At 27.3% G+C, this 72,089-nt stretch overlaps 3 protein-coding genes across 3 annotated transcripts; 2 read left to right on the top strand and 1 right to left on the bottom strand.

Annotated features, from left to right (window-relative positions):
• Nucleotides 1-27,057: 27,057 nt before the first annotated feature.
• LOC145836836 (transmembrane protease serine 12-like) lies at nucleotides 27,058-27,672 on the bottom strand. The gene has a single exon (XM_082944608.1). It carries the CDS (start codon nucleotides 27,670-27,672, stop codon nucleotides 27,058-27,060), a length of 615 nt encoding a protein of 204 aa, XP_082800734.1.
• A 5,950-nt stretch (nucleotides 27,673-33,622) lies between these two features.
• On the top strand, nucleotides 33,623-34,615 carry LOC145836835 (trypsin-3-like). The gene has a single exon (XM_082944607.1). It carries the CDS (start codon nucleotides 33,623-33,625, stop codon nucleotides 34,613-34,615), a length of 993 nt encoding a protein of 330 aa, XP_082800733.1.
• Nucleotides 34,616-44,446: 9,831 nt separating this feature from the next.
• LOC145836834 (uncharacterized) lies at nucleotides 44,447-46,751 on the top strand. The gene is made up of 6 exons (XM_082944606.1): nucleotides 44,447-44,623; nucleotides 45,159-45,382; nucleotides 45,654-45,800; nucleotides 45,982-46,209; nucleotides 46,330-46,398; nucleotides 46,652-46,751. Exons 1-6 carry the CDS (start codon nucleotides 44,447-44,449, stop codon nucleotides 46,749-46,751), a joined length of 945 nt encoding a protein of 314 aa, XP_082800732.1.
• The last annotated feature ends 25,338 nt before the right edge of the window (nucleotides 46,752-72,089 follow it).

Here is a 72,089-nt window from a genome sequence, read left to right as displayed (position 1 = left end):
AAATTAATACACTAAATTTACAACGAATCGCTAAGTAAAAATAAACTGATAAACTAAAAAGAATAAAAAGTTTCAATTTTAGTGTTTGTACAAGTTGAATTGCTGTGTTTTGTAAGTTCACAGTAAGTTTTATTGTTTCTACCTAAGACAAAAAAGTTTTTTAATAAAAAAAGCAAAGAAGTATCAACTGCTTGCTTAATATTGGCATATTTTTACTTTTTATTTCAAAGCATGTTGGCAAAAAACGATTTTTCAATGTTCCTATAATATGTTTTCATCAAAAAAGTCAAAATAATCAAATATTCACTTATTGGCTAAGAAATGATTGGGTTAGGAATGATAGTAAACCTTTATATCGTTATTATTAATAACTTAAAAATTTTGCTTTAAACTGTGAAAGTAACATTAGGGTTCCCACTAAAATTAAAAAAAAAAGGACATCGATAATACATAGCAAGTTTATAGGGAAACTATAAATAAAAAAACAATGAATTTTAAACGTAAAAACATATTTTTAAGGTAAATTAAGTTAAATGTTTCATTAACTGTTTAAAAGCATAACTCAATAAAAAATTTACAAAAGTTTGAGGGTTTTTGAGCTGTAATATAACTTAAATAAGCAAACTTATGATAAATTTTAAAGAAGGGAAATTTCTATCTGCTAGATGGTACCATAAAGTAACATGGATTATACTGAGATTGTTAGGATTTTAATTAAAAAAGTTTATCAAATTGATAGACTATTAAACTTTTTAACACGTTTTTTCACTACACAGTGTCGCTGTTTTTATTTTCAAATTTCAAACACCAAGCATAAAATGGTAATTTATAGAAATTCTAGAGATTTTCACATATTTTAAATTGTTTAGGAGAGCTATAGGGATTTTTCAGAACATGCAAACTTATAAAAATTAATAAGGAATTATAGGGATTTATACGGAGGTGGGAACACTGTAATATGTATAAAAAAATCATTTAAACATAGGGAACTAAAATAAAATAACAATCAAAGTAGGTTATTAAGTTGTCTTAATAATGGAAAAACATAACCAATGATATGTAATTAAATTACTAGTCAAATATCTGTGAGAAGCTACTTACTATCACTTATTAGTAGTGACAAGCTTAAACTGTCACATCACAGTAGGAAAGAGTTTACAACTATCACATCACAGTAGTAAGAAGTTACAACTATCACATCACAGTAGTAAAGAGTCTACAACTATCACATCACAGTAGTGAAGAGTTTACAACTATCACATCACAGTAGTGAAGAGTTTACAACTATCACATCAAGTAGTGAGAAGCTACAACTATCACATAACAGTAGTAAATAAACAAGGTATATAAATTAATTAAAACAAAACATAAAATTGTATATAAAATTTATACAGTACGGTAAATCACTACAGTTTTGTTAAATGGTAGAAAAAAAATTATTCAATTGTTCTCACTGTGTGGGTAATACCCTGTTTACAACTACCACATAATTAACTACTAGCTTAAAAAAGGATTATAATGTTTAGTTAAAATTACTTCTATAATCAAGGCCTAAAGTTTATATCTACATTCTTTGAAAGTATTGAAGTTATGAAATATTAAAGTCCAAACATCATTAGTGTACTTATATTCGTTGATTATATTAGAGTTTAATTTATGAGGTATTTAACGAGCTCGTTGCTATTTTTTAGTATTATTAATAAATGTAGTAAAAGCATAAGAACTTTAAAACATACAAACAAATTGTAATTGCACTTTCGTTAAAATTTAAAATTTCAACAATTTACACAACTCTATATAAGACTCAGCACTTCTTCTATTTTTTTTTACGTTAAAATTTGTATCTCCTAAACTCAATGTTTTTTTATGCTAAAATTTGTTGTTAGTACCTAGTATACTTTTAAAACAATAATTGACTACCTTTATGAAGTTTGTTAATTTGAGTAAAAAAGTTTAAGCTATTAGAGTTAAACTGTATTTCTACCTGTACTTATTTATTTGTATAAAAACTACTTAAGTTTTAACACAAAATAAAATATAAAAATAAACTTAGATTTTAAATTTTGAAAATAGAAATAGACTTAAAAAATTGTGTTATAAAGATATGTATTTTAACTAAAATAAAAGTTGTATTATAAACAATGTATACAGTAACAAAAAAATAAATTATTTGTGTACACTAACTATTTATAACAACCTGATAACCAACTGTAGTGCAAATATGAAACTTAAATAAAGGTTAAATTTTGACTGCTGTCACAAATCAAAATGATATTAACACTTTAAAAGAGTAGCTTTATCATAGTTTCCGAAACATTACAGTGTTAACAACTATTATATCAGAGTCGTCTAAAAAATTAAGAAGCGAATAACTATTAATTAAAAGTAGTTATCATTATGTGATAGTTGTAAAGTCGTCATTCCTGTGATGTGATAATTGTTAACTTTTTTATTACTGTTATGTGATAGTTGTACTCATAACTACTGTGATGTGATAGTTGTAACTTCTCACTACTGTGATGTAATAGTTGTAAACTCTTCACTACTGTGATGTGATAGTTGTAGACTCTTTACTACTGTGATGTGATAGTTGTAAATTCTTTCACTACTGTGATGTGATAGTTGTAAACTTATCACTACTGTGATGTGATAGTTGTAAACTTATTACTAATGTGAAGTGATAGTTGTAAAATATTTTCTACTGTGATGTGATAGTTGTAAACTTATCACTACTGTGATGTGATAGTTGTAAACTCTTCACTAGTTTGATGTGATAGTTCTAAAATCTTTACTACTGTGATGTGATAGTTGTAAACGTTCTACTACTTTGATGTGATAGTTGTAAATTTATCACTACTGTGATGTGATAGTTGTAGCTCCGTAATGTTTTGATAACTATGATGATTTATCTCTTTTAAAGCGTCAATGTCTTTTTGGTTAGTGACAGGAGTCAGTAATTGATCTTTATTTAAATTACCTATTTGCGTTACAGATGGTTGTTAGGTTGTTATATAAAATAAAAGTACACGAATCAGTTGTTTTTTCTTACTGTCTTATTGTTTATAACACTTATGTTAATTTAAACAAATAAAGCCTCTTATGTTTGTTTAAGTTCTTTTATCTTAATCGGTATGTTCTATCTATAAAATTATTTGCATAAATCTTAAAGCTAAAGCTTAAAATTAACTGATTTTATAGTAGTGTAGATTAGATAAATACTATACAAACTTGCGCTAGACCAGGGGTCGGCAAACTGCGGCCCGCGAAGAGTAAATCTGCGGCCCGCAGGCACTTAATTTTTTTAAATGGAATGCGGCCCGCGAAAGAAAATTTTGCGGCCCGCGAGCATGTGAAAGTGGCCCGCTGAGCCAAAATATATTTAAAGTTAAATTTGTTTGACAAGATTTGTTTTAAGTTCCTATTTAACATTCTAAAACAACTAAAAGACTTTGCTGATTTAGCTTAAAAATTTGAAAAATACAGGTTAGCATTCCACCAAGTTTTTTTTTCTCAATTTCATAGTAACTTTCTTCTTAAAAGAGCAAGTTTTTTTCTGAAAAAGAGTGTAAAAAGTGCTTTGAATTAGTAAAAGAGTTATATAATACCTATTTGGTAAAAACTAAATGCAATTGTTTTATGTTTTGTACAAAAGTAATGCACAGTAATTAACCAAAATATTAATTTATTACAGTTTAGTTTTTTTACACGTTTTTTATAGGTAAGTTTCTGTTACAGATGTTTTATTACTTAATGTTATATTCTCGAGTGTACAAAAACATTTAAAATAATAATAAGAAGAAATAAGGTTAATTTTATTTTATTTTGACACCTTTGATTTTTTAGAAGTTTACTTTGCATTTTAAATTAATTCCTATGCACACAAATAAACAAAGATGTTCATATTTTAAACCATTTTATATTCAATACTTAACGAGATAAAATTTAGTTTATGCATAGTTTTCTAACATTGTTGTTTCTACATTTAATATAAAAGTGTGTACAGACACATTTAAAACAATATATATGACATAAAATTTAAATTTTTTTGTTAAGTATACTTTTTGATTTTTTAAACAATGTTTTTTTTGGCAAAATAAGTTAATTTTAATGTGCTGCATACTAATATAAATTAGTTGCTGTTTTTTGGAACTACCTATATAATTCAAACTAGATGGTAGTTTATTAAGTTTGTACCTTTTTAATCAAAATAGTTCAAATTCCATCAAATAAACAAATAAAAGTTGCTACACTCAGACTATGACTTTTTGAAGACTTCAAATTTCAGGCCAGTTTAGTCATTTTTCAGTTTTTGGCTTGATTTTTGTATGCTAAAATATCAAGCTAGTTTTGGTTACTCGGACTGACTTTTTTGCTTTAAAGAGTGGTAAATTAAAATTATGATGTATGTTTTGTTCAATGCACAGTGTTGGTTTGAGTTAAAACATATTTTAGATATTAAATCTTGTAGCTAATATAACTTGAACTATTATTTATATTAGTTGTGTACGTACAAGTGTTGCAAAAAAATCCCGGAAAAGCTTGGAATTTGACAATTTATGCTTAAAAGATCTTTAAAAGCTTTGAATTTGAGAATTATCGAAAAAACCTTGAATTTTAAACAAATTTTACATGTAAAGTAACGAGATTTCAATATTTACATTAAAAGTAATGGTTTGACATAAAAAAATTACCATATAAATATTTTTTATTAAAAAGACATTTAATGAAGCGTAACAGTATCTCTTAAATTTTTCTATATTAATTAAGACAGTTTTTTTTTACTTTTAACTTAACTATATACTAAAGATAGAAGCAAAAGTTGTAATTTTAAAAACTTTAATTTGGTGCATTGCACTTTTGCTTTTAAAATGTGTTTACCTATTGTTGTGTTTTGTATTAAAACTATACCTAGAAATTCTTCTAAAATGTCAAAATTAGTAAAACAGCCTGTAAAAAAAATTTTGAATGAGCAACGTTTGTTGTATCAGTTCTCACATTTTAACAAACTGATTTAAGTCCTAGTTTGGTTTATGCGACTTTATAGTCTTCAGACATTTCCTAAACACGATTTCTTGTTAATATTGAAGAAATAAACCTAAATATTTTACTAATCTATTATTATTATTATTATATTGTTTATTGTGCAATGTTGGACTCAGGCGTCAAAACCTGAGCCACTTAAACAGGACACACAAAAAGAGAAAAAGAAAATAAACTTATATTCAAAGCTTTAAGATAAATTATACATATATATATATACAAACATAATTTAAATGGAAACACAAAGTTAAACACAATATGATAAACAAATGAACTAAATTGAAAATTCAGTTCAAAAAATTCATATTTATATATTACTTAGTACACACAGTAAAGAAGTTTGTCTAAAATCATGGCTTATAAAACAATATTCATAACTACAAAATATATAAGTAAACTAATAGTTTGTAGGGGGGAGGCGTAGGGAAACGAATATTTTTCCTTTTGTTACAGTGGAAAATTAGTTAATTTTACTGGTATTTATCGTATTTAAGTCAAATCTTTTTAGCTTTAAACGAAATTGTTCTACCCTCTCACAAGATACTATATCCTGAGGTAGTCTGTTCCACATAGCTTTTGCTCTGTGAAAAAATGCGCCTTGCCACTGACTGTTTTGAAAATCATGTTTACATTTTATTTTCAAATTATTTCCTCTTAGTTGATATTTATTTTGGGAAAAATTAAAAAACTGGTTAAAAAAACTTTTATATTTGCCATTGATAATTTTGTAAAGAATTAATAAATCAAATTCCCATCTTCTATATTCCAGTGATTTCAATCCAAATTTAATCATTCTATCATTATATGACGTGTAAGATATGTTGCAACGATTACAAATATGACGGGTAAAACTTCTTTGCACAGATTCAATTTTATTAATATCCTTTTTTAAATGGGGTGACCAAATTTGGGTACTAAACTCAATTTTAGGGCGAACGTATGTTTTAAATAGTTTTGTCAGAATTGAAGCAGAATTAGTTTTAAAACTTTTCAATATTTGATAACATGTAGTTTTTGCAATCTTATATAAATAGTTGATATGTTCATTCCATTTCAAATCTTTGGAAATATAAATTCCTAAATCTTTAAAAACTTTAATTTCTGGTAACTTGATGTTATTGATTAAGAGGTCAGTTGGAGAAGATTCTTTTTTGTTAATGGTTAGAATTTTACATTTGCTAGGATTTAAGTTTAGTTTTCTTGTTTTTAACCATATGTAAATATTATCTAAAGATAGTTGTAATGAAGTATCTGACTGACTAAAGATTTTGGCATCATCTGCAAATAAGCTTAACTCACTTTTAATATCAATGTTTGAACAAATATCATTAGTATAAATTAAAAAGAGAAGGGGACCAACTACACCACCTTGTGGTACTCCACTGTAGATTGTTAAAGAGTCAGAAAGCGTATTATTGATGAGTACTCTTTGTGATCTATTATTTAAAAAGTTATCAAACCAATCAATTAAGCTTTCATGTAGCCCATACTGATTTAAAATTTTTAATAATCTTTTGTGTGATACTGAATCAAAGGCTTTTTGAATATCCGTATAAACTACTTTAGTAAATTCATTTTTGAGATAAGGAACTAACCAAGAATGTAAGCATGTTAACAGTTGAATGGTTGATGAGCGGTTTGGAACAAAACCAAACTGTTTGTTAGTTAATAATTTGTTATCAAAGAGGTGATTGAGAATTTTTACTAATATCTCAACAGAAGTTTAATATCTCAACATTTAAATAAGTTTTCAATTTTAAAAGGTATTTTTTTTTAGGAATTACTTTTTCTACTTAAAAACTTGCCTTAACAGTTTTTTCTGATCAGTCTGTAGTTACTAAAAATAATCGCGTGCGTTGTTAAAACTGACTTAAACAATTTTTTTTTTTTTTCGTTTCTCGCAATAACTCCAAACTAACGTATTATAGTTCTATTAGCTCGTCTTACAATTCACATTTGCTCTTTTAAAATGCAATATTTTTATTGCAGTAAAAAGAATTGCTATAATGCTCAATAAAAATAGGTTTTTATAATTCTTAATAGCTTAATAAATTTTTTATACATTTGTTAAAAATTATTAAAAACTTAATTGTATATTCAAACTAAATGATAATGTTTTTATTTATATAATTAATTCACTGTTAATAAACTTTGGTATTTCTTTATTTTGTGAACTTTATTCTAAACAGCGCTGCCAAACAAACAGGATAGTTTATTTTTTTTAATTCAGACTAGGTTAAAGATGTTTAAGAAATTGTTGTAAAACTCAAATGTATCTAAAAGTTTTTTTTCAAAGACTTTGAATAAATCTTTGAATTCTCAAAATAGTTTTTATGACTGTAGTGTGGTTTACTTATTAATTTTTTTGTATATTTACATATTGTGCTTTTTTATAGCAATGACATTTTAGTTATGTATTTAAGCTAAATTAACAAAAAGTTTTAGCTCTTTTAACTTTAGTAAACTTCTAATATAATACCGACATTTTTGCTTTTAAAGTTGCAACCGTGTAGAAGACTAATAAGACATTCTGTTAAAGTATTCCAGGATTAATTATTTTAAAAATATAATATAGCTTATCTACAGTATAAATAACTGTTAATTTTATTTAACAAAATAGTTACTGAGTTTTCTAAAGAATGCAAACTATTTAAAACGTAAAAAATATTTTCAAAACTTAAAATTTTTTAAATATGAAAAAGTGGTTCATAATAGAAAAAATGTATGAAAGTGACCCATAAATGTTTTTCAAGCTCGGTTTTTATAGAGATTTAGGTTGTAAGTAAAATAATAAAAATATTTTATTAAGTTTAACTTATTAAATGTTTAAGAAAGTACATACTTTATTAAGACTTAAGTATATTAAACAATGTAAATTATATTCCAATAGATGTTTATATATTAAATAGGCATTCTATGTGTAGCTAAAAGTTATTTAAATTAATAAAGTGAACAAAAGTAAAACTATCTCTGGTGTGACTAAAACTAAAGCCAAAAGATTATTCAAATATCACTAAAACTAAAACTGTGGCCCGCGAAGATTTTGAAAACTTGAAATTTGGCCCGCGAGCACCAACTGCCCGCCGACCCCTTCGCTAGACTTACAGCGTAGCTTATAGACTGTAGTTAAAAGATTTTGTATATAAAATTACATTTTTAAAGGTTAAACAATTTTTATTTACTTGCGTTAAAATTATCTAGCTTACATAAATGACAAGAAGGTCTAACTTAAATATAGTTTTAACAGTTTACTTTACATAGTCAAACAAAGAATAATTACATGATATATAAAAACTGTGTAGTGAATCTTATACAATTAAAAAAAATTGTTTGATTTATTTAACTGATAACAGTATAAAATAAAAAATTATGACATAAATTTAAATTGTATAGGTTAAACTATATTTTATTAGAAAATTTATTAGAATTAAAACTAAATAACTACTAAGTTTTCTTTGAGAGAAGTAAATTATTTTCTATTACAATACAACTTTATTAAAAATTATATCATATATTCTCATCAAAAAAATGAAAAGAAAACAAATTTTTACTTTTAGGGTAGATTGATCTGGTTAAAAATGATGAGTTAGAAGTGACTGACTTAGAAATTATCTGATTAGAAGTAATTGGGTTAGATATTATTAGGTTAGATATTATTGGGTTAGAAATAACCGAGATAGATTAAATCGGGTTAGAAATGATTGTAATCCCTTAAAATATGTTATCATTGATAATTTAAAAAAATCGTTTAAATTGTAAATGTAAAATATAAAACGAAGTCTTTTTAACATAACAAAAAAAAAATAATCAAAATTATTAGTAACTCGTCTTTATAATAGAAAAACATATTCAAAGATATGTAAATGTATTACTTAGTCAAACAATTCCAGTTAAAGAAATTGCAAAAGATATTTTAAACCAAAACAAGGTTAGAACTAAAAAAAAAACAGCAGCAGACGTGAAAAACTTTTTAACAACTTGGTGGAAAAAAATTAAAAACAACTGCTTTTTAATGTTGTTAAAAAATAAAAAATCTGATCAATGTCTTTATAAAAAAGTAAACCTCTTGAGCTGGTTATTTCAAAATGCTATAACTGCGTTTGAAGGTATAAAGAAAAGTAATCTATAATTTTCCTAAATCATCCAGATTGCAGAGAATATTTTATAAAAATATCCTAATGTAAAGTTTTTATCTGATAAATCTGACCCAAAATATTATCCCTATGTTAGAGTTTATTGAACGATAAAAAAACGCTCAAAATATTTTGTCATAGGTATAGTGCACGAAAAACAAGGTTGCCAAAAATCCTGGAAAAACTTTGAATTTTAAACAATTTTTACATGTTAAGTAGTAAAATTACATACATAAAAATTTTTCTTCATCATTATAAAATTTTTTATTAACAAACACATTTAAAGAAGCTTTAAGATATCTTTTCAATGTCGTAGTACTATTTAACACATTATTTTACCTTAAACTTAACTTCAAACTAAAAGTAAACCCTAAAACGTTTAATTTTAAAAACCTGGAAGAATTTTTTTAAACCTGGAAAAAATTTGCCGAAAACACTTACTAACCCTGGAAGAACCTTATGGTTATCGAGGCACATGGATACCTTTTAATGTCTAGTCAAGGACAGGACATTAGCTAATATAATAATAAAAAAATACCTTTGTAGAAAAGATAATCAATTAAAGATTCCAACTCTTAACACAAAATTCAAATTTAAACTTGACCTGAATGTAGCAAGATAAAAACTTTTAATCAAGTAAATCTTTACTCAATACCAATGAATATATGTAAAATTTAAAATTTAACCAATCACTAATTTTAGTATACACAGTATAATTAAAAACTACATAAATGATACTTTAGAAAAGTGCATTTAATCACCAATTTTTATGAAAAGTATCGATTTTTTTCAAGTTTTTTAGAGATAAGTTTTAAATTTGTTGTTCAATAAATATTAAAACCGCATTTTTATGTTACAAAGCTTCGTATTTTTTACACTGGTGAAAGTTAATATATGAATAAAAGGTGCATATTTGTAACAGGCAAAAAAGACTGACTTTAAAGACAAACTTTTAATACACTTTGTTGTACAATAGGGCTTGCAACTTTTCTAGTGTCCTAGTCATATTTACCAGGAAAAAAGATTATTTTGAGGGCTTAGATTATTTAAAAATCTTGAGTAATGAAATACTTGAGTTATTTTAAAAATTACAGTAAGGATACTAACGAACTATAAAAACTTTAAATTATTAATATATGCTTGTAAGAAAAGCACTACTGTACATATAGATTCAAATTAAAAGAATGTTTCCATATTTGTTGTAAATACTTCTTATACATTTAATTCACACAAATCTCATTCGAAAGCTAATCACAAGTTGCGGGCTAAAGACTTGTACTTAACATTTTAGATCTTGCCGTAACTTTCCCACCCTTAGTATACATCAATTTTTTGAAATAAAAAGTACAAGTAAAGTAAACCATTTAAAACATTTAAGAGTAAATTTTTTACATGACAGACTAAAATTGAAATAGGACTGTTTAGCATACCAGTTGGTACTATAAGCAGTGGTCGGCAACCACTCACAAGGTACGGGTCAGGTTTAATTAAAAGATCCTTCTCAAAGAAAATAATTATCGATAAAATTAACTTAAATATAAAATACACACAAATAAGTGTTTAAATAATAAAAACTAACTAGGCAGCAGTTTACTTACAAGCAAAAATAAAAACACTTTTTAACTGTTAATAAAAATAAAACTGTTTTACACAAAACCTTAAACTTGCCTTTATTGTAATAACTGTCGTTTTAGCTGAAGTTTACATCGCAGGCCTAACTTTTTTAGGCTTGCGTATCAAGTTTGGTCCGTGAGCTGCAGTTTGCCACCCCTGTGATAACTATTTACACATGTAAGATTCGGGTGATTAAACTTTAATGTAAAATTTAAACAAATAAATATATAAACTTTGATGCAATCATTTTTTTTAAACAAGTTACTTATAAAAAGTTGATTAAACTAAACACAAACAGAAATAACACTAAATAAGTTGTATAAAACAAACTTAGAAATATACAACCTAAATAGTGATTTTAGTATATTATTTAGATTATGACGTAGCCTAAGGTTGTAGTATCTAAATTCCTCTAACATAATACTAATAAGTTGAAAACACATAAAACTTTCTTAATACTAATATATCTTACAAAGTTTTTAGTTTAAATATTTAAAATTTAGACTTTTGTTTACTTTTACTTGTTCTTATTATAGGTTAGTATTTTTAAGGCGCTAAAGAGCAGACAACTTGCTGATTTATATAAGCTTTTTTCAAGAATAAGTAGTTTGTCTGTCAATAAATTATGATGTTTTATTGGCTACTACGATGTTGTTTTTACTGTTTTTAAACCTAGAAAAAAACATAAAGCCGAGATTTTTATCAATTACAAGCAGTTTATTTAGTTTAAATATGAACTTAATTTAAAAACTAATTGAAATTTTTATTGTTTATAAAAGTTTAAATACCTTACAAAATTAAATACTTTTGTATTTTGTAGTATATCAACATTATTTTTCAAAGAACTGTTACTTATTTTAATCTTTTTACCAATAAAAATGAATAGTTTTTAACTGTAAAATGCTATTGAAAATAAAAATATTAGAGACTTTCCTTTAGGTTTATAGAAGAAAAGTTTATAAGTCATACAACTAGCTTTTGCAGTTTACTAGTAACTGTTTATAAAACATAGATTCGGCCTGAACTGATTTCAAAAAAAGTTTAACTACTAATTTTTCTAAAACAAAACTGGAAACAAAGACACTAACAAATTATATATTGCGGAAACAAAAGTGAATGCCCTTTGAGAGAAAATAAAAGGTAAAAATAAAAATTTTGGGGTTGAAATAAAAACAGATAACTAAACTAAAACTATTAACTAATTGCACTTAATATACATCGATGGTAAAATTGATAAAATTATTAAATATTACTTATATAAAATTCAAATTTCACTGTAATAAAAACAGTTGAGCTCAGGGCAAGTTAAATTTATACGAAAATGATACCACAATAAACCGATAAACTAAAATCAGATATTTACTTGTTAGTTTTAGTCAGGTCTCCAGAAACTGCACCTTGTCAAAGTGGCTTCAACCAGTGTTGTTATTTAAATTGTAAAAATTTTTGAAAACAAATTAAATTATTGTTTTATCAACTTTGTAATACAATTTTGTATTTAATTTATTTGTGCGTTAGCAAATAAAAATATCACATGACAGTAATTTTGCCATCAAATATATATTGTTATCGTCTTAAGAATAAAATAAAAAAGTATGATGAGAGATACATTATGATTAATCTCCTCTGTTACTTACAAAATACGTCCAACATTTTTTTTTTTAAATTTCTACTTTTAACATTAAAAATCGGTGTAAAACAATTAAAAAAGAAATAAACATTTTTTATAATGTAGTTATTAAAAAATTTCCCACATCTTTTACCTTAGAAAAAATTAATGACTTTATTTGTTACCTACTTTTGATAAAAGTAAACTAGTGCATTCATTTTTGTTTTTAATAAATTTAAAACGCTTATGTTTGATTATTTTCGACACTTAGATGGTATTTTTTGTCAATTTGTATCAAAAGCTTTGAATACTAATTACATTTAATAAAACAAAACTAATCACGAGATACAACATTTTAAATTTTGCTGCAATGTCGTTGCATTTGTGTCAAATTATGTCTGTATTGTTACATAAAAGTCATCCTTCAGTTATTAGTAATATTCCTTGAATCAACAATTTTAAATTAGTATTTTAGTTCATACATCAGTTGACTATGAATAGATTAGTGTTAGAAGTTATATAATATTAAATCTAAAACTATTTAAGACTTTTGATTCAAATATTACAAGTTTTCTACTATATGTAAACTATTTTATTAAGTTATAAAAATTGACCAGAAATAAGTTAAGTGTATTTGAAATTTGTACTTCAACTTGAGTGAAGAACAACTAATTTTGTAATAATTATCTTATGCTTAATTTGTTTTTGAAAAAAAAAATTATGTTCAAAATGTGTTTAATTTACATTTGGTTTTGTTTGTGAAAAAATTTTTGGTTGCTACTTTTAAAGAACAGAATAGAAAAATAAGGTTATTCTAGTTTATACTTTCAGCTTTATAAACAGTTTTGTTTTAGTGACAACAAACAATGGCACTGATCGGAGTAAGAGTAGGAGAATCGAGTTGGTCGAACATATTGGGAGCGGGGGTTATGGAGAGGTTTACGTGGGAAGAAATGAGGAAACCATGGTTGAAGTTGCAATAAAGTTGGAACTTTGCGGAAACAGAACACCTAGACTTCACAATGAATATCACTTATACAAAGTAAATTGTACTAGATATTATTATTACGCTAAACAACTTTGATATAGGATGTAACAAGTGGTTTAGTAGTAATACTTAATTGTTATAATAACTATTTTTTAATGTTCGGATTTGTACTTAACTAATTTAAATGATCATTTTATTGATATTATAGTTTAAAGACTTAAAAACAAAACTTTATTAAACATGCACTGAGAATTAGCATGCTTTTAAGACATTGTTATACTAAATAATTTCAAGTTTATAGTATTTCGTTAAGCTAACTTGAATACATGCTTTTAAGCAACTAGATACAAAATATCAGTTATTTCTATTATCTATAATTTCTATAAATTTAACTATTTTAATGTCGACCTTTTATTATACAAAGGTAGTTTAGTTCACTTAAGTTGCTGCAACTTACTAACAGTCACTTAAGTCAAGAATTGTTCCATGTTTGAAAAAGACTATCAGTTTTCTACATATATTAATTTTCATTGAATAAATGATAGTAAAACTATATAGTTGACAGTATACATATTTATTGTAACAGTTTAATGTTCAAATTGAAATAATGTACAGACAATTTCAAATCCTAATGTTGTTCCTTCAGTAAAGTATTATGAAGAGAATGTAATGATTCGAGGAAATAGTTACAATGTATTAGCTATGGATTTGTTGGGACCTTCGTTGCAAGATTTATTTGACCATTCTCATCGGGTGTTTTCTCGGAAAACAATTTCAATGCTGGCCATACAAATGATAAATGCACTTGAATTTGTTCATTACCACAATATTGTACACAGGTTGACTTGAATATTAATATTGTGAATTTTTAATAACGTATTTCAGTCTTTTGTAAATTTTTGATGCAAAAGTAATCAGTTTAATATCTACTTTTAATGCACGTGGATACTCAATACAATTAATAAATATATATATATTTAAGACATCTTATTAAGTTTTTAAATTAGTTTGTTACTCTTTAATAAAATGTGTTAAGTTTTATCATTGTAAGCACTTTATCAAAACAATGTTAAGCAAAAAGAAGAAAAATATTTATTTACTTTTTATACTACAGGGACTTAAAACCGGCGAATTTTGTTATGGGGCTAAATAATAATCGCAACTCTGTCTACATTATAGACTTTGGTTTAGCTAGTAGATTCATGAGAAATAAAAGGCGCATTCGTAGTGAAAGAATTCATTATCCTCTAGGTACTATCCGGTTAGACAATTGTTTATTAAATTATTTAATTATAAACTAATGTAAAATTACTTAAATATATATTTTAAAGGTTCATATAATATTTAAATATTATAACTGATCTAGTAAAACAATGTATAGTTTTAATAATGGATAAAAAAATGTTTCAATTGTTAATAATGTGTCCGTTTATTTTACAACAGATATATATGTCCATTTATACAACTGACTGCTGGAATCATTCAAGAGCAGACGATCTTGAGAGTCTCGGATACGTATTACTTCAATTCTTTACAAAATTACCATGGACCGGATTGCAGGGATCGTCAAAAAGACTGATGTTTGAGAAGATTCTTGAACGGAAAATGACGACAAACTTTGATGAGCAGTGTAGGGGATTCAACCCGCTTGCTAAGTATATCGCTTATTGTAGGTGAGATTACAAACAATTTAGTTAGTTTTTACGGTTTAAACTTAGACAGTTACAGCAGTCGAAATTAAAATTGTTTTGAAAAATTTCAATCAGTTTTTATGATGAGATTTTATTTATTAGAAGTCTGAAGTTTAGAGAGGAACCAGATTATGATAAGCTGAGACGCATGTTTAAAAAACCAGATGACGGGTTTGTATTTTCTTTTATTAGTTCTGAAATTGTTTTCAGTAAATTATTTGAAAAATGAACGTAAATTTCATATTAAGTAACTAGAGCTAAAGCAACCAATAAGTCATCTATTAATATAATTTGATAAATTTTATTAGTTCATCATTAGAAGTTTTGGATCTTATGAGTTACTCAAGCTAAATTTAAACTGTTTAAACTAAAAGAAAAGAGTTGGGTTATAATATTCACATTAACCATAAAATATTTAATTATTACAGAAATTATCTTAAATTCAGCAAAAAATACGACTGGGACCTTATTTTACCAAGGAGCTGGGCTAACAACAGACTAAGAAGATATCTAATGGAACAGCTATAAATTATTTGAAGCCTGTTATAAAGTGAGTCATACAATTTGTTAATTGATTCATACATTACAGTGTTTAATCTTTCCTAAATATTTAGCCGAAAGTTTAAAAATATATCAACACTCAGTCATTTAAAGAAAATACTTTTTAAAACAAACTTAATAGATATTTTTGTAAGTATTTCTGGCATATATGTGTACACAAAACAATAACCGCTTAAATTTAAAAGAGTTTTTTAAATTAATATTTTTCCTATTATTTTTGTAGCTATAAATCACAAAATGTTATATGGTTTCATATGGTGTAGTCAAATATATTTGATATAATGATAATTCATCATTTTTATTTATAAGGTCCACCACATAAGTCAGGTATATTTGCATTTCCCACCCGATCGAATCCCACCCGCGCAAAATTTCCATCAAAAAATTTATATTATTTTTTTTAGTTATAATTTCTTATTTAGTATTTACTATCAATGTTTAATATTTACTATCATAGATTCTGCAGTTGGAAGACAACGTATAGCATTCAAAACAAACGTCCTTGAATGAGTTTTATGTTTAGTTGTTAATAATATTGTCTAACCTGTATCTTCACAAAAAAAACTTTTATAATGTAAATATAAATAGTTTTTAATTGTATAAACATTGATTTCATTAATTTTTGTTGGACTTGTATTATAAAATTACTGATTGAAATTCTGTAACGTTTTTCTTATTACTGCATGATAAAAATTGATAAATAAAAAACTGATTGTTGATTGTCTGTTTTCTTATCAACTAAAAATTTTATGAACCTTGAAAAATGACAATAATCAAACAACATTTAACAAATAAAAGCTGCAGTTTTTGCTAACCACTAATACATAATTTAAAATACTAAGATGCAATGCCAATTTTAATTTGTTATTTCTAAAAAAGATATAAAAAAATTAATAACTACATCTAAACTAGATAAAAATTGTCAAGAAAATAGTAACTAAAACTAGAACTAAATAAGCATGAGTATTACCAGTTATCTATAATTAAGTAACAAGTCTCATATATAAAAGGAAAAACTGAATTCAGGGTTGCCACTGGTTTGAGAAGAATTTCTTCCAGGTTTTAGAAAGTAGACGTTTTAGGGTCTGTTTTTTTAAATACAACATCAAAAACTGTTAAGCAGTATAACAACATTGAAAATATTCTTATAGCTTATTTAAACTTTTTTTTATTAGAAAAAATTGTAAATAACAAAAAAAAAATTTTAATAATTGAATTTTATTTTTACTAAATATGTAAAGCAGTTTAAACTATCAACTCAATAAAAACAATAATATAAACTACAGTTTAAAGAAGTTTGTAGGTACCACTTTCGGCATCGTACTTTCTCCGGGTTCTCACGACCCGAACGACGCAGCTCATTCTCTGGTGACACTCCATCGTAAACAAAATGTCTATTTTGTTACAGTCCTAGATCTCTAATTTTTAAAGAGAGAAAAAATATAGTAAAATAATGTTTATTAATAATTAATCAATTCAATAGCCTTATGGCATCTAACTTTTAATAATTACAATTTTGTTTTTTTCACTAAATTAGCCACTTTTTTTTAACCCTAAGATAATATTTTGTATTTTTTTTGTTTTTGTAGTAATATAAGTAAAAACCATTTCTTATGACTTTCAAAAATATTTTTTTTGTTTTAGTTTTATAAGCATTGACAATTTTTTGAGTTTAAAATATTAAGTTTAGGGTTTTAGCTTTTATACTTTAAAGTTACAGTTCTTTTAAACTAACTTCAAATTATAGTTAAAAATAATTAAGGTACGACTTGTAATGGCTTAAACAACAGCGTAAAAATATTATATAAAGAAAACCTTAGAGATTTTACTACAAGTATCAAACAGTTCAAAATTAAATAGCTTCAGCAAAAGTATGTAAGTTATTGTTAATTTGGGAGGCTTCAAAGTATTAGCCATATTCAAAGCACTACTAAAGGCAAAAAACATTCTTTTAATAGATCCAGCTTTTTTTGTAAAACTATTAGAGTTAGTAAAGGGTTAGGGCTATAGAGTCCACGTTTAGTGAATAATTTTAAAAAACTGGTTATAGAATAAATAAGAATAAGTAAACAAACTCACTCAAGCTTATCGGTAAAAGCTGTATGTCTATGAAGCGGGAACGGGTCACTTTTGCACGAGCGTCACTTATGCCCGAAGGGTCACTTTTTCAGGAGAGGACACTTTTGCACAGCGACTCTTTTGCACAGATGGTCACTTTTGCCCGGCGTCTCTATCGCAAGGTCGTCACTTTTGCTCGGCGACATTTTTAAACTTCAAAACTTTTGCACGACGTTAAATTTGCATGGCAGCATTTTTGCATAGCGTGACTTTCGCACGGCGTTATATTTTCACGGATATACTAATGAACTGCAAAAATTTTAAACAATTAGTCAATTTTGAACGGAACTTTACTTTTGCATACTTCTTATTTTTATTTAGTGAGTTAAAAATTGAAATATTTTTTTTTGTTAACATAAATAATATTCGCTTTTAAACTCAAGTTGTTTTGAATTAATAAATTGTGGTAGTTTTTATTGAAATTTTAATGTAAAGTTTTTATTTGAAGTTTTACGTAGAAAAATATAATAACATACCACATTTCACTAGTTTATACTTATAATCTTAATTTAAATAAACTAGATGAACACACATTTTATAATTCTAGATGAAAACAATTTTGAGTACTTTAAATGAAAATAATCTGAATCTCATTAATTTTAAAACAAAAAGATAAACTTAGTTTAGTAAAGCTTTAAAACACCGATCTTGAGTATTATTTTTTTACTTATACTCTCTTGTTGTTAAAATTATAACAAACATAAGAGGAATTATTTATCTTTATTAACATAAGTTTATAAACATTGTAGACAGTAAGAAAAAAACAATTGATTAGTGTACTTTTATTTTAAATAACAACCTAACAACCAACTGTAATACAAATAAGTAATTTAAATAAAGGTCAAGTACTGACTCCTGTCACTAACCATGAAGACATTGACGCTTTAAAAGAAATAATTTATTATATTTTTCAAAACATAACAGAGTTTACCACAATCGAATCACAGTTGCCTATAACATTAAGAAGCTTACAACACACTATATAGGAGCAACTTCTATCATAGCAGTACGAAGCTACAACTATTACATCACAGTAGTGAAAGAGTTTACAACTATCACATCACAGTAGTAAAGAGTTAACAACTATCACATTACAGTAGCAAGGAGTTACAACTACCTCATCACAGTAGCGAAGAGTTTACAACTATCACATCACAGTAGCAAAGAGTTTACAACTATCACATCACAGTAGTTATGAGTTTACAACTATCACATTACAGTAGTGATAAGTTTACAACTATTACATCACAGTAGTGATAAGTTTACAACTATCACATCACAGTAGTGAAGTGTTTACAACTATCACATCACAGTAGTGAAGAGTTTACAACTATCACATCACAGTAGTGAAGAGTTTACAAGTATCACATCAAAGTAGTGATGAGTACAACTATCACATTAAATGGTGAAGAGTTTACAACTATCACATAATGCTAACTACAGTAACCCCTCGCATCTTTACGCACTCGTGACGTTACGCACTCTCGTTTAGTTACGCTTTCTAGAATTCTAAGAAATGCAAAAAAAATAAAAATATTTTTTTTTAATACTGCACAAATTAGGTTAGTTGTATATTTTTTATTTAAAATATGTTTTCCAATTCTAACTCACCTCTCTTTACTTTTAGACTTTGTAAACTTATGTTTTTTGACTAATTGATAAACATTTAGTTATACCTCAGTATAGCAGGAATTTTCTTAACGATAAGAGATAAGATTAAAGTTCTATTTTGTTCAAAAGAAGAAATCCATTACAACACCAAATAAATATTTTTGTAAAAGGCCATAGAAACAAGTTTTAATATAGACACCTCATCAATTCTAAATTGTAAACAAATGCTTAATTATAAATTGAATTTGCTAAGTAGAACAAAAAATAAATGTTAAGTATCAAATAAGTCACATATAAATAAAGATAAAGATAAAATCTACTTATTATTAAAATTAGTAAATTTTTCTACAAGTATCATTATTTTATAAAAATTTTAATCTTTTTTTTTTATTTATGAATAGTTTTATCTTTTGTTTTCATATTTATAAACAAAGTAAACAAACTGTTAAAAGTGAGAAAGTCCGCAGTCTGCTTTTAACTAGAAGCGATATCAAAAAACAGCCATTATAGTAAATATATTTGGTACCTCTCGTATCTTTACGATATCTCGTATCTTTACGCATTATTTCTGTGGACACAATGTGCGTAAATAAGCGAGAGGTTACTGTACTGTAAATTGAAGTTGCTTGTTTCTTAATTTTTTAGACGACTCTGATATAATAGTTGTTAACTCTGTAATGTTTTGGAAACTATGACAAAGCTACTCTTTTAAAGTGTTAATACCCTTTTGATTTGTGACAGCAGTCAGAATTCGACATTTATTTAAATTTCATATTTGCACTACAGTTGGTTATCAAGTTGTTATAAATAATTAGTGTACACAAATACTTTATTTTTTTGTTACGGTTTACATTGTTTATAATATAACTTTTATGTTAATTAAAATACATTTAGTTATAACACAATTTTTTAAGTTTATTGTTTTCAAAATTTTAAATTTAAGTTTATTTTTATACCTAATTTTGTGTTAAAACTTAAGTAGGTTTTATACAAATAAATGAATTTAGGTAGAGATGAAGTTTAACTCTAATAGCTTAAACTTTTTTACTCAATAAACAAACTATATAAAGGTAGTTAATTATTATTTTAAAAGTATACTAGGTACTATTAACAAATTTTAGCATACAAAAACATTGAATTTATGAAATACAAATTTTAACGTAAAACGAATAGAATAAGTGCTGAGTCTTATATAGAGTTGTGTAAATTGTTGATTTTTTAAATTTTCATGAAAGAGTAATATAATTTGTTAGTATGTTTTAAAGTTTTTATGCTTTTAGTACTTTTATTAATTATACTAATAAATAGCAACGAGCTCGTTAAATACCTCATAAATTGAACCCTAATGAAATCTACAAATATAAATGCACTAATGATAATTAGATTTCAATATTTCACAATTTCAATACTTTAACAGAATATAGATATACTTATATATTCAGGCCTAGATTGTTGAAGTAATTTTAACTAAACATTATAATCTATTTTTAAACTAGTAATTAGGTAAACAGGGTATTACCCACACAGTAAGAATGTTTAGATATATTTTTTCAATCATTTAACAAAGTTAATTTATCTAAATTTTATATGAACTATAGTGATTTACCGTACTGTATAAATTTTATATACAATTTTATGTTTTGTGTTAATTAATTTATATACCTTGTTTTTTTACTACTGTTATGTGATAGTTGTAGCTTCTCACTACTTTGATGTGATAGTTGTAACTCCTTACTACTGTGATGTGATAGTTGTAAACTCTTTACTATTGTAATGTGATAGTTGTAAACTCTTCTCTACTGTGATGTGATAGTTGTAAACTCTTCACTACTGTGATGTTATGGTTGTAAACTCTTTACTACTGTGATTTAATAGTTGTAAACTTATTACTACTGTAATGTTATAGTTGTAAACTCTTGACTACTGTGATGTTATAGTTGTAAACTCTTTACTACTGTGATGTGATAATTGTAAATTCTTTACTACTGTGATGCGATAGAGTTGTAAAATCTTTACTACTGTGAAGTGATAGTTTTAAACTTATCACTACTGTGATTTGATAGTTGTAAACGTATCACTACTCTGATGTGATAGTTGTAAACTCATCACTACTCTGATGTGATAGTTGTAAACTCATCACTACTCTGATGTGATAGTTGTAAATATATCACTACTCTGATGTGATAGTTGTAAACTCATCACTACTCTGATGTGATAGTTGTAAACTCATCACTACTGTGATGTGATAGTTGTAAATATATCACTACTTTGATGAGGTAGTTGTAAACACTTCACTACTGTGATGTGATAGTTTAAGTTTCTCACAACTGATAAGTGATACTTGTTTGCTTCTCACATATACTTAACTAGTAATTTAGTTACATATCATTGGTAATGTTTATTATTATTAAGACAACTTAATTATCTTTTTTGATTATTACTTAATTACAGTTTCCTATGTTTAAAAGATTTTTTTATACATTTTACAAAGTTCCCACCTTCGTATAAATCCCTATAATTCCTTATTAATTTCTATAAATTTGCAATATTCTGAAAAACCCCTATAGTTTTTCTTAAAAATTAAGAATATATGAAAATCTCTAGAAACTTTTATAAATTACCATTTTTTGCTTGGTGATTGAAATTTGAAAGCGACACCTGTGGTGAAAAAACGTGTTAAAAAGTTTAATAACTTTTTAATTTGATAAATTTATTTAATTATAATCTTTACAATCTCAGTATAAACATGTTACTTTATGGTACCATCTAGCAGTTAGAAATTTTCCTTCCTTGAAATTTAGCTTAAGTTTTAGATTTTTTTGATACGTAACCACAACCACAACAGATTAAAAAATAGGGTTTAACATAACTTTAGACTTTACGTATTTTGGTTGAGTAATATTTTAATTTGAGAGGTATTTTAAAATTAATATTTAGTTTGGAGTTTTTATTTAGGAACTGTTACTTCTGTATACAATATCAAATTTTATAATGTAAGTAAAAGTAATTAAGATTTTAATAAAAGACTAATTTTCAACTGTTTATGTGTTATTTAAAAAACAACAAATATATCATATGTTTTTTTTTTTTTTGCAAAAAGATTCTAACTTTATTACGCATACCTTATATTTTTTGTACTGCTGTTAAATAGCATTGTATAAAAAAAAAGCTATCTAAGTTTTTAAACTTAGTTTTATTGAAGGCGTATATCTTTTAAAAAAGTTTTTGAACAAATTTTTTAGTTAAAAATTTCTAATAAAACTTTAATTAAAGTTTTAGTTTTATTAATTTAAAACCTCTTTTGAAAATTAGTATAACATGTTTATCTTGTAGCTTGATTAAAATGAGTTAAAATAACATATGTATAACAAATAAAAAGTGTTTAATTAGAAAAAAATGTATACCTAATTGCAACTTTAAAAAAAAAACTTAATTAAACTTTAAAAACAGTTAAAAATTTAGTATGAATTGATATGCTTTAAACTTAAATAATGTAAAATGTATTATAAAAAAAAAGGAAAGTATTTAATATCACCTTTTCAAAGTGTTGGTAAATTTGTGACAACTTATACCTATGCTCATCTGGGTTTTCTGATAAAAGTTACAAAAATTGAGTAATTTTTTTAAGTTTTATGTTTTAAAAATCACTAAAACTTGTACACTTTTCTGTTTCTAGGAAAACTTATGTTTAAATAAAGGGCACACAAGTTAAGTTCGGTCCTTAAAGTAAAAAAATGCGGTCCTCATTAACTAGAACCAAACTTTAAAAAATATTCGTTTGTTAAAAGCTATCAATTAGACCCGCGGGCCAAATGCAGCCCTCAAATTCAAAATCTGTGGCCCGCGAGCTCCTTTTCAGCCAAAAATATACATTTAAAAAAAATAAAAATTATATTTTTGTAATAAAAACATACAGTTAGGCTCTTAGTTCAATAAATATTCTTTATTAGTGCTCTAACATTGATTAATTTATCATATTTCTTATCTTAAATAATGATTTTATACCGATTACTAGAATTTTTTTTAATAAATGCGGCCCTCAAAGCTTTTTTTCTAAATAGTGCAGCCCGCGAGCAACTTTCTAAGGAAAATTAAGTTACTTAAGGCTGCCGACCCATGAATTAGAATCATCATTTTTGGTTGGTACTTACTAGTACTTTATTGTTTTAAAGCTTATCATTTATTTAGTTTAAAACAGTGCTTTTTTACTACTTATTTTAATTATTTTGAATAACTATAATAAGTATAGCGCCAACAAGACTTTTAAAACGGGAACGGGTCACTTTTGCACGAGCGTCACTTTTGCACGAAGACATTTATGCACGAGGGGACACTTTTGCACGAGCGTCACTTTTGCACGAAGGGTCACTTTTGCACGAGGGGTCACTTTTGCACGGCGACTCTTTTGCACGAGCGTCACTTTAGCACGAGGGGACACTTTTGCACGGCGTCACTTTTGCACGCAGGGTCAGTTTTGCACGAGGGGACACTTTTGCACGGCGACTCTTTTGCACGTGCGTCACTTTTGCACGAGGTGACACTTTTGCACGACGACACTTTTGCACGGAGGGTCACTTTTACACGAGGTGACACTTTTGCACGGCGACTCTTTTGCACGAGGTGACACTTTTGCACGGCGACATTTTTTTTAATTAATTTTTTTTTAACTTCAACAATATTCGCTTATAAACGCAAGTTGTTTTGAGTAATTAAAATGTGGTAATTTTTTAATAAAATTTTAATTTAAAGTTTTTATTTAAAGTTTTACGTAGAACAATATAATAACGTACCACAATTCATTAATTTACATTTATTAGCTTAATTTAAATAAACTAGTTGAATACACGTTTTTAATTTTAAATAAAATAATTTAAATTTTGTTCTTTTTTAAACAGAAAGATAAACTTAATTTAGTAACACGAATTTTGAATATTATTTTTACTTATTTTCTTTTGATGTTGTAATTAGCATTATATAGCTGTTAAAAAAAATATTTTAAATTTACTTTTATTTCAAACAGTTGTTATATTAAAAAAAGATTTAGTTAGTTTATGAATTGTAAAAGTATTTCAGATTTTTCCTGATGTTTAATTTATTTTTTAATTTAGCGTGAGAATAAAAAAAGTAATGAAATAGCACATTTTCATTGTTTAAACTTAGATTATTTCATTACAATAATGTTGCATGATCATGAATAGCCAATGAGAGAGTAACATTTGGAAGTTTGAACTTATGTTCATCAAAAGTATCAAGAAATGATTAAACCAGCATTCGATGATCCTAAAATAAGCCAATGAGAGCCTAACGTTAATGTCCTTGGAGCGTTAGGTTTTTTTTTGTTGTTAGTCAATGCATTTAAATACTTTATGTTAATCGTTCTACATCAAAGCGTAAATAAATATAAGTTTGTGATTAAAATTTTGCTTTTTATGATAACCTATGAATTTTATATCAAATTAGGTTTATATCTTTGTTATAATAAACAAACTATATGTGTTATTTAATTTTTTCGTTATGTGTCTTCCAGTTTAAGTGGTCTAGGTTTTGATGCCTAGGTTCTTCATATGAACAATAAACTTGTAACCGTGTAGTAAAATATATAAAAAGGCATAGTTGTTGATTATTATATTAAAATTCAAAATAAACTAGAACAACTTACTTACACTTAAATTATTTTTTTCCTATTTTATAAATAAACTAATTTTATTGTCCCTGGTATGAATCTTTTAAAAATAATTTTGTTTCGTTAGTTTGTTTCTAACATTAACATTTACTGTTTAAGATTATAAATCTTTCATTCTTTGCCTTTAATATAGGTATATTATAAAATTTTAGTTTTCAGTGTCTTTTTATGTTACAGACTTGGTAGTAGCTAAAAAACTTTTAATCGGCCTGCATGCAAAATTGATTTTCCGTGCAAAAAAGTCATCGTGCCAAAATGTCGCTGTGCAAAAATTTCATCGTAAAAATGTGACGTTGTGCAACAATGCTGCCGTAAAAAATTGTCATCGCGTAAAAATGTTGCCGTGCAAAAAGGTCTCCTCGTGCAAAATTGACGCCGTGCAAAAGTGTCACCTCGTGCAAAAGTGACCCTCCGTGCAAAAGAGTCGTCGTGCAAAAGTGTCCCCTCGTTCAAAAGTGACCCTCCGTGCAAAAGTGTCGCCGTGCAAAAGTGTCCCCTCGTGCAAAAGTGACGCTCGTGCAAAAGAGTCGCCGTGCAAAAGTGTCACCTCGTGCAATAGTGACCCTCCGTGCAAAAGTGTCGTCGTGCAAAAGTGTCACCTTGTGCAAAAGTGACGCTCGTGCAAAAGAGTCGCCGTGCAAAAGTGTCCCCTCGTGCAAAAGTGACCCTGCGTGCAAAAGTGACCCTCGTGCAAAAGTGTCCCCTCGTGCAAAAGTGACGCTCGTGCAAAAGTGACGCTCGTGCAAAAGTGACACCCACCCTTTAAAACAGTTAAGCCTGCGAAAAGTTTATTATGTGAATATTAATCAGTTACTTATAATAGGCTGCCGACTCTCTGTTTGAATGCATCTTTAAAATGTTGAAGGTCAAAATTTATTACAGTAGTGTTTTACGTATTTTTAAATTATAATTATGACCTCATAAAATCAAAAATTACTTGAATTTTGTAGCCAGTTCCAACTCTATCATCACTCTACACAATTGAAAGCTGATATATAAAAATATATATATATAAAGGTGTAAGAATTAAAAGCAACTACTGAAACTTAAAAATAACAAAAAAAAAATACTATATACAAAAACAACTGTTAAAAACCTACTATTTAAATCGTTTTAACTATTTTGTTTAAGTTTTTTTAAGGATCTATGATTTTTTTTTAATGCATAACAAACATTATAATTACAGCAACAAATATAATGTGTGAAAGATAAGTAACAAAATTTTGTACTTATAAATTTGTATTTCTTAAAAGTGCACGGGATATTGTTAATTTTTTACGTTTTTACAACTAAAGCTAGTATTATTATTATGGATAAACTTTTTGTCAAATTTATAAAATATGAAAATTTTTTAGTAAGTAATAAAAAATAGTTGTTTAATAAAGCTATATTTACATTAGATACTTATCCCAATGTACATTTACTAAATGTTTCGAATTTATCTTGAGTAAATAAGTACATATTGCATTAACTTAAGCTTGACCTAAGAACATAATTTTTATTGTTTTCTTGTAAAATTTTTAACCTTTTTTCTATAATTAAAAATATTCTGAAATTAAACACCTGAAAGGCATAAAAAAAAAAGGTTTTAGTGTGTCAATTTTTATGATCAATTAAATTACTTGTACTACACTAAAAATAAAAAAAACATATATTGCTATTTTTAAATTAAAAAATAAATAACTACCAACTTATTTTATGGACTTTTTGAAGTATTGTGCAAATCTTTAAATTAAAGCTTAGTTTCAAAGACTATTATTTTCAATACAAAATAATTTTATTATCAACACTTTTAGTTAAAATATACGATAGCTAATGAATGCTTTTGCTCTTACTTATATATCACGTTTTATTAAATTTTTTAACAGTCCATATTTTCAAGTCAGGTTTGTTTTCTTATACACAAGTTTCGTTGTACTAATGGCATATTTTAAACTTTAACATTGAACACCAACAACTTCAACATACAGAACCGACGTAAATTTATCTGACTTCAATCTGCTTCTCTTTTAATAAAAGTATCCTACTGCTGTGGCAACAATCACTGCCCCAGCAATGAAGTACGGATACATACTGTCAGACGGTTCGTTAGCCTCTTTGTCAATCCAGCTTTTAATTTTGCGGACGTCCATTCCCAAGCTCGGTCCGCCGGTAAAACATTTCTTTCTGACGTCACGGCACCCACTGCCGTGAACTGCAAACACCACACCTTTAGTTAAAGGGTCATCCCCTTTTTTGAGAGCGCAAACCACCGGAGTGCCGGAGTCTCCACGGGTAGTTTGTTTGCAATTTCCGTAGTTGCAACCATAACAAAAATGCAAATTATGATTGAACTCGCCAAAACCATGAGTTTGCACGCATTTTTCGCCACTTATAATGTTGAAAGATCCCTGCCTTGCGTGATCTGGCTGATCGAATGAATATTGGAGTATGTTGTCTTCATTACGGACTAACTTATTGTATCCCCATCCTTGTACAACGCACTTAGCATCATCATCGAATTCCGTCTCAGGCTCAAGTAACTTCGCAGATTTAACAGTGTCTGTTATGTCAAACTTCTTTTTCGTATAAATGAGAGCTACATCGTAATCATTGTTCATAGTGTTCATGTACAATGATACCATTTTTATCAACAGTACGTCGTTGCGTTGTTGTGTTACTATAAACTTTCCAGTTTTTTGTACCAGCCAAAACGTCGACTTTGTAAGAATAATATTGTGTTGTGGTTCCATCAACAGTTTTGTTTTTATCTGCTACGTTGTGAGCAGCAGTTAAAATCCAATTCAACTTTATAAGGCCGCCAGATACTCTAATAGATCCAATTTGTTCATTTTTCTCCTTATCCAATACTTTCATGAACACTTATAAGTTTACCAAGTGTTTCAGTGTATGTTCTTTGGCTTTTAATTTACTGATAACTTGTGATTTTGTTTGGAAAAACAGCAAAAAGATTATTAAGAAGCAAAGTGTCTTTTCCACGCTCCAGGACATTTGAAAATCTGTCTCACAAAGTTGAAATAATTTATTAGTAATTACACTTTTTACAACTTTTTAGTCAAGTTTTGTAAATTCACCGTTTTATGACGTATTTCATCAAACGTTAATTAAATAATCTAAACAGAAGAACCTGTAATTATGAAGATTACCCAGTAAGATAAAATTTAAAATAATATATGACTGTATATTAATAAAACCACTTATATTTACCATACTATGCTGATCTTTTAATTAAGTTGGCAACAAACTTACCAAATTTTTAATACCTAAAGTAGAAAACCATAAAAATTAGTCAATAGTCACCTAATAGATGCTAAGTTAAAAAAATGAAAATTCATAAAAAGAACTATTAATTAACACATTTTTTTTATATACACCTAAACAAAAAACTCTTATAATTATCTGATATATGCTGCCTTCAGAAATATAAAAACTATATCCATCTATCAACACTGTTTTTTTTGTTTATTTATCAACAATTATCTAAAACACATTGTATTGCTGTTTTTATTCATTAATGACTTTTATTTAACTGATTAGTGCATATGTTTTATTAAAATTAATACAAAACTTTTCTAATAATATAAATAACTAATTTCAAAAACTAATGTGTTGACATTTTTTTATTTCAGTTTTACACAGTTGGTCACTACAGAATCTCTGTTCACTCTTGCCAAAAAAAGCTTAAATTATCTGATAAGTAGCACTCTTTAATTTTTTAAATGACAAATAATCAATTTAAACTGTTTTGCTATTACTTTAAAACTAATTTTTAACTTTTAGTTTAAAAAATACTAAGTCTCATTTTATAAAAAAAACAAGGAGACAAGTTATAAAAACTTAAATGATCAGATTGAATTACAAAATATTTTTTTATAGTTAAAAATAAAATCAGAAAATGGCATCAAAAAAATCAAGTGAAAGATATTTTAAACTAAGAGCCAAACAAGAGGCTGACCATCTTATAAGTTAAAATTTTATTCAAGTCGGTTTTTATCTGATATCAAAAATTTACTAACTGATAAAGCTAATAAGTAATAACAGTATACCAAAAGCGATTTTTATGGTATTAAAAGCTACTATAAAGTAATACTCAACACAAAATTTACAGTACCTGTTCGTACGGTAATGTCAAAAAAACAGATTATGACTTCTATAATCAAAAATTTTCGATATTTGGCTAAGTTTATACAACAGTTAAAGTTATTATACTTTTAAACTTTTTTTATAAATCGAGATTATGTAAGTACGTTGTGCACAAGTTTTAAATATAAAGGTTAAATATAAAAAGCTATCAGCTGTAAAGTTATGTCAGTTAGTATTACACGTTTAGTTGTTTGAAAAAATAGTTAGAGACCTCTACACTTTTTCAGAAGCAACTATACTTTATGAATGTTTATCAATAATTAATCAATTTACAGCATTATAGCAACTAACTTTTTACAATTAAAATTTTGATTTTTATCAAAAAATTAGTCACTTTTGTTTAACTTTAAGATAACAATTTGTTTATATAGTTTTTTTGTTATAGTAATATTAGCAAAAAACATTTTCCATCACTTTCAAAAATATTTTTCAGAATTTTAGTTTTATAAGCACTGACGAGCTTTTTGACGATAACAAAAAACGCTCAAAGTATTTGGTTCTAGGATCTGGTACACGAAGAACCTTACGGTTCTGCACGCCACAGATACCTTTTAATGTCTTGTCCAGGACAAGCACTTTTTCAAAACACTTTTGGCAGAATAAAGTTTAGAAAAAATTAATAGTATTTGTTATATATTTAGTGTGAAATAACACATTCATAAAAGTTAAGCATGTATGAAGAATTATATACATTACAAAAGTATTCTATTGGATTACACTTTTTCCTATAAAACTTATTCAGAAAACTAAGTTTCACTCAAAGAGTTCGCATTTAATAAAATATTTCTAAAGTACATGTAAGTTTAATGGGCAGTAAAGTGTTAATTGAGCATTAAGTTTTTATTTGAGATAAAAACTAGCAAATATAAACCAAAATAAATTGTTATCTTGAGACAAATTCAAAATAACTAACTAAGTAAATAATTAGGTAAATCATATATTATACACAACATCTATCAATAAAAAATTAAAAAATCTAAAAGTGTTCTTTGTTAAACTTTCATACTTAGGGTTTAAACATTTCATTAAAGCTGACCTGCTTTAAGAGCATAATCTAAGCTAAGTAACTTTAAATAAAATCTACAAATCTACCTTTAGCTTTAATATCTTTATGTTGCTTTGTAAATTAAATTTAACTTAAATTATTGATTAAGTAGTAAATAAATAAAATTACTTAAACAAAACCTTGTTGTTGCTTCAACTTCTAAATTGTAATAAACATCGAAATGAATAAAAACGCAATACTTTTACACTTTACTGTTAAAAATTAATATTATTGAAAATTAAAATACAATCTTATTATGACGTAACGTGTGGAATTTTTAAATTGTATAATTTTTTGTGTAAATACTTTGAGCTTGAAATTTTAAGTTTGCTACAAAAGTAAGCGATTTACTTCTTATAACTTTTACTTAATTTCTTATTAATTATTTAAACGATGCACTGACGAGTTCTTTGATTAGAACAGGGATTGACACCCTTTTATGAGTCGCGTATCAATTTTTCTAGAAAAACGTAGGCCTTTGTTAATTACTTGTCGTTTTAATTAGTTGTGTTTTTTACAAATGAAATAATTTCACTCAATTTATTTTGTGTTATGTGGTTAAGGTTTACAATTAGACTCTTAATCGCTTCTCATTACTAGTGCTCTACTATTGCTGGTTTTACCACACTTTGGGTCTAAAGTATTGTTTTTATTTTGATTACTACAAAAATTTTAAGATAATTACGGCCTGCGGAAGAATTTTTTTATACAGCCCGGCCTACGTTTTTCTAGAAAAATTGATACGCGACTCATAAAAGGGTGTCAATCCCTGTTCTAATCAAAGAACTCGTCAGTGCATCGTTTAAATAATTAATAAGAAATTAAGTAAAAGTTATAAGAAGTAAATCGCTTACTTTTGTAGCAAACTTAAAATTTCAAGCTCAAAGTATTTACACAAAAAATTATACAATTTAAAAATTCCACACGTTACGTCATAATAAGATTGTATTTTAATTTTCAATAATATTAATTTTTAACAGTAAAGTGTAAAAGTATTGCGTTTTTATTCATTTCGATGTTTATTACAATTTAGAAGTTGAAGCAACAACAAGGTTTTGTTTAAGTAATTTTATTTATTTACTACTTAATCAATAATTTAAGTTAAATTTAATTTACAAAGCAACATAAAGATATTAAAGCTAAAGGTAGATTTGTAGATTTTATTTAAAGTTACTTAGCTTAGATTATGCTCTTAAAGCAGGTCAGCTTTAATGAAATGTTTAAACCCTAAGTATGAAAGTTTAACAAAGAACACTTTTAGATTTTTTAATTTTTTATTGATAGATGTTGTGTATAATATATGATTTACCTAATTATTTACTTAGTTAGTTATTTTGAATTTGTCTCAAGATAACAATTTATTTTGGTTTATATTTGCTAGTTTTTATCTCAAATAAAAACTTAATGCTCAGTTAACACTTTACTGTCCATTAAACTTACATGTACTTTAGAAATATTTTATTAAATGCGAACTCTTTGAGTGAAACTTAGTTTTCTGAATAAGTTTTATAGGAAAAAGTGTAATCCAATAGAATACTTTTGTAATGTATATAATTCTTCATACATGCTTAACTTTTATGAATGTGTTATTTCACACTAAATATATAACAAATACTATTAATTTTTCTAAACTTTATTCTGCCAAAAGTGTTTTGAAAAAGTGCTTGTCCTGGACAAGACATTAAAAGGTATCCGTGGCGTGAAGAACCGTAAGGTTCTTCGTGTACCAGATCCTAGAACCAAATACTTTGAGCGTTTTTTGTTATCGTCAAAAAGCTCGTCAGTGCTTATAAAACTAAAATTCTGAAAAATATTTTTGAAAGTGATGGAAAATGTTTTTTGCTAATATTACTATAACAAAAAAACTATATAAACAAATTGTTATCTTAAAGTTAAACAAAAGTGACTAATTTTTTGATAAAAAGCAAAATTTTAATTGTAAAAAGGTAGTTGCTCTAATGCTGTAAATTGATTAATTATTGATAAACATTCATAAAGTATAGTTGCTTCTGAAAAAGAGTAGAGATATATCACTGTTTTTTCAAACAACTAAACGTATAATACTAACTGACATAACTTTACAGCTGATAGCTTTTTATATTTAACATTTATTCAAAGCTTGTGCACAACGTACTTACACAATCTCGATTCATAAAAAAAGTTTAAAAGTATAATAACTTTAACTGTTGTATAAACTTAGCCAAATATCGAAAATTTTTGATTATAGAAGTCATAATGTGTTTGTTTGATGTTATTGTACGAATAGCTACTGTAAATTTTGTGTTAAATATTACTTTATAGTAGCCTTTAATACCATAAGAAATCGCTATCGGTATAATTTTACTTCTTATTAGCTTTGTCAATTAGTAAATTTTTGATATTAGATAAAAACCGACTTGAATAGAATTTTAACTTATAAGATGTTTAGCCTCTTGTTTGGTTTTTAGTTTAATATATCTTTCACTTGATCTTTTTTAATGCCATTTTCTGATTTTATTTGTAACTATAAACAGTTGTTTTGTAATTCAATCTGATCATACAAATTTCGATAACCTGTCTCCTTGTTTTTTTATAAAATGAGACTTAGTATTGTTTTAAACTAAAAGCTATAAATTAGTTTTAAAGTTATAGCGAAACACTTTAAATTGATTATCTATCGTTTATGGAATTAAAGAATAAAACTTATCAGATAATTTAAGTTTTTTTGGCAAAAGTGAACAGAGATTCTGTAGTGACCAACTGTGTAAAATTGAAGCAAAAAAATATTTAAACATTTGTTTTTGAAATTAGTTAGTTTACATTATTAGAAAAGTTATGTATTGGTTTCAAAAAAACATATGCACTAATCAGTTACATAAAAGTCATTAATGAATAGTAAAGCAATACAAAGTGTTTTAGTTAATTGTTGATAAATAAACAAAAAAACAGTGTTGATAGATGGTTATAGTTTTTATATTTCTGAAGGCAGCATATATCAGGTGATTATCAGAGTATTCTAACTAGGTGTGTATAAAGAAAAATGTGTTAATTAATAGTTCTTTTTTTGAATTTTCTTATTTTTAAGTTAGCATCTATTAGGTAACTGTTGACTGATTTTGTGGTTTTCTGCTTTAGATAGTGAAAAGCTGGTAAATTTATTGCCAACTTAATTAAAAGATCAGCATAGTATGGTAAATATAAGTGGTTTTATTAAAATACAGTCATATATTATTTTAAATTTTAACATACTGGGTAATCTTCATAATTACAGGTTCTTCTGTTTAGATTATTTAATTAACGTTTGATGAAATACGTCATAAAACGGTGAATTTACAAAACTTGACTAAAAAGTTGTAAAAAGTATAATTACTAATAAGTTATTTCACTTTTGTGAGACAGGTTTTCAAATGTCCTGGAGCGTGGAAAAGACACTTTGCTTCTTAATAGCCTTTTTGCTGTTTTTCCAAACAAAATCACAAGTAATCAGTAAATTGAAAGCCAAAGATGGGACACTGAAACACTTGGTGAGCTTAAAAGTGTTCATGAAAATATTGGATAAGGAGAAAAATGAACGAATTGGGATTATTAGAGTATCTGGCAGCCTTATAAAGTTGAATTGGATTTTAACTGCTGCTCACAACGTAGCAGATAAAAACAAAACTGTTGATGGAACCACAACACAATATTATTATTACAAAGTCGACGTTTTAGCTGGTACAAAAAACTGGAAAGTTTACAGTAACACAACAACGCAACAACGTACTATTGATAAAAATGGTATCATTGTACATGAACACTATAACCCTATGAACAATGATTACGATGTAGCCCTCATTTATACGAAAAAGAAGTTTGACATAACAGACACTGTTAAACCTGCGATGTTACTTGAGCCCGAGACGGAATTCGATGCCGATGCTAAGTGCGTTGTACAAGGATGGGGATACAATAAGTTGGTCCGTGATAAGTACAACCTACTTCAATATTCATTCGATCAACCAAATCATGCAAGGCAAGGATCTGTCAATATTTTAAGTGGCGAGAGTTGCGCGCAAACTCATGGTTTGTTCGAGTTCAATCATAATTTGCATTTTTGTTACGGCTGCAACTACGGAAATTGCAAACAAACTTCCCGTGGAGACTCCGGTACTCCGGTTGTTTGCGCTCTCAAAAAAGGGGATGACCCTTTAACCAAAGGTGTGGTGTTTGCAGTTCACGGCAGCGGGTGCGGTGACGTCAGAAAGAAATGTTTTCCCGGCGGACCGAGCTTGGGAATGGACGTCCGCAAAATTAAAAGCTGGATTAACAAAGAGGCTAACGAACCGTCTGACAGTATGTATCCGTACTTCATCGCTGCTGGGGCAGTAATTGTTGCCACAGCAGTAGGATACTTTTATTAAAACAAAAGCAACCAAATCAAATCAGACAAATTTATGTCAGTTTCCGTATGTCGAAGTTGGTGGTGTTCAATGTTTAAGTTTAAAATGCCATAAGTACAACAGAACTTTTGTATAAGAAAACATACTTAACTTGAAAATATGGATTGTTAAAAAGTATTATAAAACTTAAAAAATAAGTAAAAAAAAAAGTATAGCATTCATTAGTTGTTTAAGATTGTAAATTAAGCTGTTATAAATAATAAAAGCATTGTAAAAACTTATCACAGTTTTTGTCTTTTGCGGGCCGAAGCATTTCGAATTAGTGATTTACCGGATCCAGTATCTGTATCCAGCCAAATAATGAATTTTTAGATCCGAATCCGACTGGACACTCATTTTAAGTCGTGGTACAGATCTGGTCCGATTGTAATGTAAAAATCTAATATCTTAAAAGCTAGATAATACATCATTTACCAGGAATTCCTTTCTAAGGCTGTACATTTTCCTCCCTTTGTAAACCCGCGTCGGCAAAAAGCAGCCCGTGCGCTATATCCAACCCACGAAGCAAAAAACTGCGGCCCGAGAGGTACTTTTCATAAGTATACCTTTTAAAAACATTGTTAAAAATTTTTTATTGTAAGACTTTCAACTAGGTTCTTAATATACTGAATACTCCTTAATAATACACTATTATGCTCATTTTTTCATAAAATTGGTTAAAAGTAGTACTTTTATATTAAACGCTACAACTATTTTGAAATGACTGGGGCCCGCAGCAGATTTTTCTATACAGTGCGACCTGCGAGCAAGTATTTAAAAAAGAATGGGCCCGTGTATTATAGAAAGATACCGACCCTCGTTAAAACCCAAAGTTTTTATTGATGCCTACACTTTTAAAACTAAAAAGAAGTTGAACTAAATGCATTTCCACCATTATATGCTAAATAAAACAATAGTATATTAGTACTTAGAAATACTATCCATTTTTAAAGGTAATACTTTCGTTTGAGAAATAATATCTTCATTAATTACTTTCACGCTTTTTGAATACTTTAACAAAGACTAAAACACCTACTAATTTGTGAAAATTTAATTATGTTTTACAATGAAAACTAAGTTTTTGCGAATGTTGTATAAGAGAAAACAATCGTACCGTAAACCTGAAAAATTTTAATTGACTTTTGTAATTGAGGAAAAGATAGATTTATTAAAAACAAAATAACAAATAATAGTTGAACATTCAAGTGCTCGATTATAGCTTATAATTAATTTTACGTTTAAGGGTGTCTTTAAAAAAAGTTAATGCTATTCAAATGAGCTCGAAAAAAATTTAACTGAAAGCTATGACGTCATAAATGCTAAACATGTTTAAATACTGGTGAGTAGTAAAGTACCAGATTTCGCCATTTTGGCTAAGATCTGCCAGTGTCGATAAATTAATACACTAAATTTACAACGAATCGCTCAGTAAAAATAAACTGATAAACTAAAAAGCATAAAAAGTTTCAATTTTAGTGTTTATACAAGTTGTAATTGCTGTGTTTTATAAGTTCACAGTAAGTTTTATTGTTTCTACCTAAGGCAAAAAAGTTTTTTTAATAAAAAAAGCAAAGAAGTATCAACTGCTTGCGTATTATTGGCATATGTTTACCTTTTATTTCAAAGCATGTTGGCAAAAAACGATTTTTCAATGTTCCTATAGTATATTTTCATCAAAAAAATCAAAATAATCAAATATTCACTTATTCGCTAAGAAATGTTTGGGTTAGGAATGATAGTAAACCTTTATATCGTTATTATTAATAACTTAAAAATTTTGCTTTAAACTGTGAATGTAACATTAGGGTTCCCACTAAAATTAAAAAAAAGGACATCGATAATACATAGCAAGTTTATAGGGAAACTATAAATAAAAAAACAATGAATTTTAAACATAAAATCATATTTTTAGGGTAAATTAGTTAAATTTTTGATTAACTGTTTATAAGCATAACTCAATAAAAAATTTACAAAAGTTTGAGGGTTTTTGAGCTGTAATATAACTTAAATAAGCAAACTTAAGGTAAATTTTAAAGAAGGGAAATTTCTATCTGCTAGATGTTACCATAAAGTAACATGGATTATACTGAGATTGTAAGGATTTAAAAAAAAAAAGTTTATCAAATTAAAAGATTATTAAACTTTTTAACACGTTTTTTCACTACACGGTGTCGGTGTTTTTATTTTAAAATTTCAATCACCAAGCATAAAATGGTAATTATAGAAGTTTCTAGAGAATTCACATATTTTAAATTGTTTAGGAGAGCTATAGGGATTTTTCAGAATATTGCAAACTTATAGGAATTAATAAGGAATTATAGGGATTTATACGGAGGTGGGAACACTGTAACATGTATAAAAATCTTTTTAACATAGGAAACTAAAATAAAATAACAATCAAAGTAGGTAATTAAGTTGTCTTAATAATAAAAAAACATAACCAATGATATGTAATTAAATTACTAGTCAAATATCTGTGAGAAGCTACTAACTATCACTTATTAGTAGTGAGAAGCTTAAACTGTCACATCACAGTAGTAAGAAGTTACAACTACCTCATCACAGTAGTAAAAAGCTACAACTATCACATCACAGTATTAAAGAGTCTACAAATACCACATCACAATAGTAAAGTGCTTACAACAATCACATCACAGTAGTGAAGAGTTTACAACTATCACATCACAGTAGTAAAGAGTTTACAACTATCACATCACAGTAGTTAGGAGTTTACAACTATCACATCACAGTAGTGAAGAGTTTACAACTCTCACATCACAGTAGTAAAAAGCTACAACTATCACATCACAGTAGTAAGGAGTTACAACTATCACATCAAAGTAGTGAGAAGCTACAACTATCATATAACAGTAGTATTTAAACAAGGTATATAAATTAATTAGCACAAAACATAAAATTGTATATAAAATTTATACAGTACGGTAAATCACTACAGTTCATATAAAATTTATATAAATTAACTTTAATAAATTATTTAAAAAAATGTTTCAAACGTTCTCACTGTGTGGGTAATACCCTGTTTACCTAACTACTAGTTTAAAAATGGATTAAAATGTTTGGTTAAAATTACTTCGATGATCAAGGCCGAAAGTTTATATCTAAATTCTTTTAAAGTATTGAAGTTATGAAATATTAAAATCCAAACATCATTAGTGAACTTATACTTGTAGGTTTTATTAGAGTTTATTTTATGAGGTATTTAACGAGCTCGTTGCTATTTTTTGTATAATTAATATAAGTACTAAAAGCATAAAAACTTTAAACTATAAAAAACAAATTCTAATTGCTCTTTCGTTAAAGTTTAAAAAATCAACAATTTACACATTCTATATAAGACTCAAAACTTATTCTATTTGTTTTACGTTAAAATTTGTATCTCATAAATTCAATGTTTTTATATGTCAAAGTTAATAGTACCTAGTATAAATTTAAAATAAAAATTAACTACCTTTACAAAGTTTGTTAATTTGAGAAAAAATTTAAGTTATTAGAGTTAAACTGTATTTCTACCTGTATTTATTTATTTGCATAAAACCTATTTAGGTTTAAAACAAAATAAAATATAAAAATAAACTTAAACTTAAAACTTTGAAAACATAAAATAAACTCAAAAAGTTGTGTTATAACTAAATGTATTTTAATTAACATAAAAGTTATATTGTAAACAATGTATACAGTAACTAAAAATTAAATTACTTGTGTACACTAATAATTTATAACAACCTGATAACCAACTGTAGTGCAATCAATAGGGTATTGACACTTTAAAAGAGTAGCTTTAAGATAGTTTCTAAAACATTACAGAATTGAAAACTATTATATTAGAGTCGTCTAAAAAACTAAGAAGCAAACAACTATTAATTCACAGTAGTTATCATTATGTGATAGTTGTAAACTCATCACCATTTTATGTAATAGTTGTAAACTCATCACTACTGTGATGTGGTAGTTGTAACTTATCACTACTGTGATATGATAGTTGTAGCTCATAACTACTTTGATGTGATAGTTGTAAACTCATCACTACTGTGATGTGATAGTTGTAAACTCTTTCACTACTGTGATGTGATAGTTGTAAATTCTTCACTACTGTGTTGTGATAGTTGTAAACTCTTTTACTACTCTGATGTGATAGTTGTAGCTCCGTACTACTATGATAAAAGTTGCTCCTAAATAGTGTGTTGTAAACTTCTTAATGTTATAGGCAACTGTGATGTGATTGTTGTAAATTCCGTAATGTTTTGAAAACTATGATAAAAATTAAAAGCGTCAATGTCTTTTTGGTTAGTGGCAGAGTCAGTATTTGACCTTTATTTAAATTACTTATTTGCATTACAGTTGTTTGTTAGGTTGTTATATAAAATAAAAGTACACGAATCAATTGATTTTTCTTACTGTCTACATTGTTTATAACTTTTATGTTAATAAAAATAAATAATGCGTTTTATGTTTGTTTAAGTTCTTTTATCTTAATCGGTCTGTGCTAGCTATAAAATGATTTGTATAAATCTTAAAGCTAAAGCTTGAAAATTAATTGATTTTATAGTAGTGTAGATAAGATAAAAACTATACAAACTTGCGCTAGACTTACAGCGTAGCTTATAGACTGTAATTTAAAGACTTTGTATATGAAAATTAAATTTTTAAAGGTTAAACAGTTTTTATTTACTTGAGTTAAAATTATCTAGTTTATGTAAATGACAAGAGGGTCTAACTTAAATATAGTTTCAACAGTTTACTTTACATAGTCAAACAAAGAATAATTTCATAATTTTAAAAAACTGTGTAGTGAATCTTAAACAATCGAAATAAAAAAAGTTTGATTTATGTAATTGATAAAAGAATAAAATAAAAAATTATGACATAAGTTAAAATAGTATAGGTTGAAACTAAATTTTATTAGAAAATTTATTAGAATCAAAACTAAATAACTACTAAGTTTTCTTTGAGGGAAAATAAATTGTTTTCTATTACAAAACAACTTTATTGATAATTTTATAGTATATTATCATCAAAAATATGAAATGATAACTAATTTTTATTTATAGGGTAGATTAATCAGGTTAAAAGTGATCGGGTTAACTAAGATTTTTTTACATATGATCGGGTTAGATATGTTCTGGTTAAAAATGATCGAGTTAGATATGATCTGGATAGAAATAATGGGTTAGAAGTAACTGACTTAAAAAATATCTGGTTAATAGTTATCGGGTTAGATATGCTCTGGTTAGAAATAATCGAGTTAGATTTTATCGGGTTAGAAATAATCGAGTTAGATTTTATCGGGTTAGAAATGACAGTAATCCCTTAAAGTATGTTATTATTGATAATTTAAAAAAATTGCTTTAAATTGTAAATGTAACATTTAAAACGAAATCTTTTTAACATAAGAGGCTAAATATAATAATAATCAAAACTATTTAGTAACTTGTAATTATAATAGAAAAACATGTTTAAAGATATGTAAATATATTACTTATTCAAACAATTCAAGTTAAAAAAATTTGCAAAATATTCTTTTTAAATCAAAATTAAGTTATAATTAAAAAAAAAAACAACAGCAGACGTGAAAAACTTGATGGAAAAAAATGGAAAACTACTGTTTTTTAGTGTTCTTAAAAGTAAAATTAATAATCAATGTCTTTATAAAAAAGTAAACTTTTTGAGCTGGTTATTTCAAAAAGCAATTTTTGCGTTTAAAGGTATAAAGAAAAGTAATCTATAACTTTCCTAAATTATTCAGATTGCAGATATAATTTATAAAAATACCCTAAATGCAAAGTTTTTATCTGATAAATCTGACCCAAAATATTATCTCTATGTTAGAGTTTATTGAACGATAAAAAAACGCTCAAAATATTTTGTCATAGGTATGGTGCACGAAAAACAGGATTGCCAAAAATCCTGGAAAAACCTGGAATTTTAAACAACTTTTACATGTTAAGTAGTAAAATTTCAATTTGACAAAAAAAAAATTTCTTCATCATTAAAAATATTTTTTAACAACAAACACATTTAAAGAAGCTTTAAGATATCTTTTCAATGTCGTAGTACTATTTAACACATTTTTTTTACCTTAAACTTTTTTTCAAACTAAAATTGAACCCTAAAGCGTGTAATTTTAAAAGCTTGGAAGAAATTGTGAAAACCTGGAAAAATAATTCTAAAAACACTTAGAAACCCTGGAAGAACCTTAAGGTTATCGAGGCACACACCACGGATACCTGTTAATGTCTAGTCAAGGACAGGACTTTAGCTAATATAATAATGAAAAAATACCTTTTAAAAAAAATCTTATCATTTAAAGATTCCAGTTCTTAACACGAAATTCAAATTTAAACTTGACTAGAATGTAGCCAGATAAAAAATTTTAATCTAGTAAATCTTTAATTAATACCAATGAATATATGTAAAAAGTAAAATTTAACAACCACTAGCTTTAGTATACACAGTATCACTTAAAACTATATAAATGATACTTTAAAGAGTGTATTTGATCACTAATTTTTGGGAAATCTGTCGATTTTTTTTCAAGTTTTTAGAGATAAGCCTTTAAGTTGTCATTAAATAAATATTAAAACTGCATAAATTGTTAAAAAGCTATAAATTTTTACACTGGTCAAAGTGAATATATAAATAAAAGATGCATATTTGTAACAGGCTTAAAAGTCGACCTTTAAAGACGAACTTTTAGTATACTTTGTTGTACAATAGGGGTTGCAACTTTTTTAGTGTCCTAGTCATATTTACCAGTAAAAGATTATTTTGAGGGCTGAGCTTATTTAAAAAACCTTGAGTAATAAAAACTTGAGTTATTTCGAAAATTAGAGTAAGGAACTCTAAGAACTTTAAATTGTTAATAAATTCTTGTAAGAAAAGCATTACTGTACATTTAAAATTCAAATTAAAGAATGTTTCGATATTGGTTGTAATCTTAATCTTGTATCTTATTATACATTTAATTTACACAAATCTCATTCGAAAGCTAAAAACTAGTTGAGAACTAAAGATTTGTACTTAACATTTTAGATCTTGCCGTAACTTTCCCACCCTTAATATACAAAAACTTTGAAAAAATTAAAAGCACTAGTAAAGTAAACCATTTAAAACAATTAAAAGTAAAATTTCTACATAACAGACTAAAATTGAGATAGGACTTTTTAGCAAACCAGTTGGTATTATAAGCAGGGGTCGGCAACTTCACGAGATACCGGCCAGGTTTAATTAAAAAGTCGTTTACAGGTAAAAAATTATCGAGAAAATTTTTTAAACTATAAAATAAACATAAAAAAGTGTTTAAACAATGAAAACTAACTAGGCAGCAGTATACTCACAAGCAAAATGAAAACTTTATCAGTAAAACTGTTTTACAGAAAACCTTAAACTTGCCTTTATTGTAATAACTGTTGTTTTAGCTGAAGTTTACATCGCAGGCCAATTTTTTTTAAGTTTGCGTATCACATTTGGTCCGTGGGCTGCAGTTTGCGCAAACCTGTGATAAGTGTTTACACATGTAAGATTCGGGTGATAATTGATGTAAAAGTAAAACAAATAAGTATATTGTCTTTTATGCGTTCATTTTATTTAAGCAAGTTGCTTATAAAAAGTTGATCAAACTAAACACAAACAGAAATAGCTCTAAATTCCTCTAATATAATACTAATAATTTGAAAACATTTATTTATTTCTTAATACAATATATCTTACAAAGTATTTAGTTGTAATTTTTTGAGTTTAGACTTTTGTTTACTTTTATTTGTTCTTTTTAAAGGCTAGTATTTTTGAGGTGCCAAAGAGCAGATAACTTGCTGATTTTATAAAAACTTTTTTCAAGAATAAGCTAAATTTGTCTGTCAATAAAGTATGATGTTTATTGGCTATTACAATGTTGTTTTTACTATTTTTCAAACTTTGCCAAAAAACATAAATGTCCTGGACAAGACGTTAAAAGGTATTCAAAAGGTGTGCGACTCGGTAACCAAAAGGACTTTTTGTGAACCAGATCCTACGACAAAATATTTTGAGCAATGTTTTTTTTTTTCGTTCAACGTACAATATATATAGCACTGATTTTTATTTGTTGTGAGCAGTTTATTTAGTTTTTAACATTTACTTAATTTAAGAACTAATCAAAACTTTTGTATTTTATGTGAATATTTGAATACCTAAGAACGTTAAATAGTTTTGTTTATGTTAGTATATCAACATTGTTTTTCAAAGAACTGTTATTAAGTTAAATCGTCCATTAAATAGAAATAAATAGTTTTTTACGTGTATAATGCTATTATAAATTAAATAGTTAGAGACTTAATTTTTAAGTTTATTGAAGAAAAATTCAAAATGTTAGAAAACTAGCTTTTGCAGTAGTTTTAGATGTATATTTAGTAATAGTTGTTTTTCAAACAAAGATTCGGCTTGAACTGGATCCAAAAAAGATCTAATTACTAAATTTTTCAAAGCAAAACTGGAAACTAAGACACTAAATTAAACTATTTTCAGAATAAATAACTAGTAAAACATTTTTTGAGGCTAAAATAAAAACAGTTAACTAAACGAAAACTATTAACTAATTACATTAGATATACATCGGAAGTAAAATTAACAAAACAATTAAATATTAGTTTTATAATATTCAAGTTTAACTGCAATAAAAAAATTGAGCTTAAAGCAAGTTAAATCTATACAAAAATAATACCACAATAAACCGATAAACTAAAGTCAGATACTTATTTGTTAGTTTTAGTCAGATCTCGAGAAACTACACCTTGCCAAAGTGGCTTCAACCAGTGCCGTTATTTAAACTGTAAAAATTTTTGAAAACAAATTAAATTATTATTTTATCAACTTTGTTTTACAAAATGCATTTAATTTTTTTTGTGCGTCAGAAAATAAAGTGATCACATGACAGTAATTTTGTCATCAAACATATATTGTTATCATCTTAAGAATAAAATGAAAAACATGATGGAAGATATATTATGATTAATCTCCTCTGTTACTTACAAAATACGTCCAACATTTTTTTTTAAATTTCTATTAATAACAATAAAATTCGGTATAAAACAATTAGAAATGGAATAAACATTTTTCATATTGTAGTTATTAAAAAATTTGCCACATCTTTTACCTTAGAAAAAATTAATGACTTTATTTGTTACCTATTTTTGATAAAAGTAAACTAGTGCATTTATTTTTGTTTTAAATAAAAATAAAACGTTTATGTTTGATTACATTCGACACTTAGATGGTATTTTTGTCAATTTGTATCAAAAGCTGTGAACACTAATTATATTCAGTTTAACAAAACTAATCACGAGATACAACATTTCAAATTTTGCTGCAATGTCAGTTAACTAGTAGTATTCCTTGAATCAACAACTTTAAATTAGTATTTTATTTCATATACCAGTTGAATATGAATAGATTAGTGTTAGAAGTTATCTAAATTTAAATCTAAAACTATTTAAGACTTTTGATTCAACCATTACAAGTTTTCTACGTTATGTAAACTATTTTATTAAGTTAAAAAAAATGATCAGAAATATGTTAAGTATATTTGAAATTTGTAATTCAACTTAAGTGAAGAACAACTAATTTTATAATAACTATCTAATGCTTATTTTGTTTTTGAAAAAAAATTATGTTCAAAATGTGTTTAGTTTACACTTGGTTTTGTTTGTGAAAGAATTTTTGTTGCTACTTTCAAAGAACAGAATAGAAAAATAAAGTTATTCTAATTTATACTTTCAAGCTTTATAAACAATTTTGTTTTTTGTGACAAAGCAACAAACAATGGCACTGGTTGGAGTAAGAGTGGGAGGTTATGAGTTGTTCGAACATCTTAGGAGAGGGGGTTATGGAGAGCTTTACGTGGGAAGAAATGAGGAAACCATGGTTGAAGTTGCAATAAAGTTAGAACTTTGCGGCAACAGAACACCTAGACTTCACAATGAATACCACTTATACAAAGTAAATTGTATTAAATATTATTATTACGCTAAACAACTTTGATTTAGGATATTACAATAATATTAGTAGTAATACTTAATGATATAGTAACTATTATTTAATGTTCGGATTTGTACTTAACTAATTTAAATGATCATTTTATTGTTATTATTGTTTAAGACTTAAAAACGAAACTTTATTAAACAGGCACTGAGAATAAGCATGCTTTTAAGACATTTTTATACTAACTAATTTCTAATTTATAGTATTTCGTTAAGCTAACTTGAAAACGTTCCTTTAAGCAACTAGATACAAAACATCAGTTAGTTTTATTATCTAAGATTTCCTTAAAGTTAACTTATTTAATGTCAACTTTTTATTATACAAAGGTAGTTTAATGCACTTAAGTTGCTGCAACTTACTAACAGCCACTAAAGTCAAGAATTGTTTCATGTTTGAAAAAGACTATTAGTTTTCTACATAAATTAATTTTATTTAATAACTGATAGTAAAACTATATAATTAACTTTAATGTTCAAATTGAAATAATGTACAGACAATTTCAAATCCTGCCGTTGTTCCTTCAGTAAAGTATTATGAGGAGAATGTAATGATTCGAGGAAATAGTTACAATGTCTTAGCTATGGATTTGTTGGGACCTTCGTTGCAAGATTTATTTGACCATTCTCATAGAGTGTTTTCTCGGAAAACAATTTCAATGCTGGCCATACAAATGATAAATGCACTTGAATTTGTTCATTACCACAATATTGTACACAGGTTGACTTGAATATTAATATTGTGAATGTTTAATAACGTATTTCAGTCTTTCGTAAATTTTTGATGCAAAAGTAATTAGTTCAATATCTATTTTTAATGCACGTGGATACTCAATACAATTAATAAATATATATTTATTTAAGACGTCTTAAAAAGTTGTTAAATTAGTTTGTTAATCTTTTATAAAATGTGTTAAGTTTTATCATTGTAAGCACTTTATTAAAACAATGTTAAGCAAAAAGAAGCAAAACATTTACTTTTTATACTACAGGGACTTAAAACCGGCGAATTTTGTTATGGGGCTGAATAATAATCGCAACAATGTCTACATTATAGACTTTGGATTAGCTAGTAGATACATGAGAAATAAAAGGCACATTCGTAGTGAACGACTTCATTATCCTCTAGGTACTATCCGGTTAGCCAATTGTTTATTAAATTGCTTAATTATAAACTAATGTAAAATTACTTAAAGATGTATTTTATGGGTTCAAATAATATTTAATTATTATAACTGATCTAGTAATAATCTATCTTAGTTTTAATAACGGATAAAAAAATTGTTTCAATTGTAAATAATGTCGTTTATTTTACAACAGATATATGTCTACTTTTACAACTGACTGCTGGAATCATTCAAGAGCAGACGATCTTGAGAGTCTCGGATACGTATTACTTCAATTCTTTACAAAATTACTATGGACCGGATTACAGGCACCGTCAAAAAGACTGATGTTTGAGAAGATTCTTGAACGAAAAATGACGACAAACATTGATGAGCAGTGTATGGGATTTAACCCGCTTGCTAAGTATATCGCTTATTGTAGGTGAGATTTCAAACAATTTAGTTAGTTTTTACGGTTTGAACTTAGACAGTTACAACAGTCGAAAATAAAACTATTTTGAAAACTTTCAATCAGTTTTTATAATGAGATTTTATTTATTAGAAGTCTGAGGTTTAAAGAGGAACCAGATTATGATAAGCTGAGACGCATGTTCGAAAAACCAGATGACAGGTTTGTATTTTCTTTAATTAGTTCTGAAATTGATGTCAGTGGGTTATTTGAAAAATGAACGTAAATGTCATACTAAGTAACTAGAGCTAAAGCAACCAATAAGTCATCTATTAATATAATTTGATTAATTTTATTAGTTTATCATTAGAAGTTTTGGATCTTATGAGTTACTCAGGCTAAATTTAAACCATTTAAACTAAAAGAAAAGTGTTGGTTATATTCGTATTAACCATAAAACAGTTAATCATTACAGAAGTTATCTTAAGTTCAGCAAAAAATACGACTGGGACCTTATTTTACCAAGGAGCTGGGCTAACAACAGACTAAGAAGATATCTAACGGAACAGCTATAAATTATTTGAAGCCTGTTATAAAGTGAGTCATACGTTTTGTTAATTGACTCATACATTACAGTGTTTAATCCTTTTAAATATTTAGCCGAAAGTTTAAAAAATATATAAACACTCAGTCATTTAAAGAAAATATTTTTTAAAACAAATTTAAAAGATGTTTTTGTAAGTATTTCTGGCATATATGTGTACACACAACAATAGTAGCTTAAATTTAAAAGATTTTTTCTAAATTGATATTTTTCCTATTATTTTTGTAGCTGTGAATCACAAATGTTATATGATTTCATATGGTGTAGTCAAATATATTTGATATAATGATAATCCATCATTTACATTTATAAGGTCCACCACATAAGTCTGGTATATTTGCATTTCCCACCCGATCGAATCCCACCCGCGCAAAATTTCCATCTAAAAATTAATATTATTTTTTAGTTATAATTTCTTACTTAGTATTTACTATCTATGTTTAATAGGGTTGGAATTTACCCGGTCAGTACTTTTTTTTTTATTAATTGATCTTTTATTTTATATATTTATTTTCTCGTGCAAAAATGGTCCTTGATGTAAAATTGTCTTCGTAGGTGGCGAAATAAGTCACAGTTATGTACTGAGGTACAAATTAAAAAAAACTAACATATATTTTAATGCATATTTTTACCATGCGGCGTTGCAGTTTTAGCTTTCAAATTTCAAAGCGTAATTTCTAAGGAATTTCATAAATTTTTAATAGCGACTTTTCAGAATATTGCAAATTAATAGGGAAATTAGAGCCGTGTAAAAATGAAATATCGATTTCATTACAACTTTATAATAAGTTAATATTTAAATTGTACAAAAGAAGTATTTAGCTGTGGCCCTTTTAAAATAAATGTAAGAACTAGAATAGTCGTGCACGTTAGATATATGTACAAGCTGTAAAACACTACTAAAAACGATTGAATTTTCAAGCAGCTTAAATAAAAATAGCTTAGTTAGTACTTATGTTTTGGATTACAATGCCGCACTTAGTTATTTTTTATTTATTTCCACCATGCAAAATATTTAAAAACAAAAGTATCTTTTACAAGTTAAAAATTGAGTATTTATGTTAGTGAAATTATTCTGTTTAAAATATTTTTAAACACAGATTCTGCAGTTGGAATACAACGTATAGCATTCAAAATGTCCTTGGATGAATTTTATATTTAGTTGTTAATAATGAAAATAATATAGTCTAACCTGTATCTTCACAAAAAAGTTTTTTAATTGTATATTGATTTTATTAATTTTTGTTGGACCTGTATTATAAAATTACTGATTGAAATTCTGTAATGTTTTTCTTATTACTGCATGATAAAAATTAATAAATAAAAAACTGATTGTTGATTGTCTGTTTTCTTATCAACTAAAAATTTTATGAACCTTGAAAAATGACAATAACAAATTTTATTTGTTATTACTAAAAATGATATAAACAAAAATTATAATCACTACATATAATCTAGAAAAAAATTATCAAGAAAATAGTAATTAAAACTAGAACTAAATAAGCATGAGTATTAGCAGTTATCCATAATTAAGTAACGAATTTTAAGTAAAACTGAATTCAGGGTTGCCACTGGTTTGAGAGGAATTTCTTCCAGGTTTTTGGGCCTGTTCTTTTTAAATTCAACGAAAACTGTGTTAAGCAGTGTAACAACATTGAATATATTTGATATAGCTACTTAAAACTTTTTTTGGTTAAAAATACAGTAACCTCTCGCATCTTTACGCACTCGTGACGTTACGCATTTTAGAATTCTAAAATTTTCAAAAAATATTTTTTTTTGATACTGCACAAACCAGGTTTATTGTGAATTTTCAATTTAAAATATGTTTTTAAATGCTAACTCATCTATGTATCTTAAGACTTTGTAAACTTTCCTTGACTAATTGATGAACATTTAGTTATACCTCAGTTTATAAGAAACTTTGTTAAGAATAAGACATTTAATTAAAACTCTAAACATAAACAATTTTAATTAAACCAATGGAAAAGTACAGACGAAGTGATCAGGCCAAATCATGAAGTTTACCTTGAGTTTAATGATCTATTCAAAACTAGGAAAAATTTCAATAATTTAATGTCAAAAATTAGAAAATCTAAAGAAGTAACAGTTAAAACAAACAAACATATTGCTGTTGACCAAATTTGCCAACTGACTAAGTTAGTTGGCAACCACAGCTTTTTAAGACATGAGTTTTCTAACTCAAGTATTTCATCTGAGTATAAAAATAATTTGCCCTTTTTAGCTATGTATTTTAATAAAACTATTTTAGATATATATAGCTTAACTGTAAATAGTTCTTTCATATTGTATACTGATAAAACGTTTGATCGCAGTGAAAATTTTATCACACCTATTACATACGTTAATACAAAATTGTATGGGAAAAAGCCTACTTTTCATGGGTTGTTTTTACTCAAGTAAGAAAAGAAGAGTTTTTAATTTTTGACCACTTAAAAAATGTTTTGTCATCTGTTGCACATGTTAAATTTGATTCTGATGTCTGAAAAACGAATTTATTTTTCGTATCTGATCAAGAAAAGGCTATAAAATTAGCAAGAGATGATGTTTTCCCTGATTGTCAAAGAATTCGATGTTTTAGGCACATTAATGAAAACATCAAGTTTAAATTACAATTAAAAGTGTTTTTAAATATATTAAGTAAATAAGTCTGGTTCAGCGCAGAAGATATCAGTTAGGCTACGACTGCACCAAAAACTTTCTTCAAATGGTTTTCGATTGTAGTTTTTTTTTTCATTATTTTAATTCAATTAAATGGTTTACTTGCGAAATCTATAAAGTATTTTAATGAAAATGACTGATGAAATCTTAGAAGCTAATCAACAAGCTGTAGCAGAAGACGGTATAACCTTTTGTCTTACTAGTCTGTATAAAACTAGTCCAATTGCTTGAACCGTCAAATATTAATGGCAATTAAGACGATATGTTTTGTAAAACTAATGAAATATACCTAACCTTATTATGTTTTAGAAATGCAACCCTGAATGAGTAAAAAAAAAGACCAAATCGAACTTAACACCAAGATAATCAACAATCTCAAAGAAAAAATAGAAGAATTTGAAACGAAAACAAGAGGTTTTTTCTTTTAAAGTTTTTTTTTTTTAATTTAAGTAGATGTTTTTAAGTAAATTTTAAATAATAAAACTACATTATAAAAGGGCACAAGCGGGTAAAGGACATTTTAACATGTTGACCTTATTTTAAATTTTTGGAAGGGTAAAGTAAGATAGGCAAAAAAAAAGAGTAAATATTTATGTTTTTCTACAATTTTTAAGCAAACCATCTAATACTTTCTCAGTTTAATCTTAAATTCATAATAAACAATCTTATAATATATACTGTGTAAAATATGTAAAATAATAACTTTTTTCCTTTAAACAGGTTACTCGTAATAAAATAAAGAAAATATTGTTATAAATGCACTACGCAGTATAGATCTAAGATATTCGGTTAAGTGGGTAGGAACTTTTACAGTGAAATCTCTACAACTGAGAAGATCAGGAAAACTTATGCATCTTAGAAAAACCAATAAGTGCATCTGATTTAGGTCTTGTCAAACTGGTTAGTCATAATATATTTATTAAAATATCTAAATTACTGGAGTAAAGCAAAAACTTAAAAAAAGAAAAACAGATAAAGAAGTAATAAAAAGATCCAGATCAAAGGAGCCGCAATTCAAATGTCCCAAGAAACTGATCATAAAAGTTTTTCCAAAGATCATGTCTATATTAAAACCAGTTTTTTTTTGAAATTTAATTCAAATGCAACTTTAATAAAAAAGGAAAAAGATGAAGAAGTAATAAAAAGGACCAGATCAAAGGAGCCGCAATTCAAATGTCCAAAGAAACTGATCATAAAAATGTTGCCAAATATCATATCTATATTAAAACCTGTTTTCTTTGAAATTTAATTCAAATGCACATTGTTACAGAACACAAATTACGAATTGTAAGCGAAAGACAGATATCAAACAGGAAGTAGAGGTCGAGGAGAAAAGAACCATCTTGGCAGGAGAAGTTTAACATAGCAATAGCCGACTTACGACGAAAAGGACATTAAGTTAATGAACACACATTCAAAACTATTTCGACCTAAGACAATAAAAATTGGATCAAATATATACAGGTTACCTGTAAATAGTTCTTGTAATTTTCATATTGATAAAAATTTTGATCGTAATGATTATTTTATTACTCCTATTACATATGTTAATACAAAATGTATAAGAAAAGTATTAAGAAAATCCCTACTTTTCATGGGTTGTTTTTACTACGCACTTCAAGTAAAAAAAAAAGTTTTTAATTTTTTTTGCCCAATTAAAAAATGTTTTGTCATATGTTGCTCATGTTAATGGTGATCCTGATGTCTGGAAAATAAATTTATTTTTTGTTTCTCATCAAGAAAAGGCTATCAGCAATAGATAATGTTTTTCCTAATTGTCAAAGAATTCTATATTTTAGGCACATTATTGAAAACATCAAGTTTAAATTAGAATCAATAGTTGAAAAAATATATTTAGAAAATTTATGTTAAGTAAAACTTATGATAGTTTCCTTGAATTAAGAAACTCAATTGTAACTAATCCTAACTGTGTAAGTAGTAATGATAAAGTTAAAGGTTTTGTTTTAGATCACATACGAAAAGGATGTTGAGAAAGACATAGAGTTAGATGCAGTAAACCCAGAGAATACAAAAAACATGAAAATCTATCAGAGAACTCCCTATGGAAAAACTATTTTTTGTGATAATTTTTTTTATAACTCCTATGTTACGACATTTAACTTAATTATAAACATTTGAAACAGGTATGTACGATAGAATTTTTAATGAACCCTCAGATATAGCTGAAACGAATGAGAACCAATATTATGCCCCAAAACTACCCGAAGCATTGGTGAAGTTCTAAATGGGAGTTTTGCCATTGTGGTGTGGTATTCCATTTTCTTATAACGAAAAATAAAGAAAAACTAATTCACACGTTGAAAATTGGCTTAGAATTTAGAAAAAATAACATTCTGGTAGAAACAGAAATGTTTTTTTTTTACATTTTCGTAGTAAATAAGCCAGATTGCTATATTCACCAAATTTGGTTCACTAGCGAAGATAAAAAACTGTAGTGATAAACTAAAAGTATGATATAAAAGTCAGAGCACTTATGCAAAAAGCTGAGATTAATTAAGTACTTATAATTAGTTACGGTGTAAAGAGAAGTTTATATTAGTTTCTATATTGTGTGCAAAACTTCAAAAAAATATGTGCAAAAATATAAATACATCTTTTCAAAACTGGATATCAAGTTTAGCATTTCTGGTAGATCTCACATCGCATTTCAACAAACATAACTTATTATAAAAAGTAAAAAACAGTTGGTCAATGAGATTTGGTTCCGTAATGATGCTTTTGAAACAAAATTACAACTGTGGACATTAGGGTGTATCTGTTGCCTCGACCTTAGAGTTAAGCTTAGTCTAGCTTTTTGTGATTGACTAATCACTGAAAAAACAAAAAATTAACTTCCTATATCCTAATGAAACACATAACGAAGAAGGCAAGATACCAAAACTCGAAGAAAAACAAGCGTTCTTTACAATTAAAGATAACAAATAAAACTTCCCCAACAAAATCGTATACAGAGTCATAAACCAATGTAAATCATCTTCCACCACATACTCAAAATACTTAATAGATAAATTTAATTGTACAATACGAAAAAATTCTAAATTAATCCAATGGAAAAATACAGACGAAGTGATCACCTGGTTCAATTAAGAAAAACTACAGATTCATAATATTCGATATCACCAAGTTTTACCCAATTATAACTAAAAATAATTTAATTAAAACACTAGAATTCGCTGATCTTGGAAAACTCTTTTAATTTTGCTGCAGGTCTAATTGAAATCACAAAATATAAAAAAGATTTGATCAGATATTGCTGCAAAACAGTACTGTTCCACTATAGTGAACCATGGTCGAAAAAGCATAACAATCTTAGCATAACAGAAAAAGCATAACAGCTTCGATGTACCGATGGGAAGCATCCATGGCACAGAAATTTGAGAACTGGTTAGCCTATATACCTTAAATAAATTGAAGAAGGAAAAGACCTATAGTGATGGTAACTTTGGCATATAGCGTGACGATGGTCTAGCAGTGGTAGACACTCAATCTACCGGGACCAAGTCTGGAGAACAAAGTTAAAAATTTATCACAGATATATTTGAAGAAAGGTAAAAATATGAAGTGGATGAAGACAAAACCAAGAAACATTTTTTTAATATTTTGTTAAATGCTGAGTTTCTACTGAAATAAAGTTATTATTCAATTTAACTATTTAAAAGATTTTCTGCATACGAATAAAATGCTAGAGTAGTTTCACATAGACAGCTAGAAGCTAAATATTATAAATAAATATAGTTTTGCCTAATGTGCAGATAATTAAAAGAAAAACAATCTTGTCATTTTTAAGCTCGTAGTTTAATCTTTGAAACAAGAACATGAAAAAATATTATGCAAATTATCTAAAAATGAAGAAGTTTTCAACAACATCAAAGGCTTACACCAAAATGCATTAAACAAAAGTAATTTCAAATATAACTTAACCTCCAAACAATTGAACAGTACCAACATTAACAAAATGTGAAAACGAAATTTTTTTTATTATAACCGCCCCCCCCCTCCTTTATAAATCTGTACAGACCAAAATTGGCAAGCGTTTCCTAGAATTAATAAATAAAGATTTCAAAAAAGACAGCTGGAGTCTAAAATTAGGTTTTTCACCCAAAAGCATACTTTGTGTGCCAGTAAAGCTCCATTTACTTGCTAAACAGTGGGCAAAAGTCAATGTGGAGGACAGGTTTAAGTACTTTATGTATTTTCATGCCCCAGATAACTTAAAAAGAAAAAAAGGAACGTTTTGGCCTAAGATATTATGTGTTTCTAAGGCGCGCTGAGGCGACATGCAACTTTGAAGAGCAGCTCAAAGGATTGTTTAAGATTTTAAAGACAACCAAAACTATTTTAAGCTTTTTATTGTGAATAAGTTTTAAAATGAATGGACATTACTTGGTAATAAAGTTGATTTAATGTCAAAAAAAAAGAAATCAATTTAAATAAAATTTCCAGAACAAAAAGAAAAGTTATCAAAGGAAACAATAAAAGTAATTTAGTTTGAAAGCGATGAACAGTCATCTTTAAACGTAATAAAGTATGCTGATGGATGATGTTAATGCAAGATGAGGCTATCATTAATTTTTTTTAAAAATGAATAATTTAGAGGTAGCTTTATAAATTTCAAAATAAAGTTTAGGATAATCTAAAGTAAAATTTTATAGGAAAGAGCCAAAAAACTTTTATGAAAAACTAAGCAATCGACATGGTTTTAGTGATTATAACTCTGAGAAAAAGAAAAAAAGTTAAACCTAGATGATAGATATAGCACACTACTAAAAAAGAGAAAAAGAGGAAACAATAAAACTTAATGATTTCACCAAATGAAACTCAAAGTAAGAAATTAATATTTTGAACTTTACACTTAAATTTTGATGCAAATTTATTTTTAAAAAGGCTCCGCTTGCAGTTTCTGAGGTGAAGCAACTCACCTTAATACTTGAGGAAAATATTTGTTATAATAATATTTGTAATATTGAAACATAACGAAATTTATTGAAATGTTTAGTTTTAGATACTATCTAGTAAAGAAAGTAGAGTCCCTGTCCGTGTAGTAGAATATATTCCGTAGACAGAAGATGAAACGGCTACAATATATATAAATAAGTAGCAGTTCAAAACTTTAAAACCAGGAAATTTGTTACACGACCAAGTTATATTTAATCTAAAAATGAAGCTTCAGAAAGGTTACTAACAAGTTTTGTTTTGTTAAGTTTTAATAATGAACAGTAATCCAGAAGATCGCAATTATTTGCAATACAAACAGGCAACTGAACAATCAAAATACATTCACGAATTGAAAAATGAGAATAAAAACTTCGAATTGACTTGGAAAATACTAGAAAAAGAATATATATCAAGATCCAGAATAGAAACGTGCAGATTGTGCTTGAAGGAAGCACTAATGATTCTTCAAGCAGATAAAAATTGCATAAATTAAAGATCAGAAGTAATGAGTTCATGCAGACACAAGAATAATATTTTATTATTCTTTGGAATGAAACTAAAACCCAGGAACTTAAATATAAATATCATTTGAATTATCTGTTAGCTTACATAAAAAAATAAAAAAATTTAAAAGAAAACTACTCTAAAGCTGATTTACCTAAATTTGTGAAAAAACAAAGTTATGGTTCTACAATGAAAAAGGTAAATACTGCAAAGAGCTGGATAGAAGTAGGAAAATTTTCAAATAAAATATCAACTTTGTTAAATCTTTACAGGCCATTCGTATTTTAATACATAAAGAAATTAAAAACCTGTTATTTAGTTGACAACAAAGACAATAGCCGTTATCTTAAAAATCATAAAACGCTTCTTTTAATGTAAAATGCAGCACAGTAAACGATAGGTTCTGTTAAGTGGATAGGACCTTGATAAAACATCTGGAACTGAGAAGATCAGAAAACCTAAGCATCTAGAAAAAACAATAAGTGCATCAGACTAAAGTCTTATCAAAATGGTTAGTTAAAATATGTTTATTTAAACAAACCTAACAACCGAACGAAAAAAAAATTGTAAGCAATAAAAAATATCAGTATGCTGCAATTCAAATTTTCCAAGAAATTAATCTTGAAATTTTCTACGCAGGTTTGAGTCTTAAAAAAAAAAGACAGGGTTGCCACTGGTTTTTCAAAAAAAATTTCCAGGTATTTCAAATTTCTTCCAGGTCTTTTAAAGTACACATTTTTGGTCTATTTTTAGTTTAAAGTCAAATTTTAGGTAAGAAACTGTGTTAAATAGTAAAAAGATTGAAAAGATACTGTACAGCTACTTTAAATGTGTTTTTTAGGTAAAAAAAATTTTGGTGATGACACATTTTTTTTTATCTATATGATAATTTTTTAAGTCAAACCGAAATTTTACTAGTGAACATGTTAAAATTCTTAAAAATTCCAGGTTTTTTGTTCAATGTTCCAGGTTTTACCAGGTTTTTTTACCTAAATTGTCAAATTCCAGGTTTTACCAGGAATCCAGGTAAAGTGGCAACCCTGAAAAGAATAAGTTTTTCTTTTACATTTAGTTTAAATATCATTTGTTACAAGAAATAAAGTAGAAATTATAAGCGTTAGAAAGATATCAAACACCAAACAGAGGTTGAAGTAACAAGAACTGTCATGGCAGGAAAATTAAAATCAGCAATAGCTGAGCTAAAACAAAAAAAAAATGTGTACATCTATTCAAAAGCCATTAGTAAACAAGTTTGAGTTATTAAAATGGCTTTTCCAGGTGGTCAAAAGAGTAATACAAGACATATAATTTCGTGTTCTTTCATACGACGAACGACAATTAGCTGTAGCAAGAGAAAAGCTGATATTGAATCCGTGCGCATGTCTTCACATTGATGTTACCGGAAATCTAGTCAATAAATGGAATGAAAGAGAAGTCTTTTACACTGCAAGTGTGTTTGAAGGTTAGATAAGCAACAAAGTGTTTAATATTATAATCATTTTGCTTTCATCTTTTTCATAATTACACAAAATCTTACTTATGTCACCAGGAAACGACGAATGATCTGAAAAATTTTCCTAAAAATCCAGCAATCACCTACCCTTGGTAATTGGTGAGGTGGTGAGCGTACGTATAAATAAAGTGATACTATGTCATTTGTTTTCAAAAATGACTGAAGATTTATTAGAAGTCTCAATTGGTAAAATATAAAACAGTTGGTTTTTTTTTTTGCAATATTTCATACACTAAATCTCTTTATTTTAAACTGTAGAACATACAACTAATAGTGTTCAACAAAAATTTTGTAAGTTTATTTAAAGGTTAGATATGCTAATAGCACATTAATATTTTAAACAGTTTAGTTCCATATTTACTTTAAATCTGAATTATGTTTAAAGGCAACGATGAACGATCTGAAACATTCTTAAAAACAAATTTACTTTTAAGATCTGTATGTCAAAAATAAATGATGAAGCAGACCATTTTAAAGCTGTTGTTACCAAAGAACTGTGGAGTAAGTTTCATGATTCTACAATGAAACAAATAAAAAACTGAGAAGTAACTGGATAGAAGAAAAAAGTTTAAAACTGTTTAAATTAGTTAAGTACTAATTTAATTCTATCTTTTCAGGTTATTCGTAGTATAACACAAAAATATTTTGTAAATGTTATTTTAAAATTTTAAACATATGTCTGCTAATTTTAATTTTTTATACATAAAACAAGTCTTTTGTGGGTGAAAAATCAAAACAAGTTGAAAGAGATATCAAGAATATGACAGAAAAAGTTTACCATGCATCTAAACCAAGAGTAATTTTTACTTCTGCTGCTATCCTAAATCCTAGAGGTAAAGATCTAATATCCTACAAACACAAAAGTTGCGTGGTATACACGTATAAATGCTGTTGCGCAAACAGCTATATAGGACAAACTTCTAGGCATTTAGAAACAAGAATAAAAGAGCACGTACCTAAGTGCGTGAAAGACCATATCAAAAATCAACCGAAGAAAATGAGTAATGCAACCTTAAACGCAACAAAAAGATCATCAATTTCAGAGCACTTAGTAAAAAATCCTAAATGTGGTAATAATTACAGTGAGACAAAGTTCAAAGTTTTAAGAAGTTGCACGAACATTTTTGATTTAATTAAAATAGAAGCTATTTATATTCACTTAAACAAGCCAGAATTATGCAAACAAAGAGAATTTGATTACTCATTATCCTTGTTTAAATTAGACTAATTTTGTTTTGTTTTAAATTGTTACAGTTAATTACGTTTTCCTTGTTGTTTTTAATTTTTTTTTGTTATAGTTTAGGGTTTTTTTGCTAATTGATTGATAATTTCTCATATAATTAAAAAGGCTATATAAGTTTAAAATTTGTTTTACCTTGTTACAATTGTAATCACACTGAAGAAAATTGTTGAAATATATATGTGTTGTTGAAAAAGACTTGTTTTATGTATAAAAAATGTTATTTTGTCGACCATAAAAGTTATAGCCATTACCGTAAAAATTAAAAGGCATCTCGTTTAATCTAAAATGCAGTAAGATCAAAGAAGCGGAAAGTCAAAAGGGTGAACTAGTTTACTTATGCCCCCTTGGTTGGTCAAGTCGTGTTTTAATGCTTTCACGAATCTATGGGATAAAGATTGAAATTGCATCATTTCTTAGAAGTATAAATATTGATGTTTCCGAAAATCAAAACTGGATATCTAATTTAATAATTCTGGTAGATCTCACTTCTCATCTTAACATACTTAACTTATTATAACAAGTAAAAAAACAGTTGGTCAATGAGATGTAAAACTTCTGAAACGTTGACTCATTAATTAGCTTCGGCTAATGACTTGTAACTAGGGATTTGTAAACAAAGATTTCTTAAAACTTTTCTTAAGCTGATTACGACACTAGGTACACTTGTAACAACATCGCGTTTAAATAAAAAAGGGCGCTAGAGAGTTTTCTCAGATTAGGGACTTTTTTATCACTTGTTTACTTCTCGAACTGCTTTAGCATGACGTTCAGTCAGTTGCAGCAGCCTTTCGTGAGAGATCTTTTGTAATCGTGAGTATTGTTTTATCTTTTGCATGTTATTTCTGTTTCTCTAATATAAACTGTACATTTGAATTTGTTTAGTGTAAAATATTGTATTTGTTTACATAATTTTGAATAAAACAAGTTGCTTTAAAGATTGCTAACATTTTATTAAACTCAGTTGTACACTTAGTTTCACATAAGATTTAATAACTTAAGTATAGTTGTTTAGACTTAAATAAGATCGCTAGCAGCTTCATTATCACTTAACATACTTAACGTAATCATAAACTAACGTAACTTACTAAATTTGTCGTTGGCCATAGTTAGACACGTTCCTCTGGCTAGTTAATAAAATACAATCGATATATTAGCAACTCCCTCAGAATAGCACTATGAGTACAAGTAATCGCAGTAAGCCTAAGGTTAGTGATAATGACGGCATGTTCTCCAAAGAGAACATGCAAGCCGCTTTTAGCGAGACCACAGAAATCAAGGCTCGTAAGAGCAAGAGGTTAGAAAAAGCGGGCGTATCCAAACGTCCTATTGACCCGAATTACTCTTCATCGCACAAACAGGGTACTACAGGCCAAGTAGCCCCACAGCGAGAAAGACACACTCTTATTAAGCATTTTTCACTACACTTAATGACTCTTAGTTTGATGCTGACTCTTAAAAAAGCTTATTAAAGTTTCGTAAACTTAATGTCGAATTGATCTGATCTGTAAAACATTACAACATTTAGGTACACTTTTACATCAAAGTTTTTAGTTCGACTTATAAAATGATTATTAAGTTTTTAAAACCAGGTTTTGTGGTAATTCAAGTGTTTTTATATTCAAGTACCATCTAGCACATTAAGTTGATGCTTAATGATCTGAACTCATTTTTTTGAATATCTCTTAAAGTGTTACTTCTGATTATTAAATGTAATTCACAAAAAGAAAGTTGATAATACCCTATACCTATTGTTGCATGCTTATATATTTTTAAGTTGTTAGTACTCTAGGCGTATAATGGATTTTTACCGTGGCTATATTAAAAGTTTTTTCAGTTTAACCACTTTTAACATCTTAAAGTTAATGTTTTTTCTCAAAAGAAAACCAAGTTAAAATTTCAAATTTGTTTAAAAAGGAAGGAAAATGTAACGCCGCTGGCTATAAATAAAAATGGCGCTAGAGAGTTTTCCTAAATTGTTTACTTCTTGAACTGCTTTAGCATGCTGTTGAACATACTAATTGCAATACCAATGTGTTCAACAGAGGCAGAAAGAACATTTTCAGCTCTCAAAAGAATAAAAACTATGGGCCAGTCAAGACTTAGTTCTTTAAGTGTATTATCAATTGGTCGAGATCTAGTTAGTGATTGTGATAGTTTTAATTCAAAGGTAATGGAAATGGTCATTAAGAAAAAGAAAGAAGAATGCATTTCACCTATAAAGGTAAAAAATAATTTTCTTATAACCATAAACAGAGAGAACATAACTAAGTTTATTTTGTTTAGGGTTTTTAAATTTTATTTATTGTTGTTAAGTTTTAAGGTTTATATGGTAATTATAACTATAAACGTTCACTTGAATCATTTTAATATTATAAGTAAAACGAAGAACTGTACATTTTAAGTAGGACAATAAAAAAACTTATAAGCAGCTTTAAATATCCGAAAAATTTTGTATAACTCAGGATAATTATGCCTGAAAGACCAGTGTTTGTTTTTTCCAAATGGAAAACTTAAAGACATTTTTGAGTGCAAACACAACGAACACTTCCAAAAAATTAGAGTTATAAAATTAAACATAGTTATTTTAATTTTCTCTAATAACTTTTACACTGTTTGCAGAAACGTGCAGTCTGGACCCACTACTGCGTACTGTATAACGAAATTGGTTTTGCAAAAAAAAAGGAATAATTAAAGATAAAAACGTACCAACTATAATGTACGTACATTAGCGACCACAAGAGTGTCAGCACTCAAGTACCTGTTTACTACGCCAGGCTGTTAGAAATCAGATCCATGTAGTATTACAACGGGGAAAACCTAAATAAAACAAGATTTGCTTGAGATAAGTTTGTATGAAGTTGTGATTATTATATAAAACTTAAAATTATTCTAAGATGATTAGTAAAAACAAAAAACTTTTATTTGAAGTAGAACAAATAGTATTTTTTAATTTGAAAGTAGTCTCAAATAATAAAACAATTACAAATATTTTAGAAGTATTGCCATTAAGAGATTTACCTGCAAGATCAGTGCTTTTTCGCCTGATGGAAAAGTTGAATACGTATTATTAAACAAGTAGAAGACCAAATTTAAAAGAAATAAAGATCATTGATTAAAAGCCATGAGTGATGTAGAATAAGCATAGTGTATATGTAGTTAACCAACCAAAACAACTGACAAAAGAATTAAGATAATATTGAGCATGAAGTCTGATTCAGCAGAGGATATCAGTTTGGCTACAACTGCGTTAATAACTTTCTTAAAATGGTTTTTGATTTTAGAACTCAATGAAATAGTTTACATGCGAAATCATAAAGTATTTTAATGATAATGACTGATGAAATCTTAGAAGCTAGTCAACCAGCTGTATTTACAACCTTTATAACCTTTTGTTTGTATAAAACTAGTCCAAATGCTAAAACCGTCAAGTTTTGGTGGCAATTAAGACGATTTATTTTGTTAAACCAAAGAAATATACCTAACCTTAGAAATGTTTTAGAAATGCAACCCTGAATGACTAAAAAAAGAAAGACCAAATCGAACTTAACACCAAGATAATCAACAATCTCAAAGAAAATATAGAAGAATTCGAAACGAAAACAATAGGTTTTTCTTTTTTAAATGGTAATTATAACTATACTATAAACGTTCACTTGAATCATTTTAATATTCTAAGTAAAACGAAAAACTGTACATTTTAAGTAGGACAAAAAAAAAACTTAGAAGTAGCTTTAAATATCAGAACAAATTTTTATAGCTCAGTATAATTATGCCTGAAAGACCAGTGTTTTTTTTTTTTGACATACAAAACAACAATAAAACTTTATAAACGTTTAAATGTAGTCAAATAAACTTTATTTCAGGATGAACAAAAAAACAATGTAATGTAGAATTAACCAAAAAAAATTCCATATTAGAGATAAAGTTGGCAGAGCTGAAGAAAAATTTTACAACGTTGCAAATGAACGGTGAAGTTGTCAGTGTCTTTGTAAATTATAACTAAAAAAACAGTTTATTTAAGAAAAATTAGTTTGCCTAAAACTATTAAGAAAAATCTAACATCTTTAGGAATTTAGTAGACATTTATAACATATACAGATAAACAGTCAAAAACTAGAAAGTTTAATGTTTTTTTATTGTTTTAAATAAACTTAATTTCAGTCTAAAAAACAAAGTGAGTTGAAAACAAAACGCAACGAAGAACTTACTAGTAAAAATTTATTATTAGGGAAAAAAGTTTGCAGAGCTGAAAAATAGATTTTATTTTTTTGAAAAAGAAGGGTGTGCATGTTAGTTAAACTTCGCCTTTATACCTAAAAAGTAGTAGAAAAAATCAATAACTTACATAAAAACAAATCTGTTTTACAGTTCAGCGAAACAAACTTACACGAAAGCGAAGAAGAACTTACAACAACAATTGTTTGTAATGCCAATGTTGAGCCAAAAAAAGTTAGTTGGAATTAAAAATGTTATGTTATCTCATATTAGTTCTGTAAAATTACTGAAATTAATTGATGATTTGCAAATTTTATAAACAAACTTTATCAATTACAAACTTATAGCGCTACAAAGAAGAAGTTAAAAACACGGATCACCGTTTTGTACCCCCTTACAGCTCCTAAGCAAATGGGTTCATTGAGCGTCAACATAAAACGATAAACCAGGCGCTGCGCGCCGTAGAGACAAAAACCATTTGGGCACAGCGACCAACGCTTATTATTGCAAGCATAAACAATACTTCCATAGAAGGTTTTCCCTATACTCCTTCCCAGTATACCCTAGAGATGTGTGTGAACTTACCAGGTCAAACTTTCAATGATAGCATGAGGGAAACTTATTTTGGTTGTGATCCTTTGGACACAATGTTATTCCTAAATATCATGTCCGACATTTTTCGCAAACACCAGCGACATAGAGAAAGGAATGTATACTATGAACCCTCTCTGTTTCAGTGTGAAAAAGTGTGGGTCAGACGTAAGAACAAGAGGAAATTCAGCTCCATTTATAATGGCCCGTATACAGTTCTTCGTGCCTCTGAACATTCCATGTATATTCAGAAAAATTGTGGGGTGGTGGAGGTTTTCATTCGCAATGTTAAGGCATATTTTCCAAGAAAGAACCTAGAGGGCGGAGACGATAATAAAACAGAGGAGAAGGCTTATTGAATTTCTTATATTTATATTCGTCATATATTGATATTTATAATTGATATTTGTATATATTATATATTGCTTATATATACTTTTATTGTATATGAGCAGACACGTTTCTGTAAATCTACAGAAAAGTATATTTACATGCGAAAAAACTTGCTTTTATTTCAGCCTAAAAAGACTCTGCTTTTAGCTTTAAGTATTCATTTAAACTTAATTATGCACTCCTGAGAGATAATTTCGACATGTATGTATTCTCTAGCGTTATTAGTGTTGTAAAGACTAAACGAATTAAATACATCAAAATTGTAACATTTAGCGCGTTAAAGCTTTTAATTTGTCAAAAAAATGCATGCAAAATTGATCCTAATGGAAGCTGTAGCTTTAAAAATCAAAATCATACAATTTTACGTTACAAAAATTTTCATAACTTGTTGCTACTATTGACTTCGCTAAATGTTCGATCTAATGAATATAAATGTTTTTGAGTTCAATTTGAATTTTTTTTATACTTATTTTAATGAATGTTTTCTGGGTTTACAAAAGTGGCAACACATAAAGAGTCATAGGGGGTGTGGAGCAAAATAAATTGCCTTGTATACACTTATCACTCGTACTTCAACATTCCATTTTTAATGTACTAATATAACTGCAGAGTTTCACATTAAATTCAATAACATTAGAGGTAGCTGTGTTCCCGCTAGGATGTTATCACGCGTCATTTCATATGTTTACATTTTTGTAGATTCGTAACTTTTTTGAGCTAGCTACGTCCCTGGATATGAGTAAGAGACACTGTACACGTAGTCAAGAGAAGGGTACTGGCCAGAGCCATGCAACTATTAGAAGTGACTCTGAGGCAGTACCTGTTCCGCCGGTGCTACCAGGCCCTCCGAGCGGACAAAGCTAATGTTATCAAAATTATCAAAATGAACTTAAAAGTCCGCATTTGTAAAAATGTTTAAATGGAACGACACAAGCTTTCATTTTACAAACAAAAGCTTTAGAAGATTGTATCTGCTAAAGAAAATAAACTTCTTATTAGCATAATCGAAAACATTTCTTTATCAATAAATGAAACAACAACTATGTGTATAAATCACAAGCAGAATAAAACATTAGAACCAGGTAAAATGCTATATGATTAAAAGTTATAAACACATTTAAAAAAAACGCTGACAACTTATTTTAATATAGAAAGTGACCAACTAAGAAAAATTATAAAAAGTGTAAAAAGACTCATCAAGTTAAAACAAAGATAACAAGATCTCAAAGGATAGTTTCAACTTTTAAGGACGACCAGAACAATTTAAAGCTTTTTATTGTAAATAAGATACATAAATGGACATCACTTGGCAATAAAGATGAAATGACAAAAAGCAGAACTAAAAATAAAAAATGAAATAGAAAAGACAACCAATTAAGACAAAAAAGCGATAAAAAATCATCTTTAAATGTAATTAAACGTGCTAACGGATACTGGGGATGCCAACGCAAAATAGAGTTATCATCGTTAATAAATAAAGCAGATTAACTTACAGGTAGTCTTAAATATCTTAAATCAAAATTTAGAAAATTTTTAAGTAAAACTTTATAGGAAAGACCAAAATCTTTTATGACTAAACAAAGAAATTGTCATGGCTCAAGTGACTATAACTCTAGAAAAAAGAGTTAAAAATATTGAAAACCAAAAACTTATACAACGAGTTAAGGCCATAGGGGGTAGAAGCCATTTTTTGACCAAAAATAACATATAGACTTATATTATAGTAAATTTCATAATCTTTCCGATCCTTTTTTTAGATTTTAAAAATATTAAGTAACTTTTTTTTTATGACCGGTTATATAAAGGGTTGTCTTTATAAAGGGTATATAAGGGGTAACTTTAAAGCCGTTTTTCTCGAGTTTTTAAAAACGGGCTTTAAAATCTATCTTCTCCTTCATTTTTCAAGCAATCTTCTTCAAATTTTCAGGAAATGTTCCTTACATTATGAGAAAAAAACGTTATTTGTGAATTTTAATAATTTTAAAAAATAAAAATTTTATGACAAAAATTTAAAAAAAAAGTGATTATTTATCAAAAAAAAATTTTTTTTTTCAAAAAAAAGTATTTTTACTTGAAATTTTTTAAAGTCACAAATAACGTTTTTTTGTTATTGTATAAAGAATAGACTGTGAAAGTTTGAAGAAGATTGCTTAAAAAATGAAGGAGGAGATAGATTTTGAATGCATTAGTCTTTTTTTGCCGTTTTAGTTTTTCCTTCCCCATAAGGAACCTGTTATGCGGCCTGACTTTGGCCGGTCATATCTCAAAAACTAATTCGAATTTTTAAAAACGGTAAAAAGCAACTTGAAGCTTAGTAAAAACTCTATAAAATAAGATCAATTTGTAAAAAACATGGCCTACCCCCCCCCCCTATGGCCTTAAGCTATCGGCATGATTCAAATAATGAATACTTGGTGAAAAAATGAATACAACCAGATGATAAATGAAGCACAAAAAAGATAAACAATCAAAGGATTTTACCAAAAAACTCAATATTTTAAAATTTACACTTTAATTTTGTTGCTAATTTTTTTAAGAGGATCCTCTTGAAGTTTTGAAATGGAGCAATGCAAACCTTCATACTACAAAGAAAAATTTTGTTATACAAGTTTTAATGTTATAAAAGTTTTAATGTTTAAAAACATTTAATGTTTAATAAGACATTATGATTGAGAAACAAAAATTCCTATTGATGATTCTATTTTATCAACAAAAATTAACAAAAATACTAAATACAGAATAAATAATAAGCATAAAGAGTTTAAAGAAAAATGTTGCAAATGACTTTGAAAACTGTTTTAATAGTAGTTGGTAATGGATTTGTTCAATATGTAAAAAAAATAATAATCCGGTATTTGATAATGTACATGAAAACTTGTTTTCGTTGTCCTTTTTACAGAAGATCCTTTTTTTGTCACGATCACATGTTCAACAGATCTTGGATCTGTTTTAAAAGTAGACAGGACTTTTAACTTAGGAGCTATTTGCTAGCAGCTATCACTTTTAACAACAACAAAGATGTCTTTAGAAATAACAATCAAATCTTGTGTTTTTTTAAGTCCATGTTTTCTTCATAAAAGTGCTAAAAAAGAAGACCATAGTTTTTTTTTCAACTTCATAAATCCAATAGTACACTGTTACTTCCCTGAATTTGATTTCTCTAAACTATCATTTGTGACAGATGGGGAAAAAGCTTTAATAAATTCAATTACAAAATATTTCTTGACAGTTCAAAGTTTAGATGCCATATACATATAAGTTAGAACATATTATACAATTTAAGATAACCAAACATTAATTTTTCACAAAATGCACTAATATAAAGACAATTTAATTCTTTCTGAAAACTTATTAAGCTTAACAGAAAGAAAAATGGAAATATTAAGCACTCCAATGTATAAGGAAACAGAAAACAAACTACAAACAGTTATAGTTAAAATCTAATCAATATTACTTGACAATTTTATATTTAGCCTTTTATAAAAAATTTTACATTTTGCTTTGTAAGTTTGCTAAATGTGACCATAACTTTTTAGCATGAAACACAGTGTTAAGTAATAAATTAAGAGTTTTGAATCGTCTCATTGATACTCAAAAAGTTGTACAGATAGTCAATACATATAAAAAAAGAGTTTTACGGTTCTAAAAAACCAAATTATAGTAAGTTTGAATTGAAAGACAAAGCATAGTGGGTGCGGTGTTTTTAATTTTAGTAACCCACAAAAAATATCTATAGCAGTTATAAATAAATTTCAAGGTATAAAGTCCATTAAAAATTGTTTACTATATAACCAAAAATAAAAAGATTTTTATGTTAAAAAGGTAAAAGTTTCAATTGAAAGTTTAGCAATGAGTATTACAACAAACATCAGTGGCTATGTGGAAGTAAACAGTCTATGGCCTTATAGGTGAAGATGCTTGGACGAAAAATGGTTTCAGAAACTTGTCTAAAATTTCTTCAAGATCTTTATCTCATACCAAATCTACGAAGCATTAATACAACACTGTGTCTTTCAGCTTCCTAGGTAAAAATTGCATCCAAATTCATCTAAGTAAAAGCTACCAGGATAGTATTGAAAAACATAATGAAGAAGTGAGAAAAACAGAAGAGTAATGACTATATTAATTGACATACTTTTTGTGTTCAACAAGAAATTGCTTTAAGAGGGCACAATGAAACAAAAGTTCCTTAAATCCTGATGGCTTTAGATATGCCAGCAAGATAGATAGTGATCATAAAAGTCACTTAGAAAAAAGCAAAGCATTTTTGGGAGTGTCTGCCACAACAAAAATGATATCATGGAATGTGCCTTAAAGGTTTAAAGAAGACAAGTTGTCTCACAAGTAGAACAAACACATTTTATAGCAGTCGTTGCAGACGAGACAACTGATATTAGTGTCCTAAATCAGCTGTCAATCGTTTTAAAATACATACACAAAAGAAATGTTGTGGAGAGATTTTGATATACGCAATTTTCAAAATCCAGTTGCTAGAATTAGAAAGTTAATCATAACAGACCATGAGTCTGTAAATCTCTCTGCTGCCGCAAAAAAGGTTTGCGGCAGTGTATATCTAAATGTCACAGAAAGGTTCAAAGTTTCCGGCCACTTACGCATTGCGAAGTTATTTGACAAAAAAAAGTTTACTGTGCATTTATCTAAATTTTCATCAGATTTGATAGATGAAGTAAAAACATATTATCCAGTCGTAGAGTGAAAATAATTAGTAAATGAGTTAAAAACTTTTTTTTTAGAAGAAAAGAAATTCATAAGTATTGTCTAGTTGAAATTTTAGCAGACATGGAAGAAAATAACTTGGTTGAGTCATTCACTGAAATAGCAAAACTGTTGGCATACTAATTGCAATACCAATGTGTTCAACAGAGGCAGAAAGAACATTTTCAGCTCTCAAAAGAATGAAAAATTATTTAATAAAAAGTATGGGCCAGTCAACACTTAGTTCTTTAAGTGTATTATCAACTGGTCGAGATCTAGTTAGTGATTGTGATGATTTTAATTCAAAGGTAATGGAAATGTTCATTAAGAAAAAGAAAGAAAAATTCATTTCACCTATAAAGGTAAAAAATAATTTTCTTATAATCATAAACAGAGAGAAAATAACTAAGTTAACTTTGTTTAGGGTTTTCGATTAATATTTATTGTTGTTAAGTTTTAAGGTTTATATGGTAATTATAACTATAAACGTTCACTTGAATCATTTTAATATTTTAAGTAAAACGAAGAACTGTACATTTTAAGAAGAAAAAAAAAATTAACTTCGAAGTAGCTTTAAATATCAGAGTAATTTTGTATAGCTCAGGATAATTATGCCTGAAAGACCAGTGTTTTTTTTTTTGACAGATGGAAAACTTTAACACGTTTTTGAGTGCAAACATAATGAACACTTCCAAAATAATAGAGTTATAAAATTAAATATAGTTATTTTAATTTTCTTTAAAAACTTTTACAGTCTAAAAACAAAATTTTTGTGTACAACTAAGACCTTTGACATATAGGAAAAGTTTTTAACATATTAGTGAATTGGAATATGTTTGCTATAATTAAAATTTGAGAATTTATTACCTTAAGGAAAGGATCACACAGAAAGTATTTTATCTTTATTCAGAAAAGTAGTTAAGTTTATAAGGTGAATATATAGAAAAAAAATCAAAAATTCTAGAAATCGTCCATGATGAGATGACATGTTATAAAAGATGAAAAATCAAAATGTAAGGACTTTTAACTAAAGCACCACCTGTAGACAAGTGGCACTGTAACTGGGTAACTGTAACTTTCAATTGCTGTTAGTGCTATTATAGTTATTAAAAATAATAATTGCCTTCTCAGGATTTCAACAAATTAAAAACTCTTAAATGATCAGGGTTGCCACTCGTTTTTTCAAGATTTTTCCAGGTTTTCTAAACTTCTTCCAGGTTTTTATAAGTACATATTTTGGGTCTATTTTTAGTTTTAAGTCAAGGTAAAGGTAAGAAACTGTGTTAAATAGTTTAAAAACATTGAGAAGATACAGTAATATATACATCAAATATGTTTGTTAATAAGAAAAATTTTTGGTTTTTTATTTATACGATAAATTTTTTGAGTCAAGTCGAAATTTTACTATTAAACATGTGATTATTGTAAAAATTCCAGGTTTTTTTTTTTGCTTAAAATGTCAGATTCCAGGTTTTTCCAGGTTTCCAGGTAAAGTGGCAACCCTGTATGATAAATAAATCTAACTGTGCTGCTACCCAATTAAATGGGGATTTGAAAAGGTAAGACAGTAACCATAAAATGCTTTTTACAATTTTAAAGAAACAAAGCTTATTGCTGATTATGTTTCTAAAATGTATTTTACTGTTAAATAACATTTTGTAAATACTGGATCAACCAGTTATCAAAGCTTAACTTTTAAAGAGCATTACAAATATTTGAAATATTATAGCGAAATTTCCCTAACAAGCAATCGTAACAAACCTGCCATTAAACAAATAATCAGTTGAAATAATACTTTCTGATTAAAAGCTCAGCAGCAGAAACCCTCTGGCTCTCTCCAATTCATAAAATTCTGTGTGATTGAAGATGAACTCCAAATTCAACTTCTGTATGTGTTGACCTCACCTGTGAGAATCAAAATATTACAATATAACATTCAATGGTTGTTACTTTTCATTCAAGTATTTTATATGGTTACTGTATAGATCCCATAGGTGATTTGCAAGTTGGGTACAATTTTGGGTTTGCTTTTAAAAGGTTTGGGGAAAGAGGTTTTGTGTTCATTATATCTAGACTTAAATGTTCTTTTGGTTGAACCAATACAAATTTTGTGGTCATTTACGGATGTGGAAACTTTAGCTTGATATATGACATTACTAAGCAACACTTGTTATCCACAGGGCAGTTTGTTTTTGATCGAGAATTACAAAGTTTTTTGTTTTTATCTGATTTTTTGTGAGTTTTTTGTTGTGTGAATTTATAAGGGCCATAACATTTGGTGTGCAGCAGCATGATATTTTTATACAATTTCTGTTGATTATTTTGTGATAGATGCTATCATTCTTAAAATGTTTATCTACTAAATCCAGGAAAAGTTTGCCAATTTTAGTCTGTACAGATTTACAAAATGGGGGATTGTAATAAATGCAATTTCTTTTTCTAATTTTGTTAATGTTTGTACTATTAAATTGTTTGTAAGTTAAATTATATTTAAAATTACTTTTGTTTAATGCATTTTGGTATAAGCCTTTGATGTTATTAAAAACTTTTTCATTTTTAGATAGTTTGCATAATCTTTTTTCAATCATTTTTGGTATATTGTTACGTATATTTTTAGGATGGTTTGAATTGTTGTTGATGTAGCTAGTTTTGGATTTAGGTTTTGGTAGGGACTGTAAGTGTTTAGGGATAGGTCCAGGGAGACGTCAAGAAATTCTGTGCTAGTGTTGCCAATATCAATTGTAATTTCAAAGCCTATTGAAGACATTTTTTTTATAAGGGACTTTTTAATTTTTTCAAGGGTGGTTCCAGAAGATTGTTTTATAATTGCAAGACCATCATATCTATATAAGCCTATATTTGATAGACCTGTGGACCACACAAAACCTCTTTCCCCCTCTTTTTATTTTTTATCTTTTTCAAGTCTGTTTATTAGTTAAATATATTTCATTAAGATATAAGATAAATTATGCATGCTTTATAATATACCCATTTCCAGTGTAAATCATAATTATTGGAGAATTAGTATATTTTTTTTGAGTTGGACCATTAGTAGTTTATACTCTCTTTGATTATCTCTCAACTAAATATATTTATTTTTTTATCTTAATTTTTAAATTTAGCATCTGATATCTAACCCTCATTCTATTTTTTGCTTATCTAATATTTTTCACAAAAAGCCAAATTAATCTTTGTCATCATAATATAACTGTGTTAACAACAATGCTTTCATAAAATATTTTAATGTTTACTCCCTGGTTTTATTTTGAACATTATTAATTTATTATTAGAACTGTGTGCTTAATAATATGTATCTTCTACTCCATAACTTCTAACTCTGTAAAAGTTTTATTTTTTTAAATCCATTAGATCAGTGCTTCTGAAATGGGGTTCCGCGGAACCCTAGGGTTCCGCGACGCCTCTCAGGGGTTCCGCGAAGGCTTTCGAAATTTAAAAAAGAAATTTGAAAGAAAAAAAAAACATAAATCATAAAACTTCAAAAAAATGGAGCTCATAAAGTGGAAAACATATATAATTATAGCATTCATTGATCTGCTAGTGTGTATCTAGCGTTAGGACTTTTAATGGGTAAACATTATTAATAGGTGTCCTGGTTGCGCATATTTTTGCAAGTTTTTTGGATATGTGCAATTTCAGAGTACTCCGTCTCAGCAAAGCGTGCAGTAAAACTGTTTTTTACCATTCACCACCACTTATATTTGCGAGTCCGGCTTTTCGCATGTAACAAACATTAAAACGAAGCAAAGGAACTGTATGCTGACTCCAACCTTATCTGCCTGTCTCCGTCTCAGTCTATCCAAAATCCAGCCGCATATTGACATGCTTGTTGCTAAGAGCCAAGTTCAAGTTTCGCACTAAATGTTTTTTATTTATTTTTCGTTAGGCATCTTACCCGTTTATTACAGTAATCTGTGAATTCGATTAGGTTCATGTTCATTTTGTTATTGTTTGTAGCTCTCATTTTGTTTTTATCATGCAAGAAAAGATTTTTATGACGTTGCGATTAATCATGTTCGATTTCGTTTATTTATTATAGAATCATAAAATACCTATTGCCTCTGGCGCACTTTGCGTTTGACTCGACTTAATACTATTACAATTGGTATGATTTCTAACAATGATATAGTTTTGCTAAAAAAATCGTTTTTCACTGAAATTCTTTTGTTTTTTGCAAGATATATTATATTAAACATTTTATGTAAAATTAGATTAGGGGTTCCGCGGAAAAGTTTATCTCTGGAAAAGGGTTCCGCCACTAGAAAAAGGTTCAGAAGCACTGCATTAGATATCAATACCCCACTGTATACCATGGTTTAATTGTATTGTTTGTAGACTATAATTTAATAGTTTTTTAATTAAAAGTTGTTTAGCATCAATATAATTTTTAATTTATTTATTATTTTTTTTGTATTAAAACTTAACTCAAACCAATTTTTAATTATTTGTCATTTTTAACATTATTATTTTACTACAGA

This window comes from Thalia democratica, chromosome 5 (genome assembly GCF_965202585.1).
Source record: "Thalia democratica chromosome 5, ktThaDemo2.hap1.1, whole genome shotgun sequence".
NCBI classification, from domain to species: Eukaryota; Metazoa; Chordata; class Thaliacea; order Salpida; family Salpidae; genus Thalia; species Thalia democratica.
Note: the sequence above shows the minus strand (reverse complement) of the source record. Positions and strands in the feature narration are given on the sequence as shown.

Coding starts and splice junctions, on each gene's coding strand:
- LOC145836835 (XM_082944607.1), top strand. CDS start 33,623: ATGTCCTGGAGCGTGGAAAAGACACTTTGCTTCTTAATAGCCTTTTTG.
- LOC145836834 (XM_082944606.1), top strand. CDS start 44,447: ATGGCACTGGTTGGAGTAAGAGTGGGAGGTTATGAGTTGTTCGAACAT. Junction 45,801..45,981: donor TATCCTCTAGGTACTATCCG/GTTAGCCAATTG, acceptor ATTTTACAACAG/ATATATGTCTACTTTTACAA. Junction 46,210..46,329: donor AAGTATATCGCTTATTGTAG/GTGAGATTTCAA, acceptor TTTATTTATTAG/AAGTCTGAGGTTTAAAGAGG.
- LOC145836836 (XM_082944608.1), bottom strand. CDS start 27,672: ATGGTATCATTGTACATGAACACTATGAACAATGATTACGATGTAGCT.